The sequence below is a fragment of the Phocoena sinus genome, chromosome 13, assembly GCF_008692025.1.
Source record: "Phocoena sinus isolate mPhoSin1 chromosome 13, mPhoSin1.pri, whole genome shotgun sequence".
Lineage (NCBI taxonomy): Eukaryota > Metazoa > Chordata > Mammalia > Artiodactyla > Phocoenidae > Phocoena > Phocoena sinus.
Genome location: NC_045775.1, coordinates 76,374,041 through 76,444,958, shown reverse-complemented (window position 1 = coordinate 76,444,958; position 70,918 = coordinate 76,374,041). Strand labels below are relative to the sequence as shown.

At 52.7% G+C, this 70,918-nt stretch overlaps 1 protein-coding gene across 2 annotated transcripts; it reads right to left on the bottom strand.

The window, feature by feature from the left end:
• Positions 1-16,521: 16,521 nt before the first annotated feature.
• Positions 16,522-63,166, bottom strand: ATOH8 (atonal bHLH transcription factor 8). Of its 2 annotated transcripts, XR_004352668.1 has the most exons (4): positions 62,280-63,166; positions 52,468-52,659; positions 29,563-29,632; positions 16,522-16,641 (listed from the first exon to the last, which is right to left on the bottom strand). XR_004352668.1 is itself a non-coding variant. In XM_032652005.1 (3 exons), exons 1-3 carry the CDS (start codon positions 63,033-63,035, stop codon positions 29,627-29,629), a joined length of 954 nt encoding a protein of 317 aa, XP_032507896.1. In that variant the 5' UTR covers positions 63,036-63,166; the 3' UTR covers positions 29,502-29,626. The 2 variants fall into 2 exon arrangements, 1 of the variants encoding a protein (XP_032507896.1); XM_032652005.1 differs by lacking the exon at positions 16,522-16,641 and having other exon boundaries at positions 29,502-29,632.
• Between the last annotated feature and the right edge of the window lie 7,752 nt (positions 63,167-70,918).

Below are 70,918 nucleotides of genomic sequence, written 5' to 3'. Positions count from 1 at the left end.
GAGCCTGCAAGCCACAACTACTGAAGCCAGCGCACCTAGAGCCCGTGCTCTAGGTGACAAGAGAAGCCACGACAATGAGAAGCCCGCACACTGCAACAAAGAGTAGCCCTCGCTTGCCACAGCTAGAGAAAGCCCGTGCACAGCAACGAAGACCCAATACAGCCAAAAATAAAAACAAATAAAAATTTATTTAAAAAAAAATTAATAGATATAAAAAAAAAAGTCCCTTCCCTATTTCTGCTGCGCACCAAAGCAGCTGGGCAGATGGGGCCCTGACAAGCTCGCATTCACTGGTATGAGCTGGGGAAGTGTAGCCATTCTCCAGGGACCTCGGTGCAGACCCTGGAAACCCGGGCCCCAAAGATCCTTCAGCACTGTGGTTAATACTGCAGCTTCTGGGGACTTCCCTGGTGGTCCAGGTGTTAAGGCTCTGAGCTTCCACTGCAGCGGGTATGGGTTTGATCCCTGGTTGGAGAACTAAGATCCCATATGTTGTGCAGCAAGGCCAAAAAAAAAAAAAAAAAAAAAGGGAGAATGCAGAATTTCTCCTCCAAAAATTAATACCGTAGCCTCTGGAGTGGAAGAGCCAACTCAAGTCCAACCTGTACAGCCTCCTAGATGTGTGGCCTTGAGCAAGTTCCTGACCTCCCAGGGTCTCATCTAGAATGGAAGATGGGATGAGATCGTCCGTGTAAAGCCCTCCACAAATATTAGCTGTTAGCATTAATAGCTGTTCCCGTGAATTATTTTTTTAAATCTGAGGGCAGTCCAGAAGGGACTACTTAGAGTTACTTAGATTTTAAATTAATGTTCCCTTCATAACATAGAAATAACCTCGTTATCCCTAAGCAGTTATGTTCAGTTTACAAATCTTGTTATCCTGTTTATAAATATGGCAAGATAAGACTAGTGACCTTCGATTCGCTTTGATTAATGATCTATTAACTCAACTTGAAGCCCCTAAGCTCCTTTGAAAAATCATTTACAAACTTAATTAATTAAATTCCCCTAAACACTTTGAACTGCAATCATAAATTTAATATATTACATTTCCTTTGTAAGCACTTCAGTTGCCTGACAAAGAAAAATATCTCTAAGTAATAAATTCTTATAAACCTAAGAAATAAAATGTATTAATATAGTGAAGCACCAGTTTTCTTTAAAATTCATAATATTCCCAAAAATGGAGTCAAATTTTCTTTCCCCTTCCAACTGAAAGTCACAAGTCTAAATCCTATTACATATTTAAAACACATCGTTAATCTGTCAGTCTTTAATGCGTTAGAGTCTCTTAACTATTACAATATTTTAAAGAAACCACTATAGACACGTTACTTCTAAACTTCACATGAGAGTTTGATCCTTAGGGCTTAATTTGTTTCATCATCTTCAGGTTTAAACCTAAACTTTCCCAGATTGGAAAAGGGCCCTTGAGGAAGCAGATGCACCATCTCTAGGCCATGGGCACCACCCTCAGGGAACTGGTGACACTAAGCTGGTAGTTTATGGCCAAGCTGTGGTCAGAACTTCAAGACAGTATCGTGGATCTGGGAACTGCAGAGTCCAGAGGGCCGCAGTTTGGACCCACCAGGCCCTTTGTACACTTGAGATGACAACAGGGGCCCCAAGTCCATCCCTTTCAGATAGGAATGGCTTTGCAACCCAGGCTTCCTGGGTATTTATCCCCTTACCCAGTTTTCCATAACCTCTTTTTCAGCTTTTATCGGTTTAGTTGGGACAGGAGTTAACACGTTCCATTCCTCATGACCAACCGCTCCCCCAGGCTTTCTTCAGTTGGATTCAACCAACCTGCTCACTGTCTGAGCCGTGTCTTATTGGCTTCAGCTGCAGCAAGAAGGTCATTCCAAGGACATAGCATTTTCCCATAGGCACAAGTTGCTACCGGGCAGAGTTTAGAGGGGCAGGAACTTTTCTCGAGATAATTATTTACCCTACTTTCCTTCCCTTATTCAACCTACTTTTCCTGCTTTTATTTTCAGGATCCTGAGCAGTTTAAGGGGATTGGGCTGGGGGTTTGGGGAGAAGAGAAAGAGGTAGTTTGGGGAGAAAGCGGTGACCCAGAGTAGCAGTGCTCACCAGGAAGAGACAGGACCTCAGGTGGCAGGGCTGCGCTGTGTGGGGCGCCCGGGGAGCATGTGGGCATGGGCCCAGGCCCCAGGGCTGCCGATCTTGGCAAGGAAGCAGCAGAGTCTCCTGGAGGCTTAGACATGACGCTCTCACAGTGGCCCCAACATACTGAAGATTTGCCCTCCCCCACACTCACCCTTTTTCTGGCACCATGTTAGGCTCCTGGGTCCTTGCGTGGGCCTAAGGGAGAGGAGCCCCACTCCCACTTCCAAAAGCAAGTAACAATGAATTTTTCTGCAGCCCTGGAAAGGTGGCGTCAGGTCTAATTTGATTGTTTTTATTGAAGTAGAGTGGATTTACAGTGTCCTGTTAGTCTCAGACATACAGCACAGTGACTCAGTTATATATGAATATATAGATATAGATTCTTTTTCAGATTCTTTTCCCTTATAGGTTATTACAAAATATTGAGTAGAGTTCCCTGTGCTATATAATAGGTCCTTGTTGGCTATCTATTTTAGATATAGTAGTGTGTATATGTTAATCCTAACCTCCTAATTTATCCCTCCCCCACCCAGGTCTAATTTGATTTTAATGAAATAAAGAAGGGCACTGTTTCCAGTATGGCTGTTCTGTTACGTTCACACAAAATGACTCTATCTGGAGTAGGAGGAAGAGCACTGTGGGGTGGGTCTGGCTCGACCATTCAACAGCAGTTTACTTCACTTCTCTGATCCTCAGTTTTCTCATCTGTAAAATGGGAATGGGCTTCCCACCTACCAGGGTCCCTCCTGGGCCGGGGTCTGGCCTGCCTGCCCAGTACAGGGGTGTGGAGGCCCTGCCTGAGGCTGCTTTTAGGGTCACCATCGCCCTGTGCCGAGGAGCAGCCAGTGCCAGCCCAGCCTGGCCGGCAGAGGGCGCTGCCACGCCGTGTAGACTGTTTCTGCTTTAGCCTGCGGGATGGGTGGCTCAGGGAGGCCGCCAGCCCCCAGGGCTGTATGGAGCAGATATGCTGTCCAGCATCCATCCTCCTTTCAGGGGAGCAGTCTCACAGCTGGGACCAGGTCACAGGGTCATCCACTCAGGCTCAGGTCCCAGACTGTCTGGCGGGTCCAGGTCACCCCACCTGTGTGACTCCACTCAACCCCACCAACACTTCTGTTCCCATAGTGTGCCAGGCCCTCTCATACTCCTGCTGTCACTTAATCTCGAGGAAACGAGATAGAGAACATCACCCCCATGGGGAAACTGAGGCTCAGGATAGGCGAAGTGACTTGCCCAAGGCCTCATGGAACTGCGCTGAAACCCAGACCTCCAGATTCCAAAGGCCATGTGATTTTCACAGCACCGTTGAGTCTCTTGAACATGGGCACCGAGGGTTCGGCTGTTTGGGGGAAGTAGCATGGGAGGGTGTGTGGGTCTAGCTGCCCGGCAGAGGGCTAGAAGATGCACTTGCTCAAGCTGAGGTTGGTGTCACGTGGAGCACAGACAGGCCTGGAAAATAGATGCCCTTTGCAGGCCACTTGTTTGGGACAGCCCAGCCAGAATGAGCTCAGACCCCTGCGAGGCATCCGTCCTTACCTGAGACTGAGCAGGGCTCCTGGGAAACCCTGATGACAGGACACTTAAGGGGGAAGTAGAGGCAGGGGTGGGCAGGGCAGCCTAGACCACACTCTCACTGTCCTGGCTGATTCCTGGGCCGGTGGCAGATGTTAGCAACATGGGGCTGGTGCCCACCTTGTCTCCCACCTCCTCTGAGCAAGCTGGTTTGAGCCCCTCTTCTGTTTCTCTCACACACGTCACCAGTGTGATGTCGCCAATCAGCCCAGATTTACCATCAGTGAAAATTCAATTCCCCCAAATGGGAGGACCTGTCTGCGCAAGAAACTGGGTCAGACACGCAGGGGTCTTGATGAGGGACCAGATGAGGAAGATGAACACATCCACGACTCAAGGTGGCCCAAGGTCAAGGGCATGGGAGACCTGAAGGTGGGGGGAGGCGAGTATTGGGGAAGCTCAAAGAGGGAGGGAGCCTCTCTGGCCAGGGTAGCCTGGGAGGACCTAACGCACAGACGGTCAACGGACAGAGCTTTGCGCTAGGAGAGGCGCTGAGCCCTGACCGAGAGGTGGGAGGAGGAACACAGGTTCAGAACCAGGGAGATGCGTGGTGGCTACGTAGGAGCCCTTGAGGGCATTCAGCAGGGATGAAACTGGGAAGGTGGTCAGGCGCCAAGTGTGGGGAGCTTCATGTCGGGATGAGGACACCATGGGCACATACAGCTGACCAGCAGTTCAGAGCGTCAGCAAAGCACCTAAGTCTCTGAAGCAGAGGTTGGTTCAAATCCCAACCCAGCCAATCACTAGCTGTGTGACCTTGGGTAAGTCATTCCGTTCGTTGGTGTTCTAGTTTCTCACCTAAAATGTGGTTAAATTACTACTTCATGGGGCTACTGTGAGGATAAAATGAATTAAACTGCAAGCAGCACTTAGCAAGTGCCAGGCTCATAATGGTACTCTTACTATTACCTCATATAAATAATAACAACGGCTACCATTTGGGGAGCACATATAATGTACCAGACTCTGAGACGTTTCCCTAACTACGTCAACTCTTTAATCTTCACAGGAAACCTCAGGGGTACCATCATCTTACCATTATCACACCCATTTTACAGATGGGGAAAGGGGGTGTCCTTGCCCACAGTCACAGAGCTGCAAAGCGCTGAGCCAGGCTCCCACCCAGGCCTGCCTGGCTCTAGGGACCTCTAAGCCACCGTCTCCTCTGGCTGCATCTTTCTGCCAGCGAAGGGGCCTGGGCTGTGCCCTGTGGTTCGTGGATCCCAGGATTCTGAACGCAGCTTTGTGGGTCTTGGATGGGGTAGGAGAAAAGTTCAGCATCCCCCACACACAACCCCTACAGACACCTCCCGGGGCCCACGTCCAGGAGTCTCGGTTTTAGGCGACACATCAGTGTTGCCTGTTCAAAGCAGAGCAGGGAGAAAGGCGTGGAGCCCTTAAAACAGTACAAACGTGTCCCTCGCAGCCGCGCCTGATTCTCCCGAGCCCGGGCGCGCGCAGACAGAAGTTGTGTATGTAGGATTTTAGTATTTCCTCTCCGGCTCCAGCCCCAATTTGAGGGCCTGTAAAAGCTTGAATGGCGTCCAGTGCGGCGTGGTTTGCCTAAGCTCGGCTCCCAGCACGGAGTCAGAGCAGCCCACACAGGGATGGGGCGCCCACAGGAGGCCCTGGGGGGCAGAGGGCGCCCATGCCCACGCCCGGGGCCGCCTAGCCTTCCCCCAGCAACCCCTCACCCCCAGCCTGGGGCACTGATGGGGGAGGGGAGGCGAGGGCCGGACCGCGTGACCCCGTGCTCCCCCCTGGCCTGGAGGAAGAAAGGGTGAGCTGGGAAGCTCTTTCACTTCAGAGGAGGTGGGGAGGGCTCCCCCGTGACTGGGGGACTGGTCCAGGCTGCACCCCGGGAGGTGGGAGGCTTGTCCAGTCCTCGCTTTTAAACCTGCCCCCGGCATCTCTGCCACTGTCTGAAATCACTCAGTCTCCTTCCCTAACTGGCTGTGTGAGACTACACAGCTCATTCGCCCTCCCCGGGCCTCAATTCCCTCACCTGTAAAAAGGGGCCGATGCGGCTCTATCTCAGGCCCCAGCCCCAGCCCCAGCTCCAGCATCTTGGGGTCCGAGGAGCCTGTGAGCTGTCTGCGCTGTAGACAAGGTGCTCTCTTAGGAAGGGAGGACTGGCCCCCTCCTCGGGGGGCTGTGACCCCGCACAGCCAGGCAATAAGGGGAGGAATGTGTCTCAGGGCCAGGAAGGGACACCCCAGGACCCCCATGCTCAGTGGACTGGTCACAGGCCTTCCAGGGGTCACTCACACCCTGAGCACAGCAACCTTCGTGGACACAGCCCAGGTCACCCAGGTCTCCACGCACGGAGGTGTTCAGCCTGCCCTCCACAATCACTGCTCTGCAATTCCCTCGTGCGCATTTGTCTTTGAGGCTCTCAACCAGGGACTTCTGCAGAGGAAAGTTTTTCATTTTAATGAGGCCCAGTTTATCCATTTTTCCTTTTGTGGATGAGGCTTGGGTTTAGATCTCAAAGATTTTTCTCCTATGCTTTTTCAAGTTTTATAGTTTTGTGTTTAAGCCCATTTACGTCTACAATCCATTTTGAGTTGATTTTTGTATAAGGCGTGGGGTTAAGTGGAGGTTCGTTTCTCTGTCTGTGGATAACCAATGGCTAAAGGGATTATAAGAGCCGTTTTGACCATACCCAGTTTCTGCCTTAGAGTGCCACTTTTAGGTAAAGTAAAGGAAGCCTGGAGAAATTAGACGACTTTCCCCAAATTACTGTGTTCATCACGAGTGCCGCTTACTAACCCTTTCCCACTCTCTCTTTTCCGGGCGCATTGTGGGATCACTCCTCGGGGGTCCCTCTATGGTTGCGTGGGTCCTCGCCAGTGAGTTGTGAGTAGGAATTACACGAGTCTCTCCCAAATCAGAGCATTTAAATGCCATTTCAAGACCCTCCAGATCTTTCCTTTCCCTTTGTCCCGGCAACCAGCAAGTTCAAAATGGTGACCATCCATTAGCATGCGTTCCAGAGGGCGGAGAAATGGAACAGAGCCCGCAGTGGACTCACGACGGACATTTAGAATGAACAAGATATAAACTTTGTGTTTCAACCATTACACTTTTCAGGCCTTTCGTTACCACAGCATGACTCAGCCTCTCCTGACTGATACAGCCACCAAGTTGGACTGAGGGCCCCTCACTCCCCTCACTATGGACTTGCCAGGAGAGGAGACCAACCGTAGAGTTATATGGACAATACAGCCCCTACAGTGCATTGCTGCTAGTACCCTCTGCTACTAGGACACCAGGCTCCAAGCAGCAGCTGTCCCCAGGCCCCTTGCACCCACTCAGCTCAGAAAAGGCCCACAGGGAATTCAGCAATGGTGCTGTGTCAGATGACCCAGGGAACCCTCCCCACTCTGCTTCGCACCAATCACTACCCCAGACACAGGGGCTGGATCTACTTCTAATGGCCCCCGTAAGGGGGGTAGGGATAAACTGCAAACTACTGGGGAGAGTGTCTGGAATGGAAGTGGGGAGACACAGTGGGTTTCACAGTGTTAAGTCCAGAAGCTTCTGCTTTCCTGATAAAAGGGGATGGATTCATCTTTTTGTCTTTTCATCTTTTTGTCTCTGTTTTCTTTTGAATGTGGGCATGATACCTAGAGTTGTACCAACCATCGAAGATCATGAAGAAAAGGCCAAAGAAACCTTCCTACACTGTTGGTGGGAATGTAAATTGGTGCAGCCACTATGGAGAACAGCATGTAGTCTGTCATACAGAGTGAAGCAAGTCAGAAAGAGAAAAACAAATACCATATGCTAACACATATATATGGAATCTAAAAAAATTTTTTAATGGTTATGAAGAACCTAGGGGCAGGACAGAAATAAAGACACAGACGTAGAGAATGGACTTGAGGACACAGGGAGGGGGAAGTGTAAGCTGGGACGAAGTGAGAGAGAGGCATGGACATATATACACTACCAACTGTAAAATAGATAGCTAGTGGGAAGCAGCCGCATAGCACAGGGAGATCAGCTCGGTGCTTTGTGACCACCTAGAGGGGTGGGATAGGGAGGATGGGAGGGAGACGCAAGAGGGAAGGGATATGGGGATATATGTATATGTATAGCTGATTCACTTTGTTATACAGCAGAAACTAACACACCATTGTAAAGCAATTATACTCCAATAAAGATGTTAAACATAAATAAATAAAACAATAGAACTACCATATGATCCAGCAATCCTACTCCTGGACATATATCCAGAAAAGATGAAAACTCTACCTTGAAAAGATACATGTACCCCAATGTTCATAGCAGCACTATTTACAATAGCCAAGACATGGAAGCAACCCAAGTGTCCATCAACCAATGAATGGATAAAGAAGACGTGGCACATACGTGCAATGGCATATTACTTGGCCATAAAAAAGAATGAAATATTGTCATTTATAGCAATACAGATGGACCTAGAGATTATCATACTAAGCGAATTAAGTCAGACAAAGACAAGTACCATATGATATCACGTATACGTGGAAACTAAAGAAACGATACAGACGAACTTATTTACAAAACAGAAACAGATTCACAGGTGTAGAAAACAAACTTATGGCTACCAAAGGGGAAAGGGGGCAGGGAGTGATAAATTGGGAATTTGGAATTAACAGATACACTCTACTATACATAAAATAGATAAACAACAAGGACCTACTCTATAGCACAGGGAAGTATATTCAATATCTTGTAATAGCCTATAAGGGAAAACAATCTGAAAATATATATATATATATATATATATATATATATATATGTATTTTTAACTGAATCACTTTGCTGTACTCCTGAAGCATTGTAAATCAACTATACTTCAGTGAAATAAATAAAGAAGAAAATGCCAAAGGAAATCTCAGAGTCGTTGAGCTACAGCAACAATGTTATGACAGCCTCCTCTTGATTTCTTGTTATGAGAAAAAGGCTCCCCTGTGTGTTTAAACGTCTATAACCAGGCTTCCTGCTACTTGCAGCCCAATACTTTCCTAACTGGTACAGTTCCTAGCGGGGGAGTTGGAAGAAAGGACTTTTTCTGGTTATCAATGCCTGTGCTCCTCCTCTTTCCTCACCCGGGGTTGTCTGGCCCCAGATCAATCCCGTCCCCAGAAGTTGTCCCCGATCAGTTCTGACTGCAGCAGGAGGTGAGATTTAAGTGCCCCACATCCGGGGCTTTTTGCACCTTTCACATCAACTCCAGAGTTATCTCCCCAAAACACAAACCTGAACATGGCGCTGCTCTGCCCCCAGATCCTACCACCTTCTCTCGGACCCTAAGAATGACATTCAGGTTCCCTTCCCGGGCCCTCAAGGCCCTTCCCACCCCGGATTCAGCTAACCTTTGCAGCTTTAAATCCCTTGCCTCCTCACCAGGCACCATCCCTTTCCTAAGCCACCACCTCTGTCACCCCACATCCACCGTGGGTGGATGTGCTGTTACCCTCCTTGGTTCCCTTTGTCCACACCTTTATTATAGCAAGTGCACTTCACCTTGTAATTACTTGTTTGCAAATCTTTCCTTCCAGAGATTGTCAGCTCTGGGGACAAGGGTCAATCCTTATTCTATTTGTATATGCTTTAGCTTCCAGAATGGCTAGTACTCAAAACACAGCCTGTTAAATAAATAAAACCCCAGTGCTTTGGTTATACTTTGGATGTTAACTGTGAGCTTTCTCTTTGGGTCCTATATGCAGCCACTCTTCAGGTAACCTGTGAATTCCCCATTATAAGAAAAGGGCTTGCTTAGTTTCCTATTAAGCAATATTTATTGAGCACCTACCATGTGCTTGTATCAGTTAGCTATTAGCACAATCATGCTGTATAACAAACACCCACAAATCCCTGAGGCATATAATCATAAGCCCTTATTTGCCACTTGTTTTTGTGTTGGCTGGGGGTATCTGAAGTTGCTATTACAAACCCCATTTTTCAGATGAGGAGACCAGAGGTGTAGAGAGGTAAAGTAACAGTCTAAGTTTGCACAGTTGATAAGCAGCAGAGCCAGAAGGAAAACCTAGGGAGCCTGACTCACATCTGGATTCTTAACCATTATGTTGCACTGCCTCTCTGCTATAGACTGAATGCTTGTGTCCTTTCCTCCCCAAATTTAATTGTTGAAACCTAATCCCCAATGTGATGGTATTTGGAGGTGGGGGCTTTGGGAGGTGATTAGGACATGAGAGTGGAGCCCTCGTGAATGGGGTTAGTGTCCTTATAAAAGAGGCCCAGAGAGCTCTCTAGTCCCTTCTGCCATGTGAGAACACAGGGAAAAGACGGACATCCATGAACCAGTAAGCCGGCTCTCACCAGACAGTGAATCTGCTGGTTTCTTGATCTTGAAAGTCTCAGCTTCTAGGACTGTGAGAAATAAATTTCTGTTGTTTGTAATCTGCCCAGTTTGTGGTATCTTGTTGTAGCAGCCCCAACAGACTAAGACGCTCTCCATCTTTGAAAGCATCCCACCTCTATGCATAAAGAGTTTGCTCATTTTTTAAAATCCCTACGTAAGGACTTCCCTGGTGGCACAGTGGTTAAGAATCCGCCTGCCAATGCAGGGGACACGGGTTCGATTCCTGGTCTGGGAAGATCCCACATGCCGCGGAGCAACTAAGCCCATGCACCACAACTACTGAGCCTGCGTGCTGCAACTACTGAAGCCTGTGAGCCTAGAGCCCGTGCTCCACAACAAGAGAAGCCACCGAAATGAGAAGCCCAAGCACCGCAACGAAGAGTAGCCCCTGCTCGCTGCAACTAGAGAAAAGCCCGCACGCAGCAAAAAAAAAAAAAACCAAAAAACACAACCTAATATTTCAACGAATGGATAGCAATATATCATAAGTACTTAGTCAGTCCCTACTGATGCGCATTTAAATTGTTTCCAAACTTTTGCTGTTACAAACAACGCTACATGAATAATTTGTGCCCAAGTCATTCAGCGTTGGTGAAGTGTATCTGCAGGGAAAATTCCTAGAAGTGGAATTGCTGAGCCCAAATTATGTGCCTTTATAATTTTGAATGCTATCACTTAATTGCCTGCCAGCAGTCTATGGACTGTCAATTTCCCCACACCCTTTCCCACATGGTGCGTTAGCAAGTTAATAGCACGATGAATGAAAAATACTATCTCAGTGTTGTTTTAATTTGCGTGGCTTTCATTATGCGTAAGGTTGAAAAAATTATAATGTTACCTCATAGGGTTATTGTGAAGATGAAATGAATTAAGACAATTAATAAGTATCAAGTTCTTAGGACAGTACCCAGTACGTGGTAAGCACTTAATAAACGTTCATCACTATTAATATTATATGCTGCGGGGGTGAGGAGAAGGGCGAGACACAGAGCAGTATGTATAATATGCTGTTATTTGTGAACAAAAGTATATTATTTGTGAAAAAAGAATATATATGTATATATATACATGCACACACATTCACACATATATATGTATGTGTATATATGTATATATGTACTTGCAGGTATATATAAATTTTCTCAGAAAAGATATACAAAAGTAGAGAATGGACTTGAGGATACGGGAAGGGGGAAGGGTAAGCTGGGACAAAGTGAGAGAGCGGCATGGACATATATACACTACCAAATGTAAAATAGCTAGAGGGAAGCAGCCGCATAGCACAGGGGGATCAGCTCGGTGCTCTGTGACCACCTAGAGGGGTGGGATAGGGAGGGTGGGAGGGAGGGAGATGCAAGAGGGGAGAGATATGGGAACATATATGTATAACTGATTCACTTTGTTATAAAGCAGAAATTGACACACCATTGTAAAGCAATTATACTCCAATAAAGATGTTTAAAAAAAAAGTAGTAAATATTGATGCCTCTAATAGAGGAACTGGGTGCTGGTGACAGCAATGAGAAGAGATTCTTTCCTGCATTCTCTTGGTATCACTTAATATTTGAACCATGTGCACGAAACATTTATTCTCAAAAAACGCTGCAGTTGGGCTTCCCTGGTGGCTCAGTGGTTGAGAGTCCGCCTGCTGATGCAGGGGCCACGGGTTCATGCCCCGGTCCGGGAAGATCCCACATGCCGCGGAGCGGCTGGGCCCGTGAGCCATGGCCGCTGAGCCTGCGCGTCCAGAGCCTGTGCTCCGGAACGGGAGAGGCCACAGCAGTGAGAGACCCGCGTACCGCAAAAAAAAAAAAAAAGAAAAAAAAAAACGCTGCAGTTACTGGCACTTCCTGTAGGAAGGCTGCACAAGTAAGGAAAAGGCTCCCAGCCCTGTAGCTTTAGCCCTAAGTCCCCAGGTGATACAACGCCTTTTGCCACCTTCCCACCCTTGCCTCTTGAGGGCGCCAGACTCAGCCCTAACTGTAGCTCAAAAGAAGGTTGGCTTTGCCACAAGCTGAGGGACGGAAAGAGCTGTTCATTCTTCCCCATTTGTCCATGCTCTCCAAACCCAGTCATTCCATCCAACCCTCTCAAGGCAGCAGGAGGAAGGACGACGGAAGAAGGGAGTCTGAAGCATTTGCTGCCTTCAAGACGCCTGACGAAGTAATAGAAGAATTCATCGACTTGGGTGCCCTCATCCAGTCTCAGTGATGCCACTGACCTCCTGGGCAGGCAAGAGCCATCACCTCCCTAGGCCCGAGTTTCCTCAGAGTGAAAAAGGGCTACTGACACCCAGCCTACATCATGGATTTTAGGTTAAATCAAATAAGCAATGTGAAGCCACATTGAAAAACCAAAGCATGATGTTAGCCAGGCATACAGAACGTGGGAGTGGAGTGCAACAGTGAGTGTTCCTGATCTGTCACCAAAGAGAGAGGCCACTCCCCAGGGCATCTTTTCCCAGAACAGACTCCAACATCGGAGCCCTCTTCTCATCCAAGAGAACAGAATGAAACACCTTGCCCAGACACTGTCAGATGTCAGATACCATGTCAAGGATAAAGAGAAAAAGGATGTAGGAAAGAGAAAAGCTGATTCCAGGTTTAATAAATGTCTGCGGGAATTTGGCAGAATGTACTGGAAACATCAATCCTTGATGAAAATCTGTTGATTAAAAACAATCCTCAGCCATAAGAAGGAATGAAACTCCGATACATGCTACAACATAAATGAACCTTGAAGACATCAGGCTAAGTGAAATAAGCCAGACACGAAGGACAAAAAATGTCTGATCCCACACCTATAGGTATCTAGAATAGGCAAAGTCATGGAGACAGACAGTAGAATAGGGTTACCAGGGGCTGGGGAAGGGGGAAATTGGGAGTTATTGGTAATGGGTTCTGAGTTTCCATTTGGGGTGCTAAAAAAAATTCTGGAGATGGATGGTGGTGCTGGTTCATTGTGAATGTATTTAATGCCACTGAATTGTATGCTTAGAGATCGTTAAAATGGTAAATTTTTGTTAATCCACAAATAAATAATCTCCCTCCAAAAAGAGGGGAAAATATCCCTTAATGCTCAAAGTGAACTTTGTGCAAGCATCTTAGCAGGTAATAAGACTAATTTGAAAATAAGGGCCCAGGAACAAGAAAACGCCCAGTCCCAAGACCTGCAGTGTCGGGCTGGCACGAAGTGGAGGGTGTAGAGGGTGTGGAAGGTGGAAGGGGGCAGCGGGGCTTTCCAGGAGAGGAGCCCACCCTGTCCAAGCCGGTGTCATCTCCCCGCCACACTCCTCAGGGTTCCTTCTGGTCATTAGTGAGAAACCTCTGGGCAGTGACACCAGAATGCACTGTGGAGTATTTATAGTCACATAGATTTGAGTCTATGTTTGTATAAGCCGTGTCGTAAAATGCATTCTCATGTCACAAAAAATGTGAGGTCATTCATGCTAAAACGAATCCTTTTGTTGAATTCATATCGTCCTGAGTTTAAACAAAAGGAAGGACCCTTCAGCGGATGCCCTGGATCAGGGGAACCTTACCAAGCTATAAAAATTCAGACTCTGCTGTTCTGAGTGGGGACATCAGGAAAGCCCCAGGCCCAACCCTCTTAATAGAATTCTGTCCAGGCGAGGCTTGGTTCATGGGTCATGTGTGACCCGTGACCGTTATCAGGGAGAAACGACATTATTAAACAGCCTATGAGAAGATGGAAGGCATCCACCTCAGCTCTGCTGCCACCTCTGTTCCTGAGGCAGGCGGAGCCCGAAGAGAAGGTAGGTTGGGGCGTGGAGGCAACTCAGGGGGAAGAGACGAGGGAGGAGTCCAAGACAGCCCAAGCGGTTCTCTTAGGCTGGGGAGGGGAGGTCGTTCCGGTTTGCTGAGCTAGCTCTCTGCGCAGGCAGGGGGCGTGGCCATCACGCTGGGGCTTCTTGCCCCTGGGGAAAGCCGAACCACCTATAGCACCCACCAGCCTCGTGTGCCAAGATCTGACTGACCTCTTCAGGGCATGACCACCCAGGGGCCTTATCAAGGAGAGAAGCAGGTGTTAAACTACTAAGCAAAAGCTCACTTTGCAGAGAGTCTTCGTTAGGATAAAATTTGGTTGTTGTGACCGAGATCCAAAGCTTCCCAAATTGTATTCCCGTTCTGGCACACAGGAAAATGACAACAATTATATAGCTCCACGGGCCCAGGGATGGCTCTAGGCAATCAGTAGCTTCACACACCTGTAACCCACACACCAGGGAAACCCAACATTGGTGGGGAAGCTCTGACCTTGTTCTTTATTTTTTTTGCGGTACACGGGCCTCTCACTGTTGCGGCCTCTCCCGTTGCGGAGCACAGGCTCCGGACACACAGGCTCAGCGGCCATGGCTCACAGGCCCAGCCGCTCCGCGGCATGTGGGATCCTCCCAGACCGGGGCACGAACCCGTATGCCCCTGCATTGGCAGGCGGACTCTCAACCACTGCACCACCAGGGAAGCCCCGCTCTGACCTTATTAATACAGATGTTTACTTCCCTGTCAGATAGAAGAACGAGTTATTATGGTGATTTTGTTCTATGGAGCTATCAAGGGCCCACACCCTGTCTTGTTGCTCCTCCAACCTTAGCATGTTGCTCTCATCTGAAAGATCCAGGATGGCACAGCCACACCCACCTTCCATACAGAGAGAGGGCGAAGGGGAAGCAAAGGCTCACCCATCCTCTTAAGAGCATGTGTTATCTGTGGCTGCATAACAAATTACCCCAGAACTTAGTTACTTCGAGCAATATACATTTATTATCTCAGTTTCAGCAAGTCAGAAATTCAGAGGTTGCAGTCGAGATGTCAGCAGGACTGTGACCATCTGAATGCCAGCTAGACTGAGGCTTGAGGATGTGCTTCCAAAATGTCTCCATCGTGTGGCTGTTGGCAAGAAGCCTCAGGTCCTTGCCACGTGGGCCACTCCATAGGGGCTTCTTGATTGTCCTTATGACATGGCAATTGGCTTCCCCATCGTGCTTATTACAAGAGAAAGCAAGGAGGAAGCCAACTGCTTCCTTGCCCTAACCTTGCACATCACACACAATGACTTCTGCCATGTTCTGTCCATTAGAAGCAAGTCACTAATTCGAAAAGACACCTGCACCCCGATGTTCATAGCAGCATTATTTACAATTGCCAAGGAAGCAATTGGAAGCAACCAATTGTCTTTGGAAGCAACCCAAGTGTCCATGAACAGATGAGTGGGTAAAGAAGATGTGGGAAGACATAAATATTGTATGACATCACTTATATGTGGAATCTAAAAAATACAACAAACTAGTGAGTGTAACAAAAAAGAAGCAGACTCACAGATATAGAGAATAAACTAGTGGTTACCAGTGAGGAGAGGGATGGGGGAGGGGCAATACGGAGTGGGAGAAAATAGGGTTATTATGGGATTACATGAAATCGAGTGTGTGAAACTTTTGAAAATTGTAAAGCACTATCGAATTTAAAGAATCTTTCATTCAATTAAAAAAAATCAGGAAAAAAAAAAAAAGGCAAGTCACTAAGCACAGCGTAAACCTAAGCAGAGGAGAATTAGGCTCCACCGTAATGAAAGGAGTGTCAAAGAATTTATGAACATGTGTAAAACCACCACAGGACACATCCAAAAGATTGTACATATTCCTCTTCTGCTCACCCCCTATTGGCTAGAACTCAGTCACATGACCAAACACAGTCCAAGGGGAGCTGGGATGTATTGTCTTTGTGGTAGTGGCTGGACACCCGGTGGGTGGTCTGTTACTATGGAAGGGAAATGGAGCATGAGTAAAGTTTCTGCCTCCAAAGAAGCAAAAATGCAGATATGCCAGGTGAAAAAAGGACCCTGTGGAATATAATTTACATTCTAGGCAAGGAAGCCATGTTTCTCATCACTGGCATCCTTGAAAATGCTCATGACATATGGACGAGTGAAAAACGCAGGTTGGATAACAGCAAGATGTCATTTAAGACAATTGATATACGCAGATCTCAATGGGCGCGGAGGCTGAGAGGTGATTGGATGTTTGCCAGCACGATAATTGTGGTTATCTCCACGTGGCTGAATTACTGGCAGTTTTTTCATACATTTCTGTCATTTTTCTATATCATTTACTATTTTTGCCCAAAATAGAAAAAGACATAAACAATATTTCTTCCTATCCTTTCTAATCAACCCACCTCCCCCAAGCTGGTCTAAAAAGAATGTCGGTGAGAAATTCCTGGGTGTCCTGTCGTGAGTCTTGCTGGAGAATCTGTCAGTTCAGAGACAAGCCAAGCACAGGGCAGCAGGAGGAGAAGGGCCAGGGGTCTGGTTAGACCGTGAGGATGTGCCCGTGGGACATAGTACCAGGGCATGAAATCGCAGCTGAGACCATGAGATCAGTGGTGGGGGGCATGCCGTGAGAACGAAAGTCAGAACAGAGAGTCAGACCAAAAGTGGGAGCCGCCAAGGTGTAGTAGTGCCTGAGGGGATGTGCCAGGGTCTGGGCCAAGTCACAGTCCAAGCATCCAGGCTGAAGACAGTGTTCCCGGTTCCAATGAGCCCTAGGGAGCAAGAGGAAAAGAGATTTCAGAAACTGATGCTTGGTATGAGTGATGGGAGCCAAAGCAGGTTGAAAAGACCCCTGGAACCTCAGCCAGGGCACTTCTGGGGAGACGCAGCCAACTGGCAGCCCCTATGCAACCAGGAGGCTGCCGGGGAGCATGCTACCGCCTCAGCAAGAGAGGCCTCTGCAGGGCTGTTGCTGACTGCACTGCCTCCCGCCTGGACAAGGATGGGTGAATGGGTTTAATCTTGCCTGCCAGCTCTGATCTATGACTAGTAGTTCCCTGTACTCCTGGGTTGAGAAAGGTTCTAAGGCTAAGTCTGGGCTTAGGAGGAACCACTGAAGTGATTGATTGGTGATGTCTGCCAAGGCCCAGAGGAGAGAGTAGGCCAAGTGCCGTGATTCCAACAGCTTATCCTTCTCCGCTGGGGATTCAGCACCACCCCCTCTTCCCCCACTTGCCTGTCTCCCATAGTAGGGAAAAATTATCCATAATGCCCCCCCTTTTCACTTTGGCTGATTCACTGCTAGAGTTTCTATATACAGAGAGCCTTTTTATGTAGCTGTCATCAAAAAGTACATCCTAATTATAAATGTTTTTTCCACTTGGCAATACAACACAAGGATTTTCCTATGATTTTTTTTAATATCTTTTTTTTTTAAACTAACACGAGTACATTGTAGAAGAGACAAAGAACCAACAAGAAAAAAACTTTAAAACATCTTTAATTCCAAAATGCACAGGGGACCCCAGAGCATGTCAGGAAGTGGCAAACCAGGAAGATGTTCACTCTAGACCAATCACTCCAGAACCTCCGTAAGTATCAGAATTGTATGGGATTTTCTTTTAAGAAATGAGGACTCCCTCTACAAACTCATTAGAAAAGGTAAACCTCTCCCCCCAGCAACAACAACAAAAAAGGGGAGCAAAGACTATAAAAGAGACAATTCATAGAAATAAAAATTCATGAGGTCAGTAAATAAGAAGGATGTTCTTCTCTAATCAGTCAGGAAAATGAAAATTAAAACAATGAGATGCCTTCCCCCGCCTCCAGCACGCTGACATCGCACATTCAAGAGCGAAAACATACTGCACAAGCAGGGCAGTGGGCATGAATTGCTACAGCCTCTTGGGCAAGTAATCTAGAGTTGATTATGAAAAATAAAAACAAATCTACATGTACATTTTTTAGAACAACCTCACTTCCAGGATCTCCTCTACAGAAGTGAAAAACCTATAACATGAAGATACATGTACTAGGGCATCTACTGAAACACCCACCTATTTGTTCAACAAACATTTGTTGATTAACTACCATGTACCAGGCACTAGGAATACAATGAATAAAACAAACACACATCCGCGATCCCATCGAGTTTACCTTGCAGAGGGAGGAATCAATTTAAAAACCAGATACATTTAAAAGACGTAGCATGGAGAAAAATACAACAGGGAAGAAAGATGGAGAGAATGCTGGGGGAAGTGGAGTATGTGGGGTGGGGGGAAGAGGGTTGCCCTCGGAAACAGAGTGATCACGATAGGCCTCACTGAGAAGGTGGCATCTGATCAAAGAACTGAGGAAGGGGAGGGAACAAGTCATGGGGATATTCGGGAGTGGAGCATTCCAGGTGGGGGAACGGCCGACGCAAAGGCCAAGAGGAAGAATGGGTCTGGTGTGTCCAAGAACCAGATAGAGGTACGGGTGGTACAGGCCTTGGAGGCCACTGCAAGGACTTGGTTTTACTCTGAGAGGATCTAGCGGTCTCTGGGATGCAGATAGGAATTTGAAAGTCAACAGCCTACAAAGGGCATGTGTCCCTGAGGGAGGGAAGAGGGGGAGATTGTGGGGACTGAGGACCGGGCCGCAGGGCATCCCAACAAGCAAAGGAGGCTGAGGACAGCAACCAGAGAGGTAGACAGCAACCCAGGGAGACTGGGCTCCATTTCAAGGAGGGCGGATGGGCTGCGTCAAATGTGCTGGCTGACAGGTCAAGTCTGATGAGGACCTAAGGACCAGCATCCTGAAGGAGACGGGCTGGTCCAGCCCTGACGGAGGACTTCAGTCACTGAGCGTGGGCACTTGTACAAGCCCCTCAGGAAGGGAAGTGGAAAGAACAGCGAGAGCAGAGGGGATCAAGAGGCAGCAGCTAAGCAGCCTGATGAGGGGCTGCAGGGGCAGCTGGCAGGCTCCAGAGAACAATGGAGCGCCCTGTGTCCTTGAGCTCCGAGAAGGGCGCCTCTCACCCAGGGCCGGGAGGAAAGCAGATCCCCGCGTTAATTAAGTCCCATCAGCGGCAAGTCGGTGCTTGCCAAGCTGCCGGGCGGGGCCTGATCCAGGTCCTGCCTCTAAGGAAGCATCCAGGCCGCCAGGACAGGCACTGGCTCCTCGGAAAAGTGCTCATGCCTGGAGGAGGAAATGAGTCCCTGACCGAGAGCCCGGCCAGAGGAAGGCCACAGCCCTGGGAGGAGCCCGGGTGCCTGGGGAGAGGCCAGGCCAGCGGAGGCCAGTCCTGAGTGAGAAAAGCAGATGGAATGAAATGCCTCTCCCTTCCTGCTGTGGGTGATGCCTGGTGGGGCAGGGCAGGCTGAAAATGGTGAATTTAAAATAGAGATGAAACAGATTTTTAACTCAGCCTGGTGCTGAGTGATATTTTCTGGAGAGAGAGAGCTATATAGCTGGAAGAAGCTGTAGTCGTCATGTCCTCAAACCACATATTTTACAAATGGAGAAACTGAGGTTCAGAGAGGGGAGGTATTTGCCCTGGGTCACACAGCCAGTGAGCAGAGGGGCTGAGAACCAGCCCCAGGGCCCCTGGCACCTGTGACAAAGTGCAGGCCAGAGGGTGCCTGGGAAATGTGGCTGCCACCTGAATCCATGTACTGAGGAAAGGAGGCTGGGGAGGGGAAAGCAGGAGACGTCAGAAGCCAATGGGCAGAGGGGGGAGCAGAGCAGAGGCCTGGCTCCCAGCCGGAGCGGGCTCTGTGAGCGGGGTGGGGGGAAGACCCTGGGAACAGCCTGGCCCAGGTGGGAGAGGGGGCTACAGGTCTGTGAGAAGGTGGGTCTCAGTGGGCTCAGGACCTAGAGGGAAGGGCAGACAGGCCCTGGGAGGGACGAACACCCTGCACCTCGGCCTGTGGGCAAGTCAATTTCACTTCAATCCTCTGAATACCTTCGGGCTGGAGAAGCTCAGGTACTCCCGGGCTTCCACTCCCTGTGTGTTCCGTCTGGTGTCCGCTCCTTATTTATTTCATGCTGAGGACACTCATCCTGTTTAATACTTTCTCCCTTGCCTGAATCTCTGCTGGGCTCTGCAGGACAACCTGGGCTGAAGAGGGATGGGCAGGACCCTCACCAGGGCAAGGAAACCCCAGGAGCCCTCCCAGCCCAGGCCAGCAGTGCTGTACATCGAGGCCACAGGGCCTAGGACTGTCCTGCAATGTGTAGACAGATAGACCTACTCTCTGTCCTCCAGGAGCCCACAACCAAGCCAGAAACATAGATGGAGAGGCAAGCAACAGTGCCAGAAGGGGGAAAGTGGGTGTCCTGAGAGGCCCAAGGCATGTGGAGTTTGGACAAAGGTTAAAGGACCTTTCATTGAGGTAGCAGGTCAGCAGTCTGGGGGTCTGGGGAGGTGAGCTGTACCCAGATTAGAAGGATGACCACTTGTTTATTTGTAATTTCTCTAAAGATGCTCTCTTGGTTTTTGTTTAACAACTCTGGAAGGTATCTGCTCCTTCAAATAATTCTCTGGTTCAAAAGGTAATCCCTCAGGAGAAATACAGCTGTTCTAGCGAGACGGAGGAAGAACCTCAGCGTCCGGGTGGTGGGAGAGCCCATGTGGGGAGCTGTAATCTGAGCCTTGAACTCAGAAATGCAGGCAGGACAAGGCAGTGTGGAACCCAGGATGGAAATCAGCTGCGAGGGACCTTGGAGGTCACAGAGCCACTGTCTACTTGTCTACTCAAGACGGGTCACACGGGGAGTTGAAGGTCTGGCCAAGCTGACCCCAGGCCCCCAGGTTCCCAGAAGACCACGCGTTCTCCCCCCAGTCACAAGGGGCTTGGTTCTGGGTGTTTCCTCCCTTGCATTTCCCAGATCCCCGAGCTTGGGAGAAGAATGCACAGCAGAAGGCCCTCTGGAGGGGGGTGAGCACAGAGGGCACGCACTTTGCCCCAGCAGGCCTGCCCGTGGGAAGTGCTGACTCCCAGTGCCCGTGGGGAGGGCAGTGGTTCGGAATAGTCTGTCCAGCTCCCTGAGGAGCAGGACAGGGTGCACTTGTGAGGCTGCCAAAAGGGGGCTGGGGCCTCCCTCAGGCTTGGCTCTGGTCCAGTCCTGTCATCAAAGCCAAGGGAGGCCGCCCTGACAGATGTCACCGGCCCGGCGCTGTCAGTCATCCCAGCAGGTCTCCTCAGCACAGCCACCATCCTGTGAGGGTTGGAGGACAGGGCTCTTCCTGGCTTTCCCCCAGCGCTGATCACTGATCACCGCTCCCGGGTCCTTCGCAGACAGCTTCACCTCTTAGGGCTTCAGCCTCTGCCTTCAGTTTCGAGACTAAGCCGATCAGAGCGCCTCTGGCTGTGCCTGGGGCAGCCATGTGGGTAAGGAAATCCTGGCCTATCCAAAATCCCCATTAACCAGCAGTCCCCAAACTGTGTTCCATGGACCTCCCCACACGGTGTCCAGTGAGCGATTGGGGCATGAAAAAAAGAATAAATGCCCCGCATCAACAGATGAATGGGTAAACCAAATGTAGCACACACATGCAACGGAATATTATTTGGCCATAAAAAAAGAACGAAGTTCTGATACACGCTTCAGCATGGATAGACCTTGAAAATCTTATGCTTAGTGAAATGAGCCAGACACAGAAGGACAAATATTGTATGATTCCACTTACATGAGGTACTAAGAAGAGGCAAATTCATAGAGACGGAAAGTAGAATTGAGTTTACCAGGGGTGTAGTGGGAGAGGCGGGAAAGGGGGAGTTGTTGTTGAATGGGTACAGAGTTTTTGTTGGGGATGATGAAACAGTTTGGGATATAGATAGTGGTGATGTTTACACAACATTGTGACTATATTTAATGCCACAGAACTGTGTACTTAAAATGATTTAAATGATAAATATTATGTTATACATTTTACCACGATAAAAAACTTTTTTTAAAGAGTAGGTGCTCAAACAACTTTGGGAGACACTGTGTCCTCAAATTTAAATGGTGGAGCAGTACAGGGGTAGGGGATTAAATTTTTTTTTAATAAAAAATTTTTTTAATTTAAAAAATTTTTAAAGAAATAATTTTTAATTAAATATATTTTTAAAAAAGTGTTGTTATGTGGGATTATATGAAATCATGTGTGTAAAACTTTTGAAAATTGTAAAGCACTGTAGAATTTAAAGAATCTTTCACTCAATAAAAAATAAATTTAAAAAAACTTAAATGGGTTTTCCTTGTGCAGGACTTTTCAGAGCCTTTATGAAGGGGAAATATTAGCTATGGTTCCCAGTGGAGGGGATCACTGAACACTTTGTTCTTAGAGAGCCTATACATCTTTTTTTTTTTTTTAATTTACTTTTGGCTGCGTTGGGTCTTCGTTGCTGTGCGCGGGCTTTCTCTAGTTGAGGCGAGCGGGGGCTACTCTTTGTTGTAGTGCGCGGGCTTCTCACTGTGGTGCCTTCTCTTGCTGCGGAACACGGGCTCTAGGCGCACGGGCTTCAGTAGTTGCAGCACGTGGGCTCAGTAGTTGTTGCGCACAGGCTTAGTTGCTTCGCGGCATGTGGCATCTTCCCGGACCAGGGATGGAACCCATGTCCCCTGCACTGGTAGATGGATTCTTAACCCCTGCCCCACCAGGGAAGTCCCCCTGTTAATCTTAGATCTGCCCCTGAAGTTACAACATTTGACTTCCTAGGCTGCCTCTCACACCTGAAGGAGGCACTAAAATCTTTGTCAAACCCTTTGTCCTGATTTTTATTCAGAAAATAAAGCATAGCATAGCTATCCCAAAGCATACCCGAAGCTTGATTTTTTTGTTCTATTTTCTTCTCCAAAAATAGAAATTTATTTCCTGGGACTTGGAAGGGTTTTGAGTTCTTTATTAAAAAAAAAAAAAAAAATGTGTGTGAGTTGCATGCATATGTGTGCCTGCAAGAGGAAAATTCTCTAGAAACTTCTGGTTGTGGGGATGGAAATGAAGTCCCGGAGGAGGAACGCATGTATGTTGTCTGTGGGCCAGATGGCTTTGAATGTGGTTTGGGGTATGGGCTTGGCACGGGGCTAAGTTCAGGGCCCTGCTTGCCTCTTGGGGGAGGGGGCAGGCTCTGTCCTGTCCCCTCCTCCCCATGGTATTACCAGTCAGCTGCCCTTGGTTATAGGAGAGCCTGGGGAAAGGAATGTGCATCTCTCCAGGTCATACATCTCTCCTCCCAGAGGCAAGACCCTGGATGCTTGCTCAGCTGAGTGTGGGTGAGCTGCCCGGCCAGCTGTCATATTCGCTTGTGACCTTTCCACTGGGCATAGTATTTTATAGTCTCCTGTTTTCAGGCTGGGATTTGGTGGTGACCTGGGGTTGGGTAGGGAGATGTTAAATTGAAGAAAAAAGACTGGATTCAAGCCCCAGCTGTGGGACAACTTCGGTGAGTCACAGCCCAGAAATGTAGTGTCAGAGAGTGAAGCCAGAGGGGAAAATATTTATAACTGCCGGAAACATGATGAACCTGTCAAAAATACATGAAATCAGCTAAATAAATTGGGAAGAAAAAGGCAAGGTCTTATTTGGTTTTCTGTGAGTGTAAACATTTTAAAAAATCATCAGGAAGGAGAAAAATAATTCCTCTATACACAACTGCCTTGTGTGAGTGATGTTTTGGGGAAATCAAGGGAAAGTGGCTGTGTTCCCTTGAACTAAAGCAGAGTAAAGAGAAGGCATCAGCCATAGGAGGCGATTGAGAGAGAGATAATTAGATCAAAGCAGAGATAACCATGGGATGTGAGCCCCTCAAGAATCCTCAGAGATCTGGGGCAATGCTGGCTTCTCAATGAAGATGGGGCAGCGAAGTGATGTTCTGATTAATATATATGAACAGGAAAGACGAGTCCTTAGGATAGGAGGACATGTACCCAGGCCATTGCTGTTGGGTTAAGCAGGGCCTCTCTGCCTGTCCAGGTTCTGGGATTGAGAAACCTAGATTTCCCCTAGGGAACCAGGGGCCTGGGTGGATGCAATACAGAGGAAAGTTAGATTAAACAGGAACTGTTTCCACTGCAGTAAACACAAGGGTCCAGAAAGAATCTTGTTTTGTGGGCAGCCAGAGGAAAGGGAATTGAGACATGATTAAGAAAGAAGGGCTGGGCTTCCCTGGTGGCGCAGTGGTTGAGAGTCCGCCTGCCGATGCAGGGGACACGGGTTCGTGCCCCGGTCCGGGAAGATCCCACATGCTGCGGAGCGACTGGGCCCGTGAGCCATGGCCACTGAGCCTGCGCGTCCGGAGCCTGTGCTCTGCAGCGGGAGAGCCTGTGCTCTGCAGCGGGAGAGGCCACAACAGTGAGAGGCCCGCGTACCCCAAAAAAAAAAAAAAAAAAAAAAAAAAAAAAAAGAAAGAAGGGCTGTTAACACCTGGGGATAGGATTCAGCCAGCATCCTTAGTTGCCCAAACTGGAGGTCACTGAGTCTGGGGAGGCATTGGAGTCACTGGGGGAGGGGATGTGACCATCCGTGACAAGTCCTATAGGTAGCTAAGGAGACTGGACTTTGCCTGGAGGCGATGGGCCCAGGGCAGGAACTTCAGGAACCACCTCCATCAGCAGGAGGAAGGGGCGGCAGGGAATAGATCAGAAAGTGGAAGGCCAGCCAGGAGGCGGCCGCATAGCCCTATGGGCATAAGGAAGGCGACCTCCTCACATATCCTCAGTCATATCATCCTGATGGTGCCCCAGGAGGCCGGTCTGAGGGTGTCCCCACCTACCACTTACTCCAGGATGGTCCTGAGGCCAAGATGGCCAAGAGAGCACATCTCTTCAATGGATTAATAGTGACTGCCTGAAGCACTGTCCTGAACTCGGGCAGCTTCAGGGACCAGGCAGAAAGAGAGCCACCATCGATTAGAGATGTCTGAGGAGGGGCATGAGGGTGGGGCAGCGTTCATTCATTCATTCATCCACACACCTTCAATAAATGTTTATTCAGCACCTACTGCACGCCAGGTGCAGGTGCTATGAAGCTCTCCTCTTTGCAGGAGCACAGTTCTCAAAGGCTCAGCCACAGAAAGAGCAAAAAGCCCCCAGCCTGGGCTCCACTCTGCTCTGGACTTTCTCCCTTTGAGCCTCTTTGAAGCCTTGGCAAAGGCCTGTGTCCGAGTCTCTCAGGGTCTTGAATAAATTAGCTGCTTGGTAGTTATTTGCGGAAGGAAGAAAATACATGCGTGGCTTACCATATTTTTCATTTTTATCCATTCATTCAACAAAGAAACCAATATATACATTTTGCAAGGCCTTTTCAAGGATTTGGAGATGCATTTGACCTAATCTTTGCCCTCTAGGAATTCATAGCGCCATGTGGAGATTAGACACATGCCCGCATAGCCGTAAAACAAAGTCGTTATTTATGAATCCAAGTTCCTTGGAGTGCCTGGCTTCAGGGAGGCAGACGTAGCTTGTCTGGGGTCCAGGGGACCAGAGGGGACCCGTGAGAAGGTGAGGACCCTGGGGCAAAGGGCCAAGCCAGCCGCCCCCTCCTCTCCACCCCTCGCCTAGGCAGGGTCTCCTCCATGCCTTCCTGTCGTCCTGGAGCCTGGAAACAGAAAGCAGCTGTGCAGGTGGCAGAGAGACAGAGGGAGAATGGCAACACAAATCCGCTGAAGGAAACACGATGGAGATGTCTGAGTCTTGCTTTGAGAAGGCCAGGCTATTTGTCAGCCGGGCTGCTGGCAACAGTCCCTTTTAGCCCCGGAAGCAGTGTGGAAGGTGGGAGGCAAGTGCAACCCCTGCTCCAGGCCCCTAGCAGGCCTGCCCTGGCTGCCTTACAGTACGGCTCAGCCTAATTAGCAGTACCCAGGTCTCTGCCCTGTATCTCGGGCACAAAGGAGCCCTGTCTGCACCTCAGCTCCCTACACGGTCCCTGCTCACGGCTCTGCTACCCAGTTCCCAGCCCCTGAGACCTGCCGGCTCCTGCCTCTCTCACTGGCTTGGAAGGAAGGGGAGATGGGTGGGAGGGATCAGGAAAAGAAATAGGACAGCACAGGACAAGGTGAGGTGGAGGGGGGCGGGGGAAGGAGGAGGTCCAGGACAGCGCGGTGGGCCATGGGGCCGGGAGGAAGGACAGTGTGGGGTGACAGAATCCACCGGGGCCCTGGCCACGCTGTGAGACCAAAAAGGGGCCCAGGGACGCGTGGAAGGCCCTCCCCAGAATTCACACCTCTCTACTGGCATTGTCCGAGGCCGGAACCGGGAAGCAGCGGGCAGCCCGTGTGCACGGAGTTTTTGAAGAGTCTTGGAAGGCTCAGCCTTGAGCTGGGGAGATCTCCGACTCGCAGAGTCATTCTTTGCGGTTTTGTCCTTTGGAGAGCAGGAAGCAAGCATGCTGCAGGAACCAGGCATGCACCAGAGGTGCAGACACGTGTGTACACACGTGGCCTCCAACATGGACACCCTCCCTCTGTGGCTGGTGTCTGATGAGCCATGCCCGGCACGTGGAGCCAGGACCCAGAGCAAACAACGGAGCACAGAGGGTGCGTGGGCAAACAAATCGGCAGGGGCCCTGTGACCACACCCTCGGCTGCACCAGGACAGGCGCTGTCAAGGACCCATGAGGGTGGCTCTTCATAACTTTTCTTTTGGTGAGGGCCTTCTTGCATGGTTGTTTACACAAACTGTGGAGAAGGCTGCCGATGAAATCTGAATCCATGTGAAATGGATTTCCCTTCCCTGGGAATGTACACAGTGGGTATCTGGGTGTGCCTATGCACACAAGAGGGAGTGTGTGTGTGTACCTGTGTGTGCACAAGGACACAAGCTGCCGTACTGGGAGAGAAGCTGAAAAAGGAAAGAGAAGTGTGGACTTTCAATCACTCATATACACACATACCTGTGTGCGTACGTTCATGCCGTGGTCTGACGGTATCACAATTATTAGCTTGTCTATTTGTATACGCGCGCGCACACACACACACACACACACACACACACACATATATCCCTGTACATTTCTGGCACAGCTTGTATCCCATATCAGTGATTCTAAATCACTTGTCAGAGATCTCAGCCCACTTCAACCAGTAGCTCTCAACCTTGCCTGCACAATGGAATCACTTGGGGAGCTTTTAAAAATCCCAAATGCCCAGACCACGCTCCAGACCCATATAGCAGAATTTCTAGAGATGGAACTTTGGTATTAATACTTTATGTCAGTATTTTAAAATCTCCTCAGGTGATTCCAATGTCTTTCGAGGGCTGAATACTTCTCTGCATATAAAGTCCTTCTTCCTTTCCTCTGCTCAGAAAACTTCTATTCATCCTTCATGACCCAACCCACATAGCTCCTTTCTAGGATAGCCCTTCATGATACCCCCCCAGGGAGAGTTACCTTTTTCTTTCCCCAAACTTCCAACAACACCTTAGTCATCCAACTGTATCACAGTTATTTGCTTGCCTATCTGTCCGTCCCACCTTCTGTTCAGAACTCTGAGCTCCGTGAAGACGCTGCGTGGGATCCATCTCTCTATTCCTGATACCCAGCTTAGAGTCTGCTATGCAGCTGATGACCAATAGGTGCTTCAGAATGGAAGGGAAGTACGTAATGAAGGCCTTGAGCAGGAGAGGGGTGGGGAGTAGAGACCATTATTGTTTCTGGGTAGAAAGGCCACGGGTCTGCTCCCTTGTCAGCAGGATGGGGGTATCTCCCCAAACCGTTAGTAACAGGGTCCTCTTATGTCAACAAGTTTGATGAAGGTTGGTCCACATTTCCTGCTTCCCTAGGAAATGCCACCAGTGTTACTCAGAGGCTCAGAGGGACACCAGAGTGAGTCTGTCATCTGTGCCTAGAGGCCTGGGGTGACTGTGACCACCTCCCCCCGCTCCCCACTCCAAGCCCACTCTACCTGGCCTGTTTCCAGGGCACTGTTGCTCTGAGGAGCTCCATGAGCAGCCTGTGGTCCCTGCTTCTGCCCCAGATCCAGGACCAGCCCACACAGCTCGGTCCTCGGCCACAGCCATGTCTGGAAAACACTGGTGCAAGAGGAGGTGCAGACACTGCAGCCCCAGCCCAGGAGCCCGGGAGTAGACAAGAGAGGGTGACACTGGGCGGAACCATGGGACAGGTGTGTATTCTGCAAGGGCACAGCCTCCTTCCCTCATCACCTCCCCTCTCCTGGGGCAGCCCTGCCCCTCCTACACAGCCCTCTGGCCTGACAGTCCTTTCCTTGTCCTCTTATTAACCCTCCCCCATCCCCACTGAACCATTATTGCCCCATCTTAGGCCAAGGCCACACAAAGACTTCGGGCACGAGCTGGCCTATGGGGCTGGAGAGGCGCTAAGAACACAGGCAGTGGAGTGAGGCCGCCCTGATGTGAGAACTCTTTCTGTCACTGCCTGGCCCTGTCTCCTCCCCGCCTCAGGTTCCTCATCTGTACAATGGGATTAAAAATTCGGTCCCCACCTTATAAACTCACAGTCTGGAGTGAAGGAGGCACGAAGCCGAGAACGCTCCTCACATGTTCCTGACCTGGCCTCCTGGTCACTAGTCCAGGCCGAGGCCATAGCGAGGGCCCCACTCCCTTACACACACACACACACACACAGCTCACTTCCCGAAGGGTTCTCAACCTCTCCCTACCCCCACAACCCTCTCCAACTGACCGGCCAAAGTCCCGGTCACCCACAGAGTCCATCAACACAAGCGTTTTCTTTACAGGTTGGGGCTTTTACTTCAATTTGAAGCAGATGGTCGAGTACAGACGTGAACAGCTCTGGCCTTGTGCACAAGGAAGGAACAGGCCTCGACTCTGAACATGCCCGCCTCCCCACATACTGGCCCATTCCCCTGGTCCCTTCCTCCCCTCTGCCCCCCTGCACAGCCATCACAGCCCGCCGGCCCCCAGGCAGGGCGCCATCTTGTGTGCCCAGTCAGGAGGGCGGGCCCCTGGCAAGGAGTGGCTGGCTGGACCGGCTGGGGGTCACCTTGGGGCAAGTCCCTGGGGTGAGGTACGGGTGGTCAGTATTGCCCCCCACCCTCCCATTCACTTCTCACGATGCTTAGGGCCCAAGAAGGAGCCTGGGCCCAGGGAACATGGGAAAATCAGGGTCAGAGGGCTGGGCAGCCAGAGGGAAGGAGAGGGGAGCCAGGATCTCAGATCTCACCCCACAGGCGACCCCAGCCTCCCTGTCACAGCCTCCCTATCACAGATAAGCCAGAAGGCTTATCTGCGTCCAGCCAGCTCGGGGCCCAGCTGTAGAAAGGGAGTTCCGGGTCAGAGGGTCAAAGCGCTTCCAACAGTCACCAAACGTCCATCCTTTCCACGAGTTCCTAGTGGAACTGCTGACTCGTCTTTGGCGTGAGATGGGACCCGGGCAACAGGAGGAGTAAACATCACAGAGCAACAGTGTGGCTTTTCACTATGGGGTCTTCTCACCCCATTTTGTTCAGTGTCTCTGTCGAATCTTTGGCAATGAATTTCTGCAGCCAGACGGTGGGCCTCAGGCCCAGGCAAGGGGAAGGCTTTGCTCTCCCCGTCCCACCAGGCAGAGAGCAAAGTGCAAAGTCACTGTGGAGTGGTTGCGGGGGGGGGGTGGGGGGTGGGGGGGTGGGGGTGGGGGTGGGGGAGAGGGCGAGAGGGGGCAGGCAAGCTTCTGTCCTGAGAGGTGGTGGTCTGAGCATCTGGTGGCAACTTAGAGAGGACGACAAGGCTGGACTTGGCGAGCTCACCTTCTCCTCAAGCTTGACTGGAAAGAGGGCCCACAGCAGCGTCCTTGGACAAGCCCATGGCCGGTCACTCCTGAAAGAGACAACCAACGGGAGGAGAGGAATAAACTAGGAGGTTGGGATTAACATATACACACTACTGTATCTAAAATAGATAATCAACAAGGACCTGCTGTAGAGCACCGGGAACTCTACTCAATACTCTGTCATAACCTATATGGGAAAAGAATCTGAAAAAGAATAGATATCTGTATATATCTATATATAAAACTGAATCACTTTGCTGTACACCTGAAACTAACACAACATTATAAATCAAATATACTCCAATATAAAAAAATAAAATAAAAATATTAAGAAACGGCAGCTAAGACCCGGCACAGCCAAGTAAATGAATAAATGTTTTTTAAAACTAAAAATAAAGAAACAAACAAAAAATAAAATAAAATAAATAAGCTAAAAGGATATATTGTATAGCACAGGCATTATAGCCAATATTTTACACTAACTTTAAGTGGAATATAATCTATAAAAATTTTGAATCCCTATATTATATACCTGAAACTAATATAATATTGTAAATCAACTATACCTCAATAAACAAGCAAACAAACAAAAAGAAGGGCTTCCCCGGTGGCGTAGTGGTTACGGATCTGCCTGCCAACGCAGAGGACACGGGTTCAAGCCCTGGTCCCGGAAGATCCCACATGCCGCGGAGCAACTAAGCCCGTGCGCCACAACTACTGAAGCCCACAAACCTAGAGCCCACGAGCCACAGCTACTGAAGCCCATGTGCCTAGAGCCCGTGCTCTGCAACAAGAGAAGCCACCGCAATGAGAATCCACAAGAGAAACCACCGCAATGAGAAGCCCGCGCACCGCAAGGAAGAGTAGCCCCCGCCCGCCACAACTAGAGAAAGCCCGTGCGCAGCAACAAAGACCCAATGCAGCCAAAAATAAAAATTAAATAAATAAAAAAATTTTTAAAGCCAAAAACCAAACAAACGAAAAACAACCAATGGTCAGGAGTAGCCCCTACTGGTCCTGACTCCAGAAGGCCGAACTGTACCAGGTGCCGGCACCCATGGCACCTCCTCTTACTCGATCCTCGCAGCTGCCCGGGGAGGGGCTCGGGAGGGACTCTTATGGCCCAGGCAGGGACTGAATCTTGAAAGGTTCGGTAAGGGATGGAGCCAGCATCTGGACCCAGGACTGGCTGCTGCCAGAGCCCACATCGTCCCCTTACTCCCCACCCCTACCTTGCTGCATTTCAGAGCCACTGCTGATTTTGCTGGTTTGGGGGATGGGCGGGGTTGTAGAGGAAGCTCAGGGACCCCTGGTCCTGATACCACAGTCCCCCAGGTCACGCCTCTGAGGGATATCAGTCAGCCCTGTCCCCCCACGGGAATGGCATCCTTACCTCCTTCTCCCTACACCAGGGGTCTCCAACCCCCGGAACCCCTGTACCGGTCTGCGGCCTGTTAGGAACCAGGCTGTGCAGCAGGAGGTGAGCGGTGGCCGAGCCAGCAAAGCTTCATCTGCCGCTGCCCATCGCTCCCATCACCGCCTGAACCCGCCCCTCCCCCATGGTCCGTGGAAAAACTGTCTTCCACGAAACCGGGCCCTGCTGCCAGAAAGGTTGGGGACCGCTGCCCTACACCCTTCAGACAAGACACTACACCGGCAGCCAAGAGGCTGGCTCTAGGTGCAGTCCATGCCCCCGCCAGCTGGGCCTCAGTGCTCTCATCTGTAAAATGACAGTGTCTTCATCTATAAGAGGACAGAGTCCTCAGCTGTAGTAGAAATGAAGTCTGACCTGGGAATTCGAACCCAGAAAACAGACGAACACGGTTCTAGTCTATTTGGATCGGGAGACTACAGGGGACACAGGGAGAGGGGAGCCCAGAGTCTACAGTCTTCCTTCCAATGTGGAGCCTGGGATGGCTGTGAGAACCCAGGTGCTCTGGGGCAAACTGGGAAACCCCTAGGTTAGACGGTCTTTCAGTCCCTTGCAGTCCTTCACACTGGCAGCTGAACTTGGTGTTGCTCACGAGAAAACTGACCAGAGGGCGTGATTTGCTACAGGCAGGGACAGGAGATGCGAAAAGGTCCTGGGGCTGCCGGGCTTTAGCTTGGGGGGAGGCCAGAGCTGGTGGGGAGGCTCTTCAGGGGCTCCCAGTCCACCCAGAAGACGCAGGAGAATAACAGCCATCCGCTAACTGGGCACAGCACACCCCTAATACCGCAGTTCCAAATCCTTCTCTCCCGTTTCCTGCAACAACCCTGAACAAACAGCTAAGCACTTATTTTTGAAGCAAAACGTCTGTCAGGCACCTCTGACATGCCGGGGAGCTTCTCACGTCCCCAGCTCAGAGGTAAGTGCTACGAGTTGGCAGCACCACGATTTGAATCCAGATCGGCAGTGTTTATTCTACCACAAAGGGCCTGCTCCTGCTGAAAGGGAGGCTCGGGGAGCCGGGCTGCAGCCAAACCACGAGGCTGGAGGGGCTGCTAACCACAGGCCCTAGTGAGCCTCAGGCCTGGGCGGCGCTGGGCAGGCAGCCAAGGTGCGAGGCCGGGGCAAGGCTGGAAGTGGGGTCCAGGGAGGGCGAGGGAGCCCAGCCAGGAGGAGGGAGTGTCCTCCAGCTAACAGAGGCTAAGAAGGGGAAAAGGAAAAGTGAGAGGAGGTAGCATCTTGATGTGGTGAATCCAGGCTCACATTCTCCGAGCCCATGGTGCGTGGCTGGCCCCAGCAGGAATCTGCTTTTTGTTACCGAGTCTGAGGAGGATTAAGAAGCGGAAAGGAAACCCGTGGGGATGGCACTGGGTCTGTGGTCCACGGGGTGATTTACAGCCGCGTCATCCCGGCGCTGGCTGCCTGGGCGGGCCCTGCCGAGGACTGGCCCGGAGTTCCTCCCTTGTTCAGTCTGCCTGCGGTCAGGGAAGGCACGGAAGGCTGGGGCAGCTGAAGCCATCCCACTGGCTGCCCTGTAAAGGCGGCCGCCTGGCCGGGCCCAGCCCCAAGCCCTCAGTCGGCTCTCAGACTCCACTGAAGCCATGGCTACCACCCAAGAGCAAGGGAGACAGGGGTTTCTCTCGCCAAGGCCCGACCTCCAATTCTCAACCCCACCCTTTCCCTAACGTCTACACTGGACCTGCGTTCCCACCACCCACCTTGGTCCAGGAATGCCAGCGCATGCATCATCCGTCCAAGGAAGCCTTATGTCAACTGGAGCGTGGTGGGAAGAACACTGGGAGGCCTTAGGTGCCACGAGCTTTTTTTTTTTTTTTTTGCAATTAACCAACTGTGTGACCTTGGGGAACTGACTCTCCCTCTCTGTGCTTTAATTCCTTCACCTGTACGGCAAGTGCATGTACATGGATTAGCACTCCCCAAAGGGTGCTCTTCAGAACACTAGCCAGGTGAGGTATATCCCATGAGTTTGGGAAACATCACAGACCTTGGCCCGACTTTGGAAAGTCACCGTGTATATGAACATATTAAAGTCTCTGAAAAGTCCTACAGTAAAGAAATTCGTGTGGCTTTACTTATCCAGTGTTTTCCCAACCCATTTGATTGTGTGACTGCAACTGCATTGTGAGGAGTAGAAACTCACTCTACTCTTCCCGTTATTTAAGGCTGCACAAGGGCATTTCAGAGGGGCCGGGGGAAAGTCTCAGGAAAGCTTGTTGAACCTCAGTAGGGGCGATCTATGGCCCTTCCCTCCAGGTACCTGCCAACATCACTCAGCCACTGCCAGGCTCTGCTTCTTTCTTGCCTGTCTGCCCATTGGCCCAATCTCTCAGCATCCCAACCCCGAAGACCCAGTGAAGGCAGTCAGTTGGTCCACCCTCAGTCAGATTCCTTCCCCTAGACCAATCTGGTGTGGCTGAGAGACAGGAGACAAACCTACCTATGCCATCCCTTCAGAAGAGGTGGGGTGTGTGTGTGTGTGTGTGTGTGTGTGTGTGTGTGTGTGTGTGCGGGCGCGCGTGTACGTAGTGTGGACGTGTATGTGTGTGCACACACACATGCAAGCATAACTGCAAATACAGGGAACAGGGCTGGACATACTCCCCACTGTGACAACCACACCACAGACCCCCTTCTCATGTAACTCCTGGCAGCATCCTGCTTGGGTCCACGTGAGAAGCACAGCTTGAAAGGGCCTCTTGCGTCCCCTCTGGCTCTGGCCTTCTGTGGGTGGTGTTCCCACTGCGGCCAAGGCTCTGATTATGGCTGGGTAAGGCTCTCACCGTCCTGAGGAGCCCCCTGCAGCATGACCCCTCCACACGAAAGATGCCCTTTAAACACAGGTCTTGCTGCCCACTAATACAAACTTTAAAAATGACTAGACAAGATGCCTCCCAGGTCCCTTCCAGCAGGTCTGAAGGGATGAGTCGGACTGAAGTGATTTGGTCAGGGTGACAAAGTGTCTGGGTTTATCACATTCAGAAATCATCTTTTTTTCTTTTTTGGCCACAGCATGGCATTCAGGATCTTAGTTCCCCAACCAGGGATCAAACCGTGCCCTCGGCAGTGAAAGTGCAGAGTCCTAACCACTGGACCGCCAGGGAATTCCCAGAAATCATCTTTTTATCTGCTCACTCATTTGTGGTCAGAATGTCAGCTCCACAATGGCAGGGACATGGTCGTTTTGTTCGCTTATATGGCCCCAGAGCCTAGAACAGTCTGGACACACAGTAGCATCTCAATAAATATTTGTTATTTGTTGGACGTGTGACTATTTCCACTTACCAGGCATTTTATTTACTGTAGCATTTAAGTACCACCAGATACGTTTCCTATTTCAAATGTAACACTGAGCATTTTTGTAACTGTGCCTATGTTTTAGGGGAACTTTTGGTAATTGTTGTGAACCCAGGAACAATGTTGTATCTGTCTGTTTTTGTTCACTTCCAGTTTTTAAATTTCTAATTATATCTCCTCTGCTTACTAAGTTTGTCCCTGGCTTTAAGTGGATTGGTGTCCTCTCCTCATCACTTCTGTGTACTTCAGGGTAATTTTATCACTTTGGGGGCATTTTAAAAAAATGATTATTTCTGCCTATAATTTATTTTACCTTTTAAGTTCATTTTCAGTCACTTCACCTATTTAACCTTTTTGTTTGTTTGTTTGTTTGTTGTTTTTTTGCGGGACGTGGGCCTCTCACTGTTGTGGCCTCTCCCGTTGCGGAGCACAGGCTCCGGACGCGCAGGCTCAGCGGCCATGGCTCACGGGCCCAGCCGCTCCGTGGCATGTGGGATCTTCCCGGACCGGGGCACGAACCCGTGTCCCCTGCATCGGCAGGCAGACTCTCAACCACTGCGCCACCAGGTAAGCCCTATTTAACCATTTTTGACTGTTTTCAAATCATACATCTTTCTGTATTTAAGCTATTTGTATAGAGCCTTCTATGTGTAGAAAAAGACGTCAAATGGGATTGAAATCCTGAGTTTTTTGTTTTTTATGGTTTGTCCTAAAAGGAACAGTCAGATTGCAATGTTACTTTAAAACTAAAATATGGGGCTTCCCTGGTGGCGCAGTGGTTGAGAGTCCGCCTGCCGATGCAGGGGACACGGGTTCGTGCCCCGGTCTGGGAGGATCCCACATGCCGCGGAGCGGCTGGGCCCGTGAGCCATGGCCGCTGAGCCTGCGCGTCCGGAGCCTGTCCTCCGCAACGGGAGAGGCCACAACAGTGAGAGGCCCGCGTAACGCATAAAAAAAAAAAAAAAAAAAAAACTAAAATATGAAAGACAAGCAGGGAGGGCATGGGAGAAGTATTCTTCAAGACCCACACTATCAGGCATTATTTTACCTTTCACTTTTACGTACACCAATATATGGGCTAGAAAGGGTTTGGTTCTAAATGCTGACCACTAGGGTTCATCTTGGCCTCAAAGTCAGCGGGACTCTGGGGCCCTGGGCAGGCTGGTTGATCTCTCAAAGCCTCAGTTTACTCATCTTTAAAATGAGCACAGGGGAGGGATAAACTGTGAGATCGGGATTGACATATACACCTATTATATATAAAATAGGTAACTAATAAGGACCTACTGTACAGCACAGGGAACTCTACTCAGTCCTCTGTAATGACCTATATGGGAAAAGAATCTGAAAAAAAGTGGATATATGTATATGTATAACTGATTCACTTTTCTGTACACCTGAAACTAACACAACATTGCAAATCAACTATACTCCAGTAAAAATTAAAAAAATAAAATGAGCACAGTAATAGTATCCACTTTCTAGCTCAGTTGCGAAGAATCAGTGGGACAAGAGAGCCACACTCCCAGCAGGGCCTGGTCCACAGTGTAAGCACCAGCTCCCATTCCTGCAAAGAGCTGGGTCCTTGGTGTGATTCACTGGTGTTTGAAAACATAAAATGGCATCATAGGCTGAAAAGTCTCAAAAGAAGTAACCAGAAATAGTCATATGGAACCAACTGTCATCTTGGCCAATCTGCTTTAGACGAATTCTTTTTTAAAAATAAGCACAACTTTTAGATTACTTAAGTCACATCCATGAAGAGTGAATAACCGAAGTGTGGTATATTCATACAATGGAATATTATTCAGCCATAAAAAGGAATGAAGTACTGACATATGACAGAACTTGGATGAACCTTGAAAACAGTACGCTAGGTGAAAGGAGCCAGACACAAAAGCCCACGTATTACAGGATTCCATTCACATGAAATGTCCAGAACAGGGAAACCCATAGATTAGTGGTTGCCTAGGGCTGGGAGGGAGGAGATTGCTAAAGCATATGGGGTTTCTTTGGGGGCTGATGAAAATGCTCTAAAATTGGCTGTGGTGATGGCCACATTTTAGTGAAAAAACTAAAAAATCATTAAATTGTACACTTTAAATGGGTAAACTATAATCTCAATAAAAATGTTAAAGATTTTGGGACTTCCCTGGTGGCACAGTGGTTAAGAATCCGCCTGCCAATGCAGGGGACACGGGTTCAACCCCTGGTCCGGGAAGATCCCACATGCGGTGGAGCAACTAAGCCCGTGCACCGCAACTGCCGAGCCTGTGTGCCACAACTACTGAAGCCCGCGCACCTAGATCCCGTGCTCCACAACAAGAGAAGCCACCGCAATGAGAAGCCCGCGCACCGCAATGAAGAGTCGTCCCCGCTCGCCACAACTAGAGAAAGCCCGCGCACAGCAACGAAGACCCAACGCAGCCAAAAATAAATAAGTAAATAAATTTATAATAAAAAAAACTGTTCAAATTTTTGTAAACGCCTAAGTAGTATATGTTCATTACAGAAAAGTTAGAAAACACAGAAGAGTGAACAGAAGAAAACCATTTAAATCACCTCCATCTTCCCACCGAGAGAAACCATGATAGTGCTGGGTGATTGCTGTTCCACATACTTTTCCTTTTTTGTTTTTTTCCTAGTTGATATACAATGCTGTGTTGGTTTCAAGTGCAAAGCAAAGTGATTCCGTTTTATATATATATATATATATATATATATATACATATATTTTTAGATTCTTTTCGATTATAGGTTATTACAAGACATTGAATATAGTTCCCTGTGCTATACAGTAGGTCCTCGCTGTTTATCTCTTTTATACATAGTAGCGCGTATCTGTTAATTCCAAACTCCTAATTTATCCCTTCCCACCCTTTTCCCCTTTGGTAACCATAAGTTTGTTTTCTATGCCTTTGAGTCTGCTTTTGTTGTGTAAATAAATTCGCTTGTGTCATTTTTAAGATTCTACCGATAAGTGATACCATATGGTATTTGTCTTTCTCTGTCTGACTTGCTTCACTTAGTATGATCATCTCTAGGCCCATCCATCCACATACTTCTCCTATGCGTAGGCAGACCTATGTTGGATTTCATGGGAGTGAAATCAGCTTGTGCAAACTGTACGGCAAGCTGGTGTTTGTGTTTTCTCCAACACTCCAGCCCATACATCTTTGCATCTGGCAGATCTGCTTCCACCTCTCCAAGGGCCAGGCTCTGCTGAGGTTATTCTGGGCACAAGCATAGGCCTGGGCTTCTGGCCTCCAAACTTCCCGGGGAACTGGAAGCAGGTATGGACCAGCCCACCCCCAGCACCTCCCGCCTCGCCTGGCCTGGGCGCCACGGGTGACAGGCAGGAAATTTATGAGCAGTTGGAGCTGGCTGCTCTTTGCTGAGGGCGGGAACATGGTGTGAATCAACGACCACACTGTGTCCAGGCTGTGAGGCCTCTCAAGGTGCCAGGATCTAAGAGTTGCAAAGTTATAGCCAGAGCCCCTTGTGAGCCAGGAGAATCCGCCTGGGGACCATGAACTGGGGGAAAACTTCATTTAGCCATCAAAGATTTATTGAGTTCCTCCTGTCAGCTCTGTGACAGGTGTCAGGGTTGGAGGCCCTGCCCTGCAGCAGCTTACAGTCTAACCCCAGGGCAAAGCAGAAACCACCAAAATGCTCTCCTGGTAAATGCTGTCGAGTCACCTCTTCCCCCTGCCCCCCGCTGTGTCCCTCCAGGCCACTCATCAGAGAAGTGAATATGATTGCCAGGAGCTCCCGGCTACAGGGTGCAGATAGCTTCCTGTGATTACTAGGAGGACGTCCTGCCCTGCCGGCCCAGGTCAGGAGCAACAGTGGGTCCAGCAGTCTAAACCGCTCGCTGACTGGGGCCAACATTTATGTTCAAACCTCAGGGTCAGTCAAGGACATACAGAAGAACTTTCCTAGCTGTAGGAAACAACCACTGAGTAACACTGGGGACCCCTCCTGTGCTAAGATGCTGGAGCTGAAGCTGGGACCCAGGTACCCGGGCCAGCACTAAGAGAGCACCGTCCAGTCCCAGGTGTCCCCTCTGTTCCAGTACAGCCTTGCGCGGAGTTACTTCCGCCCACGGGAACGGAGGCTCCAGGAGGGCAGGGTTCTGCTGGCTGTGTCCCTGCTGTGTCCCCAGTCCAGGACAATGGGGCCTCCAGTCCAGCTGCCTGCCCCGAAACCCACCTCACCGCAGTCTGGGGAAATGTGTTTCCCCTCTGAAGCCTCCAAGCACTTCATACCGACTCCTCCTACACCCCTCTGTGCTCAAGTTATGGCTGGTGCAGCTGCCATCGCCCACTTGCTCCCCCCACACGGCTCCACCACGGGCTCCTGAGAGAGGGCGCCAGGTCGTCCTCCCAGGCCTGGGGACAGTAGTCCGTGAATCGGCTGAGGGCGGCCTCGTCCGGGGCCCAACACACTCCTTTACATGTGCGGCTGTACAGTCCTTGGGAGGTGTTGTCACTGCTTCCATTTTGCAGATGGGGAAATGGAGGCCCTCGGTCACACGCCAGGATGCGGCAGAGCAAGGCAGACCCCTCAGTCCCTAGAGGATTCAGCTTCTTCACTGGCAATTGGGACTAGAAAGTCCTCAAGCCACCCCCCCAGCTGCCACCTCTCTTGGTGCTAAGAAAGCCTCAGCCTTCATCCCCTGGGGCCTAAGGGAAGGTGGGAGGCCCGGTGCTTGCAGAGCCGGGCCAGAGCTCAGAGGGAGAACCCACGCCTGCAGGGGACGGGCAGGGAGACCCCAGGCGCCGCCGGGCCAACCCTTCTCGGGCTGCAGGCTGACCATCTCTGCTTCTCTCTCCGTGCTCCCGCCGCATCTCTCTGTGCCAGCTCTCTCTTGGCCTCCCCTCTGCTTCTCTCTCCACATCTGTCAGCCTATCTGCTTTCTTGGTCCCCACCTCACCCCACCCACAGTACAGGGCACGGCAAGGGCCAAGCTGGCCTGGGTGAGGCCTGAGGCCCAGCTGCTGCAGCTTCCCATCTGCTCCCTGTCCTGTGAGGTTGTCCAGCCAATTCCACTTCGCTGCACGCTGCCCTTCCAGACCCTAGAAGCTCAAGGAGCTCCTGCCCTTGCCCCATAGCCAGAGAAGGCACCCGGGCTGGAGGGCAGCAGATAGCTGGGCAGACACGTGGCCCAGCCAGGTGAGGAAGGCCCTGCTCCCTGGAAGCGTCCCTCGGGCCCCGACTTATGACCCTCACACATGCCTCCCCCCACCCCGCCAACACTACACATATACACACACCCCCAACCACAGTGTTGGGGGTCCCCGGGGCCCCCATCATGCTTCTGCATATCTCCGAGCCTCCCCTCTCCCCAATTCTTTTTTTTTTTTAATCTTGGCTGCATCAGGTCTTAGTTGTGGCACACAGGATCTTCGCTGCAGCATGTGGGATCTTTTAGTTGTGGCCTGTGGGATCTAGTTCCCTGACCAGGGATCGAACCTAGGCCCCCTGCATTGGGAGCATGGAGCCTTAGCCACTGGACCACCAGGGAAGTCCCTCCCCTCCCCTCCCCAATCCTTATAGCAAAGCGACAGCAGGAGTGAGGGGGCATCAACCAGACAAGCCAATTCATGCTGAAGTGCTGGCCCACAAGCCTTTGCAAAGCCCACAGCATGTCTTCAGGAGACGCTCAGTCAGAGTCTAGCTGTGGATACTTCAGGATCAGTGGGGGCAATAATGGGGTGGCTGGGAGAGGCCACCAGGCCCCTGGACAGTCCAAATAACCACATGATTTCTGAAAAAACAGTGTGCAAACCCCTCCTCTGGCCCCTCCCATCGTCCCTAAGCCCCTCATAGCTAGATTCTGGAGCTACCGTGGGATTCAGGAAAGGGTAGGACATCTCTGATCAGGGCTCTTTACTCACCACCACCCTGACCGTCAGTGACACCACAAAAGTACCGGGGAGAGAAACGGATCTTTCGCCCACACACACACTTGAATGCACGTACATACGCTCCCTGACGGACAAACACCCTCACGGACGCAGGGCAGCGTAGTGGCTAAAGGTGCCGGCTGTGGCATCCGACAGCCTCTGTTTGCATCCTGACTTCCCCATTCCACCAGCCGTGGGACTTGGAGCACTTACATAACCTCTCTGTGCCTCGGTTTCTCCACCTATAAAATGGTAATAATAGTAGTCTACTGTCTGAGGCTGAAGAGAGGATTAAAGGTCACAAAGGCTGCAAAGCCAAGCACTCAGGGTTAAGCAGCCACGTGTCAGTACACACACGTGTGTATGTATGTGTGTGTGTGGGGGGGTCTCCCCCCATTTGCATGTCAGCTCCTCAAGGCAGGAACTGTGTCTCCCCATCAGGTGGCCAGGGCCCCACTGGGGACACAGCAGAGAGGAGCTAGCTGCCCCTGAGATAGTGTGGAAGACAGCTAGAAACACCTCACTTGCTTGGGCTTTCACGCTTCCATTCATTCGGCAAACATGTACTGAGTGTTTAGACTGTGCCCGGCTCCATTCGGAGCACGGGGGGCCCCCCCCGCAGTGAGCAAAACAGACAAGGACCCCGACCCGCGCAGCACTGCCCCCGCAGGAGAACAAGCCCCTGAGCAGGAGTGAGTTTCCCTAGAGAAAGGAAGCCGTGTGTTTTCTGTGCCCAAACAGCTTGGACAGGTCCCAGTTCCCAGTAATTGATGCACTTCCCTGCATTCTCCGTCAGACACTACTGGATGTACTTCAGCTTCCCCTTGACAACTCAAGGTCAAGCCCTGAACGTCAGTCTACAGAAGACTCCCCAGGTCCTTGAGGCTCCTGGGGCCCCTTACCCCGACACTAAATGGCTCCAAGCCTCTTGGCTTTTCTGAGCCCCTGGTGTGTTGCCCTTTTTGTTCTCTGTTTCCTCCCACGCCATCAGGCCACTGGCTGTGATTCTGGGGGCTGTCACTGCACCTGCTCCAGGAGCTGGTCTCCTGGTTGTTTCTGCTCAGCTGCTCTGACCTGAGCCTCCAGGGAGTCAGGCTTGTAAGAACTGTGTGCAGAGCTAAGCACAGTGGGCTCCGAACAAGGTCCTGCAGGGCTCTCCTGTGAGCTTTCCTGCCCGGCCTTTGTGTCGTTCAGCCTGAGTTCCAAAGGGTGGGGCCTTTGTTTTGTTCTCCAAAGTGACCCAGCACCTAAAACAATGCCTGGCACATAGTAAACACTCAAAACTGTTTATTCTTAAATAAATGTACAGCATCCTTCGAGCTTAATTCATCTTTTTCTGCTTCTGTTGAATAAACGAAGCACCACTGCGTGTATACATGGAGGGGGTGGGTGCCAAAGTGGATCCTGACCCCTGGGGAAGAGGGGAAGTTCTGAAACCCTTGAAGACCTCCGGGCACCTCCCCGGTGCCAGACACTCAGTCCACCATGTAGGAGGCCCTCCATCTGATCCTGGCAGACAGTGCCTACAGATGCCCCAACAAATCTGTGCACACACACACGCACACACACACACACACACACACACACACGCACAGAGCAGAAGGACAGACTCGGTGCCTGCTGCCTGGCAACAGAGTCAAGTCCACCGAGTCTAAGTCCCTGGGTGGGCAGGGGACACTCAAGGTCCCTCTGCCCACCTTCCGGATGGACAGCAGTGTCCTCCAGGAGCCCCAGTGACTGCACAGTGCATCCAGTTGACGTAGCCCTTTCATGGCCATCATTTCCTTGAACCCTCCTCACCCATGGACATTTCTATCCACGTCTCATGAGGAAAGCAAAGCTTGGAGAAGGCAAGTGCCCGAGCTGACAGAGCTCATGAGTGGCTGCGCTGAGACAGACCCGCGTCACTGCTAGACCCCCTCACCTTGGGAGAACAGAGGGCAGTGATGGTCTAGATTCAGAAGCGCTTGTTTCACGGGGCTGGCTGAGCCTAGGTCCTGCCCGGCCCCACCCAGCTGTGTGGCACTGAGTGACTTCACCCCCCTGGGTCCCAGCCTCCTCATCTAGCGCCCATCTAGTGACGTGGATCTCAGGAGGTCACTGCAAAACTCAAGAGGATAAAAGACATGAGAAGGCTCTGCAAACTGAAAAGCACTGTGCAGAGGAACCAGGTCACCAGTGGCCTGGTCACCTAGGTTCTCTGAACCTCAGTGCTGTCAACTGAAAACAGGGCTACTGCCCCTCACTTTGCGGGGCTGGGGGGAGGAGTAGGCAAACTCGCAGAGATGGGGTTCTGACACTGTGGCTGAGGTTATGATGACATCGGTCAGCCCCATTGGGAAGAAAACCACTCTGTCAAAAATCAGGGTCAACTTTCCAGGGATGAGCCTTCCAGGGAGGACCCTACTGTCCTCCCAGATGAGAGGCCCCAATGTCCTCCTCAGTTTCAGGGAGAGCATCCCTTCTTCCAGGGCAGGTAGGGGATGTCTGGACAGGACTGACTGAACTGGTGAGGAGAAACGCTCTTCCCGGCAAGGCCCTGCCCTGCCTTGGATGTAGCGTGTGGATGAAGTACTCGGTGCTGTGGCAGCCACTGTGCAGGCATGAGGTAAAGACCAAGAAAGAAGCCCGAAGCCTTAGCATCACCAGAGCCTTGGAGCCAGGGAACAGTCTCCTCACTTCACCTTTCCTAACTGTAAGAAACAGGAGCCCTGTTAGTTTAAGCTGCTGCTAGAGGGGTTTCTGTGATCTGAAATGCAAAGCTTTCTGCACTGATTCAAGGCAACAAGAGCCCAAACTCCCCAAACAGGAGCCTGGGGGAGCCCAGGGGCACTTCCCTGTCTGTGTCCTAAAGCCCCTAGTTCACTCTTCCCTAGAGTCTTTGCCTTCAGCTCAGGAATATTCAGCCCCAGTGTGTGTGGATTTTCGTGGAAGGAACGCTGTGCATTACTCGGCAGCTTCCTCTGTGCCAGGAGCTGGGACACAAAGATGAAAGGGCTGACAGTCTAGCTAGAGAGGTGTACTAAACACACATTGTGTGACATAAGGTAACGTAGTATAGAGTTCTAATATCACATAATTTATCAGGTAACATTTCACCTAAAAATACAACGAAATGAGCTCTAAAATATCACATAATAGAGTATCACGTAATATATCATGACTTCATACTGTATCATAGAATGCTCTCCTGAATTAGACTCTACACCCCGCTACGGTAAGGGCAGGGAGGTGGCCATGCTATGGGGCCCTGAGGTGGAGGCTGGGGTAGGGGTCAGGGAGGGCTTCCAGGAGGAGCAGGACTTAGCCAGACAGACAGGGTAGAAGAGCATTCCAGGCAGAAGGGACGGCGTGAGCACAGAGGCCAAAAATAGCCCCTCTGTGCGAGGAGTTCCGCGTTGATGGAGTGTAAATTGGGACACCGGGAGTGACCGGCTGGAGCCAGGTCACTTAGGGGGAGGGGCAGCTGCCCTGTAAGGGAGTCTGGCCTCTATCCTCGGCGTGTGGAGAGCCCCTGAGGGGTCCTGAGCAGGGGGAGTGAGGCAGTCAGACCTGGCTTTCAGCAGAGCTGCTGGGAGGGGCTCAGGTGGGTATGAACTGAGCCAGGGAGCAGCTGGGCGGCAGGGCCAGGCCCCAGGTGGCCGTGAAGTCTGGGCAGAGAACTAAGCACCGTGAAGGCAGGAAAGGCTCCCTGCTTCGCCCTCTAGAAACGTTTATACTAGGAGGTCAGGAAGGCAGGGATTTATACCTTCCCCTAGAACCAGCCTCCGGTCTGCAGGGGCAAGTAGAAAAAGGACGACCAGGGCCTGCTGGCGCCCCCTGTGCCAGGCAATCCACTGTGCCAGGGGCAGGGGCTCAAGGCTGGGCAGTGGGAGGGCAGCCCTGCCCTCCATTCCCCTTCCACTGCTCCTCTGGAAGCCCCAGGTCTGGAAAGCAAGTTCTGGTCACTGGTCGGACCCCACGCCTCCTTCCCCAGGCCCTCCTCACCTTCGGCTCCACGGGGACCAGCTTCTCAGGCATCAGACACGGGAGGGAGGACAGAGTTCACAAAACAGTTTCACATCCTTTGTGCCACTGACCCCTGAATAGGTGGGCAGTCAGGCTGGCATCTCCCGGATACGACACTTGAGCAAGGCCACCCAGCTACGCAGGCCCCTGGGCAGAGACGAGAGCAGCCTCAGAGTCCAGACCAGGTAGCTGCCCACCAAGGCCTTAGCAGGGAGGGGGGATCTCGGCCCATGCCCAGCCCTGCAGACGGGGAGATTAATGGCCCTGAAATTGTGATAAACTTATGTATATTTTGTCCTGTCAGAGCTGCCACCTCTCCAACCGAAACTGGGAAGAGAGGAGAAAGGAGTGAAGTACGGCGCCTAAGATGAAACGCCCTCCGAAGCCCGAGCCTCAGCTTGTGAGGACCGGCCACCCGTGGCGATGTGCACGACAGGCTTTTTCCACTGCTGGGGTGAGGGGCAGCCGAGCTTCTGGGTCTCACGGGACAGCGCTGGGGCAGGCAGTGAAAAAGGGGTGCCGGAACTGAGAAAGGAAAGGGGAAGCCCCCAGTCCCCTGCCCCTGCCCCGTGACCCCCCCCATGAGGTCACGCCCATGTGACACCTGGGAGGTGTCCCTCTCCCCACCTCCACCTGACAGCCCTGGGCCTGACTCTCAGCTCCCCCTCAGGGGTCCAGGGGGTGTGAGGAAGGTGGCCAGGCCTTGCCCTCCCCTCCCCACCGCCGCCAATGCTGGCCTCCCAGCTGCCAGCCCTGCCCCAGCACAGCCCAAGGGCCCCCCTCAGGCCACCCGGTGACTGCTCCCAGGAGGTGCCCAGATTCTAGGCAGACATGTCCCAGAAGTTTCTGGCGGTGGCGGCGGTTCTTAAAAAAGGCTTCCTGTCATACTGCAATCAGCTGAGGCGCCAAGCACTGAGCGTTTCATTAATGCCACTGCTCTCCCAGAGGGTCTCCGTGCTGCCTTCCGATGAGCTGATGGCAGTCTCCGCGCTCTCTCTGCCCCCGACCCTCCCTCAGGTTGACGACACTCTGTTGCCCTGCCCACACTGTGCCCTCCCGGGCACCTTCTTTCTGCCCCGTCTCCTCCAGCCCGGGTTTTATGACAACAGTCTCCCATTTTAAGAGCTTTGAGAAGGAAAAACAGTTCGGCAGCGTCCAGGATACCTAATTAGGTGGCCTTCAGGCACCTTAGAGGAGGAAGAAAAGTCACAACTGGTGCAAGAAGGGGAAGAAACACCATTAAAAGAAAACAAGGGGAAACCAAATAAAGAGCGGAGATAAAGAGTCGGGAGAAAACAGCGGCGCCTGAGAAACACGGATTCCAGCCGCCAACTTTTACAGCGTCCAGCCCTGTTATTCATAAGCGAGTTTCCTCTCTCACAAAGGACCTTTTGCACGGTTTTCCCTGCTGCCTCCAAACCAGCTGCTTGTGCTGTTGTATCCTGAGTGATGATGAGGCTCTGAAAGGGTTTTTTGGGAACAGATGGCCAGGGGAGAGCTGGGGAATGTGCCAGCAGAGCGCTGGGCGGGCTGCCAGGGCCTGCGGTGACTGAGCACTTGGGCTTCCAGCTCGCGTGCTTTCCCTGCCCTCTGCCCTCCGTGGCGCCAGCAGGCCTTCCCAGCGAGCGCTCGGAACATCTGGAGTCTGGGGCTGCCAGGAGGGGGGGCCGCGGCGGCCGGGCGGGGGACCCTCTGTTCCAGCGGAGCTCCCAGGGCCTCGCCACCAGGCCCGCCTTGTGGAACAGCTAATCAAAACCACAGCGCCCGAATGGGAACCAGGCGCGCTCCCAGCTGCAGCCAGAGGCCGCCAGGGCGACTTAACCCCGTGTCAGGCCTCGCTGGCGGCGGCACTGGGGGGGGGGCTGCTGACACCCCCACCCCCACCGGCCTGGCCCACCCCTTGCCACCCCCAGCGGTCTGTGGGCTCCCCGCGGCTCAATGGAGCCTGCAAGCGCCGCAGCCCGGCTGCTTACATAAGAGCTGCTGCTCCTGACAAGGCCCCGCACCCGCATTTGTTGGGGGTCTCGGGGCTCAGGCCACCCTGCTGGGCGGTATGTGAGCTTCAGGGCCCGGGCGCAGCTGAAGAGCTCAGAGTTTGGAACCAAAGAGACACGTGCTCAAAGCAGCTCCACCACTTCCTCGCTGCACGGCCTTGGGCGAGCTACTGCCCTTCTCTTGGCCTCAGTTTCCCCTCCGTGCAATGGGGAAGTGGTGCTAACTTGTGGGGTCAGCATAAAGGGTAGAGATAAAGTATGGGAGGTGCTCGGCACGCAATGGGCACTCCCCACTCGGTCAGCGCGATTGTTGGTGAGAGTCTGTTTATTAGCATTATTACCACGTACACCCACACGTTATGCATGTTCTTTGGTATGAATCCGTGAACTTTGAAAGCCCAGGGATTTCTGGGCTGGCTAGGTGCTCGCCCCCCTTTAAGGATGCAGGGCCAGGGGGTTTGCCCCGAATGCTGGACAAACAGGAGTCCCCCATTCAGAATTACTTGCCCTTATCTGCCCTTTGTCTGGTCATTCATCCATTCCAGGCACTGCCCTTTCCTGAGATGATCCTTCCTGGGATTCCATATGAAGTCGTTACCTTGTGGCTGTAAATTCCTGATATTTCCCTTCTGGCACTGAGAAAAGGCCAGCCCTTTCTCATACTGGATCTCCTTTAATCCTTCCAGCAAGGTGGCGAGGAAGGTTTATAAGCTCACACGAGAACGGGGGATCAGAGAAGTTAGATAACACACCCAGGGTCACATGGGTAGGAAGTACCAGTGCCGTGATTCAAACCCAGGTCTCCAGCGCCAAAGCCCACACTTCCCCTGCTTCATGGTCTTGCCAAGGGTCTCCCTGTTGTATGCGCCTTAAAGTTAAATGACAGCACCAGAGAGAACCGAAAGGAACTGTAGGGTTCTGTCAACTCAACACCCACCTATAGCATCCCAGACCACTGAGCCTCTGAAGGGGTTTCCAGAGGGGCACACTGGCTCGAAGAGGTGCCCTGGAGGTTAGAGCATCAGAGGGGACTTTTCACGTCTCTGACTTTCTGAGCAGGAGGGTGGTTCTTTCTCACTGTCCGAGACCCCAAGTTATCATTCATACACAGCATGGTGGGGAGAAGGGTGGGGTCTGTGAGTGCGTGTCAGCGGGGGAGAGGAGGAAGAGGTGAAGACAGTGTGAAAGGAGCAGGGAAAGCGGTGCCCCAGTCTCTCCCCCACCTCAGGACCACCCGGCGAACAGCAGAGGGCCAAGTTCTGCGTTCCAAGGAAGCCAGCTCCAAGCTAACCTGGGGGGCTCCCCAGCCCACGACCCCTCCATCCCAGTCCCTGCCAGCCGTGTGGACTAACGGTGTCAACTGAGAGAGGAGAAACGGCAGCTGAGAGAACACTCCGTGTTAGAACAAACAGCTGGCGACAAACGTCTATGTAATTGGAATGCCAGAAAAAATAAATTGCATCCATTTTTATGACGAGAAGGGAATTTGATGGTGGTTTCCCACCCACCCCCCTTCTTTCCCAGCATAGACGGTCTCCATGGGCTTTGAAAGCACATGGTATTTAACTCAGTAACATGGCTTGGAGGATGTGGAAACAGGACCTCCTCTCACCACCCCATTTCCATGCGGGGGGCGGGACAGGGAAGTGATAGGAGCCCCGGGCACCTCTCCTACCGACCAGTTCCTCGGGCCTCTGAGCCTCAGATTCATTGCTCCTGGGACAACGTCAGGATCCACCTTGAAGGGGTGGCGGGAGGAGTCAACGGGGTGGTATGTCAGAAGTACTAAGCACCCGGCACCACGCCTGGCGTGGGATCCAGGCTCTAAGAACGTCAGGTAGTATCAGTATTCTCTGGGTGCACTGCACTGGGGTCCCAACAGTCTCCGTGAGCAACTTTCAGATCTGTGTGAAATGCCCGTGATGGGCAGAGGGGAAGGGAGAGTAAACGCCTGTTGTCATTTAGACAGAAAAAGGAGCTGAGGTGACCTCAGTTCGGAAAGTCTGACCAGAAGGGGCCTTAGAAATCACTTCTGGGGTCAACTCACCTTACAGAAGTGGAGACCAAAGCCCCAGTGGGGGTGACTGTGTACGTGGCAGGTGGGGACAGAGACAGGACAGTGTCCCTCAATGGGGACTCTGGGGATGCAGGAGACCCTGCACACGAGGGGCTGGATCCAGCCAGAGCAGGTGTTGGAGACTCTGCCTCACATACTCTGGGGCTCCAGAACAGACCACAGAAAGAGCAGGTGCCACCAGGTCCTGTCCGAGGCCTGGTTTCAACCACCCAGACGGAACCCTCTCGGCTCCCACTGACCCCCCAACCCAAAACCAATGTGCTACCTCAGCTGGCCCCCAGCACCAAAAGTACAGAAGTCTGCACCCAAGATGTTCTTCCCAACAGGGGTCCGGCTACCCTCGGACCTGCCATCACCACGAAAAGCCTCCCCTACCCAGAAAGCAGCAGGAAGAGAGAAGATGCGGTCGAGCTATGCCAGCCTCACTGGCTCCTCTGGCACTGGACCACCCACAGGGTGAGAAGCAGCCTCTGGCCTTGCAGAGCCAGCCTTCCCCGCCCAGCTGGCACACACGGCTACAGTCACAGCCCCGGGGTCACCAATCGGTACCCAGGTGTCTGGTAGGGCCCTTAGCTCAGCGCACCATAATGGACTTATCTCTCCCCCCCAGCCCCACCCCCGCCAACCTGGGGCCTGTGAGAAACCCGGGGGCAGGAACTTACTGGCCATTTATCTCCAGGGCTTAAGCTATGCCATCAGTGTTAGTAGCTGCTGCCGCTGTTATTATTATTATTATTCACTGGAAGGCAGTGCCCTAGACTGTGGGAAACTGCTCGTCTCCTATCCCGCAGGCCCGGCAATGCCCACCCTGCCCAGGTGTGGAACAGTTCTGCTTCTCTTCCTTCTCTCCTCCTCAGAAGCTCCCAGGAGTTGCTGCTTTAAAAACAGGAGCTGCGGAAACATGGCCCAGAGCCAGGTGCTTACCGTGCATTATCTCCGGCTGCAGCCGGAGCTCGAGCTGCGATCTGCAGAGCCCTTCCACTCCTCCCACCTGTCTCTCCGCTTGGCAGCCTCCGACGAGCCTCTCTGCAAGATCAGGGCTTCCAAACGGACCCTGGACCCTCAAAGTCACCTCCTGTGAGGTCCAGATATAGAGGACTCACCCGTCAAGGGATACGGGTCCCCACCCCGAGCAAGGAAGGGCTGAGACGGGCAAAAGGATGTGCCTGGGGCCTAGAGGGTAAGGAAAGATCGCTTTAAATCCCATTCTTGACACAGGTCTGGAGGGACAAGGCAGCTCACCAGGGAACACTGAGTACAGTCTGTCAAGGCGGTGTTCTGGAACAGGGTCGCCCAGCCTCTGGGGCACACGAACTGTGAGAGAGCCGCGCTCCGTGGGACAGCTCAGACCGCCATCAGTGGCATCAGTGATGACCATTTATGAAAGACTTCCTTTCAGCTGGTCACTGACATCAGCATCATTTTCTAGTTTCTTCCTTTCTTTATCCTTCATTAGAATGTAAGCCTGACTCACTCCCATCCCCAAACCCTCAGGCTGCCCTGAATGGCTGCAGGGGGAGGGGCAACAGGGGCGTGATTTGAGCCTCACATCCACCTGCCCTGTCCACAGGGACTAGGGAGGGTCAAGCCCGCCCCATCGCAAATACCCATCACAGGGCCCATGTGCTGAGGATGGGATTCCCCAACACGGAGCTCACTGCCCCTGCTCGATAAACGCTGAACGAATGAATGTATGAACAAATGAAGGGATGCGTCTCCAGGGACACCAGCTCCCTTGGTTCTGGTTAACAAAAGGATGGCCTATCCCAGGCACTCAGGGCCACTGGGTGGGTCACTGAAGTCCATCCCTGAGGGCATCCCTGAAACTCACCTACCTGCATGGTGACAGATGCAGGAAGGCACACACACCAGGAGTGGGGTGGTGCTGTGACCTGCCAATCTACCAGGGCGGTTACAGGGCCCAAGAGGCCTCAGATGCCCCAGCAGCCCCAAGACCCTGTCCCATCCCTCCCTCTAAGTCCTCTGGGCAATGGTGGCTGTCCAGGCATGGTCCTCAGGAGATGGCAGCCTCAGGACAGCCCGCTGGGCAGGAGGGGCTGCAGGATGCAAGGGGCCCCTCACTCAGAGGTGAGGCAGGACCTCTGCTTGTAGAGTCAGACTAGAAAGGGCCTTGGAAATCTCTGATGTTTCCACCATCCCCGTTTATTGAGGAGAAAATTGAGGCAAGAAGAGGTAAAGAAATGGGTCCAAAATGATACAGCTAGTAGGTGGTGAGCCAGGCCTTGGACTCAGGGCTGTTTGATGCTCTTACCCACAATCTAGCACCTCAGTCTCCCAATCTGGACAATGCGGAGGCTGGACCAGATAGTCTCTAAGGTATCTTAGATTTGACGTGATTTCAGGGGAAGCCAAAAGCTCGGCATCGTCACCCCACCACCCCCCTTCTTCCCTCACCTCCCAAGCATCTAGTTTCCTCCCCAGCCCAGGGCACTTGCTCCAATCAAAGAACAGGCAAGGAGCGGGGCCCAGCACTCTGGCCTTTGGTGGCTGACAGGAGGACTTGGGGAGGGGGGGATGAGGGGCAGAGATGGGGGAAATGGCGCCTGCCCATCCTGCCCATCCACACCTCCGACCGACCACCACCGAATGCCAGGGGAAGTTCACCGAGAGTTTACAACCCTCCTTTGTCACAGAGCGCTGCATGGAGCCATCAATCACGCCCTTAATTTACCCGTGTCACTTTCCAGAGGAAAGCCGCCCTGCGAGCAGCCAGTGGCGCTTCCTCTCTCACCCACTTGATGAAGATTTCATCTAATTGGTCCACATTAAATCACTCCCAGGATCGCAACGTGCCATCACCGCAGCAGCGGCAGAGGCTGGCGATGGGGACATGCCGGGGCCCTCCCTGCTGTGGGCAGGAGAGTCCACAGAGGGCCTCCCTGGCTGGAAGCCTCTTGAAGGGGCCCCTGGGAAACCTGGAGAACCCAGAGAGGGGGCTCCTTGAAAGGGGGGCTGGGGGAGGAATGTCAGGGATGCGGGGAGGGGCCGGCCAGGAAGGAAAGAGGAGGTGGTAGGAAGGAATGAATGGAGGGTGCCAGAGCCACTTGGCTACCCCCCCCCCCACTCCCCATCCCTGGATGCCCAGAGGAGTCGGGCATCTCTAACCACCTCTAACCTCTTCATGGATGCAGACTGGGTCCCACCCTCTGTCTCTCTCCCTCTAGCCTCGTGGGCACAGAGATCCAGAGGGTTGCCATAAGCCTTGCTCTGCACAGCCTGGCAATGACCCCCAACTGGAAATGCTGGAAGCCTAGGCCATCTGGGAAGCATAGCTGTGCCCGACACCTTTCCCCCTGCCCATATTTCTCCAAACACATCAGGCTTTGCACAGGCTGTTCCCTCTGCCTCAGATATTGTTCCTGCTTCATCTGCCGGGCGACCTCCTTGTTGTGCAGCTCAAACACCACTTACACCAAGATGACCTTTCAAACTCCCTTGGGCAGGAGAGGTAACCTGTCCCTTCTCTGCCGGGCCTTCCCCTGCCCCAGCACAGGCCTCCGGGGCCTCCTTTACTACCCTCTTCTGCCCTTATCCACAGGCAAGAGGGTCTCTGAGCATCCCGTGAGCTGCAGGGGTGCTGCGACCATATGTTTATCATTTTTATACCCCTGCCCGGCAAGCGTGGCACATGGCTGGGACTCAGTAAATCTCTTCAGAATGAATGAATGAATGAATGAATGAAATCACGTGCCTTAATGCGTGGCCTCGGGTAACCCACAGGCCAAGTCACATTACCAAAACACACCAAAGGGCTCTCCTGGGCTGTTACCAGTTCAGGAGATCTCACCCTGATATGACATCCATCAGGGGTCGCATGGGGGATTCATCCTAAGAGCACGTAAGGCCAGAAAGAGCTTCAGAGATAAGCTGTCCTCCTCATTTAAGTGATGAACAAACGCAGGCCCAGGGTGACTGTCCCAGGTACCCAGCAGCCCCATTCCCGGGAGTAGAGTCACACACAATCCCAGGGGTCTGAGGAGCCCCGAAGCTGGCACGAACCCCAGCAAAGCTCCTAAGGGCCGAGCTCACCGGTCCCTCTGGAAGCCTGGGGGAGTGAGGGGCTCCCCAAGCTCCTGTCCCCACCTCTCTGTCTTCCCAGGAGGCTGCTGCCTGCGTGGCTGGCACGTACCTTGCGTTTCTTGGCACGGCCCTCGGCCTGCAGGGTGCGGGTGCAACGCTGCACACACTCGGAGAAGCTGAGGTTGCTATGGTCGGCGCTGTAGTCGAGGTCGGCCAGCCGCGCCAGGGACAGGATGTAGTTACAGGCGATCCTCAGGATGGCCAGCTTGGACAGCTTCTGCCCATATGAGTAACATGGCACCTGGAGGGTGAGAAGGCGTCAGGAGGGGCTGCCAGGGTCTCTGCTGAGAACGGCCTGGGGGCACCTCAGCCAGGCAGGTGTAGGGCCCCTCACACTGACATCTGCACCGCCGGACAGGGGACTGCAGGGCGGCAGAGGTGGCCCGTCTAGTCCCTCAACCCGGATTTTATTCCCTGTTCTAAGCACCCGCTGTTTCCACACTCACAACCTTGGGAGGCATCCACATTCCCACGTCACAGGGGAAGAAACCGAGACTTAGCTCTTGCCCGAACGTCAGTGCGCACGAAACACAGTGAGTTCCCCCAGGACAGAGCTCCACCCCCCTCCCTCCCTGAGAAGGAATCTCTCAGAGAGAACCGATGTTTTTTGGCTCTGAGGGTCTATTTACTCATTCAGTGGCAATTGTCTTGCTGGGCACTTGGGGTCCGACCACAGATAATAACTCGGGTCTGCCATCAGAGAACTTCCACTCAAGAGTGATGTTATAACATCAGAGCAGAGTTAGGTGCCCGGGACTCTGGGAACAGACCAGAAGCAAAGTGTCAGTGCTCAGCTGGGGGGCCCACACATGATTGGCTTTCTTTTGCTTTTCTCTTTTCCTTTCCGCCCTCTGGACCTGGGGCGCTGCTGGGCATTGCAACAGGACAGACCCAACCAGACTTGACAGCCTTGACGTTCATCACCGACTATACACTCACTAATGGCACAGGGATTTGTATGCGTGAAGCGATGAAGTCTCTAACATTGTCCACCAACGCTCCTGCTGCTTGAGCAAAAAGCTACGAAGACTGCAGCAGAGTTCTGTGTCGTAACACGGAGACATCACCACAAAGTCCACCCGACAGGTGGACTAACCAATACAGCTGCTCTGATGCGTCGCTCACCTAAATGGCCCAAACGTGCCCTGCAACCAAGGCTGCGGCATCCTCCTCTCTATGGCTCTCCAGGATCCACACGCAGCATCCATCCCCGCCACGGATACCTGGTACTAACCCTCAGCCCACAGAGAGTGGGGCGCCTTGCAGGGACCACTCAACAAGCACGCCGGGCACTGTTCCGAACCAGTGGTTCTCAACCAGGGACAATGTCGTCCCTACGGGGCAGCTGGCAATGTCTGCAGACACTCTTGATCGTCACCACCGGGGAGCAGGCGGGGAGGGGCTACTGGCCTGTAGTGGGCAGAGGCCAGGGATGCTGCTAAACATCCTACAATGCTCAGAATCCTACAATGCCTCCACGACAAAGAATGACTCAGCCCAAAACACCAGCAGCGCTGTGGTCGAGAAAGCATAATCAAGAGAGCCGCTTCAGATGAGGACCCTAAACGCGTCAACATCTTGATCTCACGTTAAAGCTCACTTCGTCCAGCAGCTTTCCCTGACCTCCCACCCAACCCTACCCCGGGGACTAGGGCTGCCTCCCCTCGATGGTGCTCTAATAGCCCGCCATCTGTCCTTAACTCCTGAACACTGGGACTCATTTAATGGTCAGTCTCTGTGTGAGCTGTCAGGGGAAGGCCTCTGTATGCAGAGCCTAGCCCTGGTCCTGCCCATCACCGGCCTCCAAAGGGTTTGTTGACTGAGGGAATGAATGAACAAATGAACGCTCTCCCTCCATATCTATCAGGTGACTCCAGAAGGTTTAGAACTGGGTTCAAAAACTTTTCTCTCTCTCTCTCTCTCTCCCTCTTTTTCTTTTTGGCCACACCGCTCAGCTTGTAGGATCTTAGTTCCCGGACCTGAGATTGAACCCGCGCCCCCTACAGTGGAAGCATGGAGTCCTAACCACTGGACCGCCAGGGAATTCCCAAAATTCTCTGAGGATAAAGATTTAGTTATTTGGTGCAGAGGTGAAGCTCATACACCTTTTGGTCACCTGGGCTAACTCCTGGCTCTAGCTACAAACCCTGGGCAAAAGACATAACCGTTCTGAGCCTTGGTGTCCTTGTCATATGGCTAACAGGACTGACCACAAAGCGTGGTAAGGACTAAAGGAGATGGCATATGCGCTGCACATAGTAAGGCCTGATACAAGTCAGTGACATTATTACGGTGGGTGTTGCAGAGGGTCTCTAAAGAGGGTCTCCGGAGAGGGTGAGAAGCAGGAGATCTGGAGGCAGGACATACTGCCTGCTCATCCCCCCCCCCGGGGGTCCTGAGACCGCAGGCCCAAGGTGAGGTTTGCTGTCACCTTTCAAAAATCCTCTAGCACACATATATATGGAATTTAAGAAAAAAAAAAATGTCGTGAAGTACCTAGAGGTAAGACAGGAATAAAGACACAGACCTACTAGAGAATGGACTTGAGGATATGGGGAGGGGGAAGGGTAAGCTGGGACAAAGCGAGAGAGAGGCATGGACATATATACACTACCAAACGTAAGGTAGATAGCTAGTGGGAAGCAGCCGCATAGCACAGGGATATCGGCTCGGTGCTCCGTGACCGCCTGGAGGGGTGGGATAGGGAGGGTGGGAGGGAGGGAGACGCAAGAGGGAGGAGATATGGGAACATATGTATATGTATAACTGATTCACTTTGTTATAAAGCAGAAACTAACACACCATTGTAAAGCAATTATACTCCAATAAAGATGTTAAAAAAAAAATCCTCTAGCAGCCAAGGAGTTGCCCTTCACCAGGCCAGGAAACGCAGGGAGGGGCAGGGAGGTGCCACAGGGACCACCAACTCCTGTGCATTCCCCTTCCCCCTCCCAGTCCTGGCCACAGCTCCAAACCTATCTGAGAAAAGCCTGCAGAACAATGCACGTTGCCTGTTCTCATCCAGAGTCCAGAGAATCCTGCTTTATCAGCCTGAACAAATGAACAAGGTCTGTGGCACAGAAAGGTTCCCTGGGGCAGGGGCATGGGTCTCAGGGACCAGCCTAGCACCTCTGCCTCCCCTGCACCCAGGGAGGGAGTGCCTGCCTGGTGGAGGCTCTGGACACCGGGCACAGCTCTGTGACACAGGCCCTAGTGTGTTGTTACCCAGAGGCCATGCTGGGAGTTACCCGGCTCTTTGAGCCCTGGGACCTGAGCAGCTGGGCTTCCCCGCCAGCAGGGAGCAGGGATCTTGGAAGGAATCTGCACATGGGGATCCAGGGTCATTGCGGGACCACTGGGCAACAGGTGAGGCCAAGGCCGACCTAGGAGCTCCCCTGCCAAGTTCTGATCCAGTTTTGCCCCAGATTTGTCACTCTGTCCCACTGCTTCTGTCAAAGTCCAGGTCTAACAAGAAAACCGTCTATTGAGGGGGCTGCCCTTGTGGCGCAGTGGTTAAGAATCTGCCTGCCAATGCAGGGGATACAGGTTCAAGCCCTGGTCCGGGAAGATCCCACTTGCCACGGAGCAACTAAGCCCATGAGCCACAGCTACTGAAGCCTGCACGCCTGGAGTCCATGCTCCACAGCGGGAGAAGCCGCCGCAATGAGAGGCCCGTGCACCGCAGCGAAGAATGGCCCCCGCTCGCCGCAACTAGAGAAAGCCCTACGTCACGCTGCAACAAAGACCCAATGCAGCCAAAAATAAATTAATTAAATAAATTAAGAAGCAACTGTGGAGTTTTAAAAAAAAACCAACCCATCTATTGAGCTCTGGTTGTTCACCTGGCACCGTGGTCACTATTTACAGGTAGTTTCAGCCCATTGAAACTTTCCCCCAAATAAAGATTGTTACCCCATCTGCACATGAGGAAGCAGAGAGGTGACATATTGGGCCCCAGGTCACTCAGCTAAGACACGGCTGGAGCCAGAAGCTCGTGTGTTTATCGCCCAAGGAAGGCGGGCTCCCCAAGCTCCCACCAGGGGCTTGGCCACTGGGCTCTCCAAACTCCCACCACCAGCGGTGGTGATGCTGGTGCCCACGGCCCAGGATGCAGGAGCTGGGCCCCCAAAAGCCCAGCTCAGAGGCACCCTGGCCTATGAGGATCTGATTCTAGGAGGTTAAGGTAAGGCAGAAAGAGCTGGTCTGAGTCCCAAACATCGGGGTGACTTTGGACAGGTAGCTTCACCTCTCTGAGCCTCAGTTTTCTTATCTGGAGAGTGGGAATAATGCCTGGGTACCCTGGATGACTGTTGGAACTAGGTCATCTCCTTGCTGTTTCTTGTGATCTACTAAGGCCAGGCAGAGGGCTGGGTGTTGTGAATATAATTCATCTTTCAACAGCGCCATGAGGTAGAAATGACGACTTCCACTTTACAGAGAAGCATTTGATGCCCAGGGAGTGTAAGAACTTCCTGTATCTCTCAGCTGATGAAAGATGAGCTGGGTTTTGAACACACACCTTACTTAGCTGGGCTCTTTCCAATCAGCCAGAAGCAATGGCTTGGGGGTTTGGATGAGCATCTATAGCCTATGGTGGGGAGGTGGGCAGCCCACCCTTCTGAGCAGGGGATGGAGAGTTCTGGACTCCATGGGACCCCAGCCTTGGTGCATTACCTCTCTGAGCATCCACAGCGTGGCCCAGAGCCCAGCCATCCCACCACCTGCCGGAGACCACACAGCAGTCATCTGCTCAGCCTGGGCAGAGGACAGAAGCCAAAGGAGGCAGCAGGGCCGCTCGGCTCCAGCTACTGACAGGCAGCAAATCTTCCTGTAAAGTAAAAGGACCTGCCTCACGCTCATCCCACAAGAATCGTTACGCTTCAGAAGAGCAGGGGCAGTATGGGGATTTTTCACCAGGTCCCATGTGCCCCTAAAAGATTCCATCCCACCTACCCCAAGGTGGACCCTCTCCTGGCGCCAGCAAGTGGGAAAAAGCAGGAAGGGCACTGGCATGGGATTCTGAGGACCTAGCTCTACTCTGGGACATCCACGTGATCTTAGGTCCGCAACCATAGGGGACCTCAGTTTCCTCACCAATAAAATGGGCATCAGAATACCTGCTACCTCAGAATGGAATCAACATGGGCAGATGTAGGGAGGCGCTACAGAGAAGCAAAGCCAGGAACCAACCAGCCAATGCAGGGGAGGCCTGGAAGCCCTCCAGCCTCTTGCCTCTGTGCCAACTCCTACCCCACCCTTCAGACCCAGCCCAAGACGCCCACCGAGACTCCTGGACCCACACAGCTCCAACATCACTGCATCCCCGGCACACAGCCGAGCACTTGATCCCATCTGAAATTTTTCTCTAATCGGCTCATGTCAGAGAGTACTGGCTCCCTGGGATGAAGCCGCTCTACACAGGCTGTTTAAGGTCCTTGTCAAGTTCTATTTAAGCAAAATCCCAACCTGCTACACAGCAACGAGGCTGGACCCTGAGAACCTGGGTCTGAGTAGTTAAGAGCCATGGCCCAGGGCCAGACAGGACAAATCCTGGTCACTCACTCCACCTCTGTAAGCATCCCCATCTGTGAAATGGGAAGGCGGTACGACAACAGGGCCAGGTGAGGCACTTCACCCCGTGCAATGAGGCTCCACAAGCTACTGTCCTGGTGACTGTGGATGCGAGGGGGCAGGAGAGAGGCTTTTATCACCCCTCTCCCATCTGGATGCAAGCAGGTCCGTCCCCCATTCCCTGAGGAAGGGGGTACAGGTTGCAGTGGGGCCATGGGCCCCTGGCATCCTATGGTGTCTGAGACCGAGGGAGGTGCTGGGTTGGGGGGTGCCATCCTCATGCCCCCTCCTGGGCCATCCTGAGTTCACTTGCTGAGGATTCCCTGGGACACCCCAGGGGCAGCAGAGGAGGGGGCCACTGGTTTGGCACTTCAGCAAGTCCTGAGGGCTCCTCCTTGCTGCCCCAGGCCTCTGCCTGGCTAGGCTGCCATTCCTCCATCAATGCTGAGGGGCTTTATGCTTCTCGGGGAGAGAGGAAATCTGCACAGATCTGCACACGCACCAGATGCCCCGAGGGTGAGCACAGCCTGTGAACCAGAAGGTTCTGCGGGGGAGGCCGAGGCCCACAGCTCTGGCCCCTCCCCTCACCCGCCCAGCAAGGCCAGGCTTTCCCTTGGACCCTCTCCCACCCGGCCCAGAGCGGCCCTGCACACGGGCCAGGCCCAGCTATGCACACATGGCCTTCACGTGAGGCGGCGGGGAGGGCCCCGAGCAGCTGGGCTGGTGGCATATGCTGCGGCCTGACCATCTGCCCCGCATACGCACCCCCGGGCCCCGCTGCTGGGGGCCTCCCTCTCCCCCACCTGCACTTCTCATGGCCAAGCGGCCCCCCACCCCATTCCCTTCCTGGTTGAGAGTATGATGGGTTGGACAACACAGAAGACTGTCTGGCTTCCCCCTGCTGGGGGTGGACAGCTCCGGGGTGGTCACCAGGCTGAAGAGCGGGGCCGTCAGGAGCCTGGGCCCCGGAGCGACTCGCTGACTCCGATTCGAATCCAGGCTCTGCAATGACAGTGGCACACAGCCACGCAGGCTGTGACTGCACCACGCCCGGGAGGGCGCTGGCACCCCCCGAAGCCTAGTGAATGGCAGGCCGGAGAGGCGTGCAGTGCAAAACCCAGGAGGCCTCATGCGGTGGCCAAAGGCTGCGAGATCTCCACCAACTTACAGAAGTTCCCTGAACCTCGGCCTCACCATCCGTGAAACAGGGGTGGGAATGAGGGCGGGGGGATGGGGGAGTGGAAACAATACCTACTTCATTAAATGAACTAATACGCGTAACACGCTTAGCACACGACCCAGTACAAAGGAAGCATCTGATAAATGGCAGTTTCTATGATTCTTATTAAAATGATTACAGAATTCTTATTTCTACATCTGTCAAGGCCTTTGCCCAGCCCTGAGGACGTTGCAGACGTTCGAGAAATGTTCATTCCTCCTACGGCCCCCATTCCCTTCTTCATTCGCTCTCTGCAGAGAAGCGGTGTATGAGGTAAGCATTAGCACCATTTTCCAACTTTAGCAACTGAGGCTCAGAGAGGGAAAGTGACTTGTCCACAGTCACACAGAACGCATACAGCAGAGGTATAACTCAAACTCCAGCCTCCGGACTCCCCGTCCAGTGCTCTTTTCACCGTACCAGGAAGCTGCTCAGAGAAATGAAGCCCCAGACCAGAGCCACAGTCCCAGAACTGACCTTGGTGCTGCAACAGCCATGGCCTCATTTCAGGAAAAACCATTCTTCTTCCTCACCCTCCTTTCCCAGGGTCCATTTCAGACAGTCAAGCCTAAGCCTAGATCCAGAGTCACAGCCTGCCTGGATAAGGGCACACACACACATACGCACACGAGTGTGAGTGTGTATTCACGTGCGCACTTTCTACAGGTGGGATACTGAGGTCCAGAGGAGGAAGGAGTGCCTCTGAGACACAGGACTTTCCCCATCGGATGGAGGCTGTGATGTGGACATGGTGAGTGTGCCCTAGCGATATTTCTTTCCCTCGCAGACAACAGACTGGTGCCCACCAGCAGCCTTTTTGGGGAAGGGACAGATGGACTGGGCAAGGGGGGGGGAACAAACCAGAGCAGGCGCTTCTGATCACACATTTGTGTATGCTCTTGGGCACTAGTACTGATCGTGTGTATAGGTACAGCTGTTTGTACCTGTGTGTGTGTGTGCGTGCACTTTCTCCCTGAATTTGTCCCTCTTATATAGAACTTCCGCACAAGAAGGGCAGAAGTGAAAGGAAACCACGATTAACAATCTCATCTCAGAGAGTCGGCCACGTGTACACCCACCTTCCGACTTAACAACACTGCGAGCGCCGGGCCCACAGCGCGGATACAGCTGACATTGTGAGAAGCATTTGGCCAGGCGGGCATTCCAGAAACTTCTGTCACCTTCCCTAACCCACTAGGTGATCTTGGAAGCATTTCCTTCCTTCTTTCTCCAGGCCCCAGTTTTCCATTCCATTAAATGGAAAGCTAATTCAACCGACAGGATGTTAAGATCAAATGAGATGGAATTCATCACTGAAAGAAGTTAAAGCCACTGGACAAATGAGATGTAGTTGGACACACAGAGACCGTGAATACTTTCTCGGAACTGAAAGAGGCAGCTGGAGGAGTAAAAAGGACGCTGAACTGTCAGTTAAAGGACCTAGGTGCCAGCCCTGACCTTCCTCTCACCAGCTGTGATGCTCTGGGCACGTGGCCTCCCCAATCTGAGAGGGGTTGCCCTAGCTGCAAGGTGAGCAGGTGGACAGTCATCTCTCTGCCATCTCATCCTTCCATCCTGGGCGGTAGGTAGCAGGATGCCCTCCAGGCTGCCACCCTCTGACACAGAGCCACTGCCTGAGGGTGAAACTGAATTCTCCACTGGGCCCACTGCCCAAGGTCCCAACTGTCTATGACAGTTATCTGACTCCTCCACTCCACTCCACCTCACTGACCAACCATCTTACTCAAGCCCAAATGTGACACTTTGGCTCAAAAGTCATAGAAACTCTTTTCCCCAGGAGTTTAATTCCCTTCCCATGGATGGGCACAGGCACCTTCCCTGCCTCACCCACAGGAGGAAGAGGAGAGAGTGTGATCCAAAAAGAAGATCATGTTTTCTGAAATCCTTTGTTGTTGGCTAAAGCCCAGAGAGGGTAAGTAACTTTCCTGAAGTCACACAGGAAGTCAGCTGCAGAGCAAGCAAAAATCCTGACCATTCAAACCAGTCACATCCACCCCCCCAACCCTTCCCCGTGCCCTGTGTGGGCTGGGGGCAGGGGGCACTTACCACACCCTTCTTAGATCTCCGCTCTGTGAAAATGCGCAGCCTAGAATCCTGGGGCAGTCTCAATCTTGTCTAAGTGGAATTGTAAAACTGCCACTCCCCACTATGGGTAACTCTTGGACAAATATTCTTTCCCATCGGCCCCAGAAGACAGTGTCTGGTGAGGACAGCCCCCACCTGCCCCAAACTAAGAAGCCCCTAACCCACCCCAGAACTAGTTTCTGAAGATTCCCCGAACCAATCAGTCAGTCCCCTCAGCAGACCTGCCTGCTTCAGCATGCGGCGGGCGGCTAACTGCAGCAGTGGAGGGTATCTCCTGGAAAGGCCCTCTCCAGCCAATTCCTGAGGCCGCCCCTGCAGAGGGGGCTCAGGCTTGTACCCCGGGTCCTTAAGGGACACCAGGAGCGAGGGGGGCAGAGCGCAGAAGCAACCTGAGTTCAGGGGCATCCCTGCTGGGAGGTGGGGGCTGAGGAGGTGCTGACAGGTTCCCGCGGAATGCGGGACCCTTACGTTCTGGCAAAACCAGGACCACCCCTCCGCAGAATTCCGGGCCTCCAAGACCACGCCAAATTGCCGGAAGGGTAAGGGTCTTCCCCCTTTCCCCGCCGGAGACAGATTCCCACATTGCCCCTCTCCACTCCCCACCGCGCCCAAGGGACCCCGGGAGACAAATGTTCGCTGCCATAAAAGTGAACTATGAGGGGTGAAGTCAGACGCGCAGACAGGGGCACCCTAGGGGGGATGCGGGTGACTGTAACCAGGGCGTGCCCGAGCCAGAGATCTCGAACCTTCACCCCGACTTTGCAGACTAAGAGCCGTACCAACGCTGTGGCAAAGGTCACTGCCCCAGGAGGACCCAAACCTGTCTGGGCCCTGGGGCCGACCGGGCGGGGACAACTTGCAGCTTACCCACGCCCTCATCCTCCCTAAAGTCCCCCAGCCACTTACCCACCCACTCCCGCAGTCATACCCGGGCGCAGTGAGGGTGTGTGGCTGGGAGCCGGTACCTGCTTCCTGAGCGCCTCGAAGGCTGCGCTGATGGTGTGCACCCTCGTCCGCTCCCTGGCGTTCGCCAGGAGCCTCCGGGTCTGCTGCAGGGCTTTGATCTCGGAGGAGGCGGCGGTAGCTTCGCCTGGCCGTTTCCTAGGCGACGCGGAGGAATCCGGGTGGTTATTGTAAATTACGTGTGAAATTGACGAGTAAGAACTTTCCCCAGGGCGCGTGGGGGGGGCCGGGCGCACTGAGGGCTCCGGGGGAGCAGGGGCCGCCGACGGCGTGGGGCGTGCTGGCGGTGCGCACAGCAAGATGCGGGGACGTACGCCGGGCTCCCGGAAAGGCTGTGCCTCGGGACCCCCAGGTACCTGGCCCTGGGGCGCTGGAGGCGGCGGCGGTGGCGGCGGCGTGGGGAGTCCCGGCCCCACTGCGCCCAGGGCGAAGCCGCGTTTCCGCGCGTCCAAGACCTCCGGAGCCCGGGCGCCCCCGCGCTCCCCGGCCGCGTCCGCGCCCCCACCTGAGGGAACGGCCGGCGCCACCCGGGCTGGCACCGGGGCCGGGACCGGCTGCAGCCGCTGGGTCCTGTCCCGCAGCCCGTCGGTGGCGGCGGCGCCGTGCTCGGGCGCTTCCAAGTCCAATCGGAAAGTTTTATAGCCGTTCGCGCGCCGCGCCGGCTCCTTGCCTTTCCTCTTGAGCTTCTTGAGGCCGTTCAGCTCCTTCACACACACGGTCTTCCACGGCCCGTCCTCGAGAACCGGGATGTGCTTCATGGCGCGGGCAGCGCGCAAGGCAGGGGCGTGGGGCTGCCCGGGAAGCGCGCCCGCCGCGCTCGCTCTACACGCTGCGCGCCGGCTCTGCCCGGGCGGCCGCGGCGCTCAGCGCCTCGGAGTCTCCAGCTCTCCCCCTGCTCGCTCCCTCCCTCCTCCCTCCCTTTCTCCCCCTCGTCCGGGGCAGCTGCGCCGCCGGCTCCGCGAAGCCGCCGGGCTGTCCGTTCCCGGAGCGCTCAGAGTGTCATCTGAAGTCGCTGCCGCCGTGCCAGCATTTCTGGAGAACGCCCGCTGCGCTCCATCTGTGTTTGTTTAGCCTCAGTTTACACAGAAGCCCAATTCGCGAGATCAGTCAGCGCCGCCGCCCGGAGAGGAGGCAGCTCCCGCCGCAGCCTCCCCAGCCCCGGCCGCCCGAGCCGCGAGCGCCTTTAAAGAAACAGGAAGCATTTTTCAAAACAGCTGGGCTGCCGGCCGCCTCCTTTGTCCGCGTCCTCTCCACCTCCCCCCACCCCCATCCCTTCTGCCCAGAACCTGGTCCTCTGACTCTCCCTCCCCACCCCCTCCTCAAGTCCGGGGCGCTTCTCTTTCCCCAGAGGACAGTCCGCTCCCGAGCACGTGCCTTCTAGGCCCTTCGGCCCTTCCCCAGATCAGAGCCGGGCCTTGTCTCCCTGGCCTTGCTGACCTCTCGGTGACGCAGCGTCGCCTTCCGCACCCAGCACCTCCACGTCCAGCCCTCCACCCCAGCTTGCCAATCGAGAAAGAAACAGAATGGCGACTTCTCCTGGGGGGCGGGGGTGGGGGTAGGTCGACGAGGGAAGGGAAAGGCTCTGGGGTTGCCCGAGACCCTCACTCCCCCTGCACCGCAGCCCCATCCGCTCGCTCGGGTCACTTGCTGGAGCAGAGAGACCAGGAGCAGAAGGGCTAACTAAGCGCCAGGCAAACTGAGGCTCTGAAAAGGAACGGGCTTTCCCACGGTCACGCAGCGAGTTAAAGAGGCCGAGCAGCGTGGAAGCTTTGGTTTTAGACGCAGCATCTGGGAGAATCTCAAGTCACCTCACCGCAGGTTGCCCGCTGCGTTGCTGTGGGGAATTCAGCCCCAGGCACATAGGGGGTACCAGTCAAATGGAAGCTTTGGTTATTATTAATAACAGAGGCAGAATAGCTTCTGGAGGCAGATTTCCTGGGTTCCAATGCCAGCTCTGCCACTTAGAAACTGAGTGTCGTTGGGCAAGTCACTGAACCTCTCTGTGCCTCCCTTTCCCCATCTGTAGAATGGAAGTAACAATTGTACCTTCTTCCCGAGGTGCTGTGAAGATTAATTGAGCATATATGTGCAAAGCATTCAGAGCTGCCTGGCACAAAGTGAGAGCTTTGCAGGTACCCACTGTTATTGGCAGGGGACAGAGGTCGACTACCCAGACCTTTGGTCCCAGTGCCATCCCGCTGGAGATTCTGGGGGAAAATAAAGGGCAAACTAGTGGGCCCTCACCCGAGCCCACCTCCCGGAGGCTGCCCTGAGGACCAGCACACGGTCCTTCACTCTTCGCGGGTCCCTTCTCTGTGGTAGTAAGTTCCTCCTTGGTGGTGGTTGCTTTAAGCAGTTTGAGAGAAGATAGACCCTTGACCCTGGCCTTGGGCTCTGACCTCTGCAGCCACTGGAATCTTTGTCTTTCTGGTTTCAGTCCTTCATTCCCATCCCCAGACCCACCAAACCCGGTGGGGTTTTTCTTGTGAAAATGCAGGGTTCATCAGAGTGCCTTCTCTCCTCTAGGGGAGAATGCCCTGGGGGTGGGAGGAGGCAGATGACATGGTGACCTGTGCCATACAGTGTCCTGTGAGGTAGGATGGGGGTCCAGGAAGAAGGTTCAGGGACAAGAGCATAGATTGTACTTGGCTTTTCAACTCTCAAGCTCCAGGACCCTGAGCAAGACAGTTCATCCCACTGGGGTTCTGAATCTGTCCTTGAGGATGATATTTCTGTCCAGCCAACCTCTCAAGATAGTTGGGGAAGTAAAAAGAGATCACAGATGTAAAAGGACTTTGACATAAGACTTCAAACATCCCTTCACACGTCGACATTCACACAGGGACACACGCAGAGGCATGCAGTTTTCTGATAAATGCAAAACCTCATTTTTTCCACTGGCATGGGTCCCGGCATCATAAAAGGTGTGCTACCAGAGGCACCCCCTTCCCTGGGCACCCAGCATCTTCCCATACCTTACCTCTCTCCTGAAGACCAAGGGTAAGCCCCAGAGAGGAGTCCCCATTCTCCTTCTGTTTCCCCCACCAGCCCGGGACCCTCTGAAGAGAACACTCTTCTCACTCTTCGATGACTGGCTCCAGTCTCCCCTCCTCTTGTAAGCCTTGGCTGGTCAGCACAGCCCCCTGTCACTCTTGCTGGCCTCTGCATGTGATCACTCACAAGAATTGCTGCAACTTGTCCTCCACTGAGGTCCTGCCTGAACCCCTGGGTCTGTGAGCTCCCGAAAAGCCACTGTTTCCTTCCTCCCTGTCTTCCAGGAAACTTTTGCTGAAGGCTTCATGCCCTTTACATTCTCCAGATCCCAAGCAGAAGCTGAGACCCCAGCCTACCCACTCCTCATGCACCCAGCCAGTCGGTGGCAGAGTTGGGGGGAAAGCCAAGACCCCCTCTCCAGAGCTGCTGAGGTCCTCTCTGAGCCTCAGTTTCCCCCTCTGTAAAATGGAGATCGTAATATTGTCTCATTGGGCTGGCATGAGGATTAAGTGAGGCTGCAAGTACAGCACTGAGCCTGGTAGGTAAGTGGGATGACGGTGGCCTTACGCATCCTGGGTTAGCACAGCTGCCCAGGCGCCTTGCATCCCAGCTTTTCCCCCCGGGCTCGGGGTGCATTTGCAGGCTGGGGTGTCCATGGCTAGTTAGGGCGTGCAGAAATCTCTTGGCAGGACTGAAAATTGTGCCTAAAGAGACTAGGCTGTGCTCCAGGAAAATCACGTGTCTTGGTTGAATAGCGAAGGCTCCACTCACGCTGATCCTGAGCCTGTCACCAACTCTTCCAAAACAGAGAAGGTCACTGAGATCCCAAGGGGTGGAAGGAAGAGAAGGGAGTGGATAGGAGTGGCCATCTGCCACTGGGTGGAGGTAGAACAGGACTCAGACCCAGCCAGTCTCCCAGGACATGCTCCTTACCGCTCGCCATGCTGCCTCTCCCGCTGGTCAAATCGCGGGACCCAGGGGTTGGCATCAGGCTAGCCTAGTGCTTTGCCACTCACCAGCAGCTGTGTGGCCTTGAGCAGCCCCTTCACCTCTCTGAGCCGCAGTTTGTCATCTGGGCATTATCCCCTTAGTCATAAGATGGAATGCCATGTACCGGAACAGGAGGGCCCAAGTGATGTGAAGGGTCCCTGTTATTGTGATTCTCAGCCCACCAGGTGGCAGACCTTCGAAGTCCAGGCTAACTGCCCAAGGTCCCCCAGCCTAAGGGCAAACCGGCCACCCAGGGCTCCCTTCCCTCAGACTCCTGGAGAAGTGGAGGGAGACCAGCCTGCCAGCACCCCCTGGTGGTATGTACACTGTCTGGACTACACACAACATAGCCGTCTCCCCACAAGGATTTAGAGCCAGGAGTGGTAGCCCTGCAATGACAGCAATTTGGATTTTGTGAATTCACAGAATTTCCAGGATAGAAAGGCTCTCCAGGCTCTAGGTGGTCTCACCCCCTGTTTGGAATGGGACAACACGGACATCCAAAGAAAACCTATGCCCCACATTAAAAACATCCCCCACTGAATCAAGTGTTTGTGGTTACTCTGGGCTAGCACGATCGTGCCACTGGGAGGTTCCACATCCCCTGTATGGCCGGTCCAGGGAATAGGAATGAAACTAGAAAGGGAAGTGAAGGCGAGAGCTTAGGGCTTAGGCCACTGGGAACAAATGTTAGAAAGCCAGGCAGCAAAACTCACCACCACATAGGGAGTGACTACAGGCTCTAGTTCACTAAATCCTTATAACAACCCAGGGAAGTAAACCCATTCTACAGATAAGGAAACTGAGGCTCCTAGACCAAAAAACAAAACAAAAACTTGCCAATGGAAAGGAAATAACAGAAGTGGGATTTGAACCCAGGCCAACGGACCCAAAGACTTAAGCTTTGAACCATTGTGTTTTGCTGCCTCCTGAGACCTCAGTGAGTAGCATCTGGGGAGGTGAGTCACTGGGCCATCTACAGGGCTGGCCTCTCTGGAAGCCTGGCTGTCCCTGCATGTGCCACCAGCCTGGGTGAGCTTCTTGCTGTCCTCAAGGGAAGCCGCTGTCCTCCTTTGGACCAGCTCAATGACCCTCCAGCTCCTTCCAGGTCGGGGTCAGATGGCAAGGGCAGTGCCTCTGGACATTTGCTGGTCTCAGGCATATGGATCCCAGGTCTTATCCAGGTACTGGTGCCCTCCTAGCATTGCTGGGTGGAACCTGCCCAGCAATTCCTAAGTGCATATGCACCACCCACGGGTGAGGACAGGATAGCTCTGTAGGGCGACATCTCAAGATTGCCATCTTCTTGGCCAAATGGGATGGAACCTTGGATACTTGCTACATGGAACACCACATTCCTGAATCCGGAGTTCCTATTTCCAGCTGTCTAGATTGTTCCAAAGTGGGTGTGTCATCCATTCGAGAAAGGGAGGAAGAACAGAAATTAGACTGCCAGAATGCATGTGATCAGTGCCTTCCAGAGTTGTGCTCATAGCCACCCTGGATAGGACCACCCAAGGGAGTGAGCAGAAAGTAGAATACAGTCAGCCTGGTGGCCCCCAAGGTCCCTCCCTACCTTTCAGTCGCAGTGTCTGCACTGCCACCATTCACCAGCAGGATGCTGGATCCATAAGACAGAAATGAGACATCCAGGCAGAAAGCTGTTCCAGACTCACTCTCCAGTCTTCCTTCCTACCTGTCTCTATCCAAGTGACCATCCCCGCCGTGGAAAATTCAGAGAGTCTTTGGGGCTGGGAAAGGGGCTGGATGAGGGCACGGCAGGAGGGAGCGAGGAAGGCCTTCAGCAGCCCCTCTCTGGGGCTCCCTCTCTGGGATGGGCTAGGGTGCACCTTCTCAGCCCTGAGCACATGCTCTGTGGTTAATGGAGCAGTTTCCCCTGCAACAGGCAGAGCCCGTGCGGTGCACTTAGTCCTGGCTCCTGTGGTCAGGGAGGAAATGGCAGGATTGGCTCAGGAGAGGAGGGGTTCAACAGGCACCAAAAGGAGCCTGGTACAACAGGCTCTAGGTGCCAGGTTCCCACACAGTTGGCCAGATGTTCTTTGAAACCTAGGACCCATCATGTCATTCCTCTGCTCAAAACCTCTCCGTGACTTCCTATTTTTCTCAGATGTGTTAGGAGCTGCCAGCAGTCCTCGCCCCCTGCAAGCTTGGAGACAGGGGTCTGTCCCTTCACCCTGGGAACCCCGACTGCCTTGGCTAACGGAGGCCTGAGGGAGTGGAGGTGACACCGTGCTTTTAAGGGCACTGGCTGTTTCAGCTTGCTGCCAGTGGGAGCCCTGAGTCACCGTGTGAGCAGTCCAGGTTACTCTGCTGGAGAGAGAGGCCTCGTGGGGAGCACCGTGGTGCCTGACCTGTGAGTGAGAAAGGCCCAGGGGAGCCTTCAGACGCCTCCAGCCCCAACCTCTATCTGGCTACAGCCACATGGGAAAACCTAAGCAAGAACCGCCCAGCTGAGCCCGGTCAACCCCAAGAACCATGGGAATGAATCCTGAATTGTTGTGTTAAGCCGCTACATTTTGGGGTGGTTTGATATGCAAGCAATAGAGAACTGGAACATTCGGACAGGAGCCAAGGTTGGCATCTGGTCCTCCCTTTCCTCTCTTACTCATCCCCTCGGTCCTCCCCCACCACCGGCCCCATCCCTCTGCTCTCACTGCACTGGGCTTCTTGCTACTCCTTGAACTTACCCAGCAAGCTCCCTCCCACCTCAGGGCCTTTGCACTGGCTGTTCCTGTGGCTAGAAATGCCAGGTAGCCCAGGTAGACTCGTGGCTTCCTCCCTCACCCCCTTCTGGTGTTTCTATGTCACCTTCTCAGGGAGGTTGTCCCTGGGCACCCCATATAACCTCCTCTTCAATATCTCTACCTCTTCCCTGCTTTAATTTTTCAAGTACTTACCATTATCTGACATATTATGTTTGTAGGTGTATAACTGGGTTTTTTGTTTATTTGTCTCCCCCACCAGAATGTCAGCTCCATGAGGGCAGGGATTTTTACCTGCCTTGTTCACTGCTATATCCCAGGATCTAGAACAATCCTGGTATACAGTAGGCACTCAATAAATATTTACTGAATGAACGAAGGCTCACTGCTCAGTTTGGACCAGGTCTTACTCAGCTAGTCAACCAGCTGCTTTAACAGAAGAAACCAGTGGATCCAGAGTTGATCATGTCCCAGGGACAGCTACTCTGACCACCAGGAACTGGTGGTTGGTCCAATTCACTCTCTTTTCTCTGGTTTCGTGCAAAGTGGGGGACAATCGGTGCAAATCACCAGTCATTCATTCACTTGACAAACCTTGGGCCGAGCCAGGCCTCACGATGGGACTGGGTCAGAGAGATGAGGTGTGTGCCATCAGGAGCTCAGGTGATTCCCATCTCCAACTTGGTCCACCTGTGACAATTCAACACACATTTGTAGACACCTACTGAGGCTGTCTACACCTACAGCACAAAGACAGCTACTGAGGGATACAGCAGTGAACAGAGCAAAAACCCCTGCCTCACGGAGCTAACATCTGGTGAGACGGCACGAGGTATCCACCTCAAGGCATTCCAGGTCCAGCAGAGAAATTACACAAATCTGTTCAGAGCCGTAAACACAGCACGAAGGGATACACTCTGTAGGGAAAGCTGTGGGAATTCTGAGCATGGCAGAACTGCTCCGGGAGACTTCCCGAAAGAAGAGGCATTTGAACCAGGCTGGACGGTCAATGAGATCTGGCCAGGCAGACCACTTGCCTGACAAATGCCCATGGCTCACTCCCTTACCTCCACCCAGCCTCCTGTTCTGTCACCTCCTCATTAAGGCCTCCCCTCACTACCCACTTACAACTGGAACGACCACCAGCCCTTTCCTCCTCGTCACACACTTACGCATCACGTTTATGGTCTGCATTGCCACCCAAAGGAGATAGAAAGTGGCAGGAAGGAGCGGCGCCTGCTTGACATTATCCATCATAACTCCATGTTGTTAATGTGAGTTTCATCACCTTTGTAGTTTTGTTTATTAATTTATTAACTTATTTCCATTTATAGTTACATAAGAATTAAAAGCATAAAGCATAAGTGTATAACTATGTCTTAGGGCTCTGTGACAGTGTGTCACCTTTCGAGACAGGAGCACACATTACCCAGGTTCAAGAAATTCTGGGCAGGACATTATCAGAGTTGTCCTGCAGCTTTGACTTTCTGGTCTGGGAGTCGAAAGATACATTCTCTTCCCAGGACCAGCTATGTACCCTTCCCTTGGGCACCTGCTTCCCCTGTCCCCTGCCCCCTGCAAGCCTCACTTTCTTTTCTTTTCTCTTTTGGCCACGCCGCATGGCATGTGGGATCCTAGTTCCTGACCAGGGATCGAAACTGCTCCCCCTGCATTGGAAGCGGAGAGTCTTAACCACTGGACCACCAGGGAAGTCCCAAGCCTCAGTTTCTTCATCTATAAAATGGGAAGAGTGAGAAGGTGATGGCACCTACCCTCCCCGAGATCTTCCCATCCCCAGCATCTTAGCATTTGTCTTAAGCCTCTTCAAATCCCAGAGCACAATGGGGGAAAATGAAACATTCACTCGCTAGAGAGAAAACTCTTCTGCAGGTCTAACCCCTATTGCAGGCAAGAGAAGCTCTGTCACGAAGCCA

Bases quoted from the DNA above. Each gene is read 5' to 3' on its own strand.
- ATOH8 (XM_032652005.1), bottom strand. From the start codon at position 63,035: ATGAAGCACATCCCGGTTCTCGAGGACGGGCCGTGGAAGACCGTGTGT. The intron at 52,660-62,279 runs GTACCGGCTCCC...CTCACCCTCCAG, and splicing joins TCGAGGCGCTCAGGAAGCAG to GTGCCATGTTACTCATATGG.